The sequence below is a fragment of the Ambystoma mexicanum genome, chromosome 2q (genome assembly GCF_040938575.1).
Source record: "Ambystoma mexicanum isolate Mex_15411 chromosome 2q, UKY_AmexF1_1, whole genome shotgun sequence".
NCBI lineage: Eukaryota > Metazoa > Chordata > Amphibia > Caudata > Ambystomatidae > Ambystoma > Ambystoma mexicanum.
Window position 1 is genome coordinate 1,491,564,004 of NC_090924.1, and position 69,567 is coordinate 1,491,633,570.

Consider the following 69,567-nt stretch of genomic DNA (forward strand, 5'->3'; position numbering starts at 1 on the left):
AGAAGACCTGAACCCGTGATCAAGTTTCCTAGCCGGAGAGTATACTGGGAAGCTTATGTTGGTTCAAGAAAGAAGACCTGAACCCGTGATCAAGTTTCCTAGAGAGAGACCGTACTGGCAAGCTTGTGTTGGTTCAAGAAAGAAGATCTAAAACCGTGATCAAGTTTCCTAGCCGCAGAGAGTACTGGGAAGCTTGTGTTGGTTCAAGAAAGAAGACCTGAAACCGTGATCAAGATTCCTAGCCGGAGAGTGTACTGGGAAGCTTATGTTGGTTCAAGAAAGAAGACCGGAAACCGTGATCAAGTTTCCTAGCTGGAGAGAGTACTGGGAAGCTTGTGTTGGTTCAAGAAAGAAGACCTGAAACCGTGATCAGGTTTCCTAGCAGGAGAGTGTACTGGGAAGCTTATGTTGGTTCAAGAAAGAAGACTTGAAACCGTGATCAAGTTTCCTAGCCGGAGAGTGTACTGGGAAGCTTATGTTGGTTCAAGAAAGAAGACCTGAAACCGTGATCAAGTTTCCTAGCCAGAGGGTGTACTGGGAAGCTTGTGTTGGTTCAAGAAAGACGATCTGAAACCGTGATCAAGTTTCCTAGCCAGAGACCGTACTGGCAAGCTTGTGTTGGTTCAAGAAAGAAGACCTGAAACCGTGATCAAGATTCCTAGCCGGAGAGTGTACTGGGAAGCTTATGTTGGTTCAAGAAAGAAGACCGGAAACCGTGATCAAGTTTCCTAGCTGGAGAGAGTACTGGGAAGCTTGTGTTGGTTCAAGAAAGAAGACCTGAAACCGTGATCAGGTTTCCTAGCAGGAGAGTGTACTGGGAAGCTTATGTTGGTTCAAGAAAGAAGACCTGAAACCGTGATCAAGTTTCCTAGCCGGAGAGTGTACTGGGAAGCTTATGTTGGTTCAAGAAAGAAGACCTGAAACCGTGATCAAGTTTCCTAGCCAGAGGGTGTACTGGGAAGCTTATGTTGGTTCAAGAAAGAAGATCTGAAACCGTGATCAAGTTTCCTAGCGGGCGCGGGTACTGGGAAGCTTATTATTGGTTCAAGAAAGAAGACATAAAACCGATATCAAGTTTCCTAGCCGGAGAGAGTACTGGGAAGCTTGTGTTGGTTCAAGAAAGAAGATCTGAAATCGTGATCAAGTTTCCTAGCTGGAGAGTGTACTGGAAAGCTTGTGTTGGTTTAAGAAAGAAGATCTCAAACCGTGATCAAGTTTCCTAACAGGAGAGTGTACTGGGAAGCTTATGTTGGTTCAAGAAAGAAGACCTGAATCCGTGATCAAGTTTCCTAGCAGGAGAGTGTACTGGGAAGCTTATGTTGGTTCAAGAAAGAAGACCTGAAACCGTGATCAAGTTTCCTAGCAGGAGAGTGTACTGGGAAGCTTTTTTTGGTTCAAGAAAGAAGACCTGAAACTGTGATCAAGTTTCTTAGCCGGAGAGTGTACTGGTAAGCTTGTGTTGGTTCAAGAAAGAAGTCCTGAAACCGTGATCAAGTTTCCTAGCAGGAGAGTGCACTGGGAAGCTTGTGTTGGTTCAAGAAAGACGATCTGAAACCGTGATCAAGTTTCCTAGCCAGAGACCGTACTGGCAAGCTTACTTTGGTTCAAGAAAGAAGATCTAAAACCGTGATCAAGTTTCCTAGCCGGAGAGAGTACTGGGAAGCTTATGTTGGTTCAAGAAAGAAGACCTGAAACCGTGATCAAGTTTCCTAACAGGAGAGTGTACTGGGACACTTTTTTTGGTTAAAGAAAGAAGACCTGAAACCGTGATCAAGTTTCTTAGCCAGAGAGTGTACTGGTAAGCTTGTGTTGATCAAGAAAGAAGACCTGAAACCGTGATCAAGTTTCCTAGCAGGAGAGTGTACTGGGAAGCTTGTGTTGGTTCAAGAAAGACGATCTGAAACCGTGATCAAGTTTCCTAGCCAGAGACCGTACTGGCAAGCTTGTGTTGGTTCAAGAAAGAAGACCTGAAACCGTGATCAAGATTCCTAGCCGGAGAGTGTACTGGGAAGCTTATGTTGGTTCAAGAAAGAAGACCGGAAACCGTGATCAAGTTTCCTAGCTGGAGAGAGTACTGGGAAGCTTGTGTTGGTTCAAGAAAGAAGACCTGAAACCGTGATCAGGTTTCCTAGCAGGAGAGTGTACTGGGAAGCTTATGTTGGTTCAAGAAAGAAGACTTGAAACCGTGATCAAGTTTCCTAGCCGGAGAGTGTACTGGGAAGCTTATGTTGGTTCAAGAAAGAAGACCTGAAACCGTGATCAAGTTTCCTAGCCAGAGGGTGTACTGGGAAGCTTATGTTGGTTCAAGAAAGAAGACCGGAAACCGTGATCAAGTTTCCTAGCTGGAGAGAGTACTGGGAAGCTTGTGTTGGTTCAAGAAAGAAGACCTGAAACCGTGATCAGGTTTCCTAGCAGGAGAGTGTACTGGGAAGCTTATGTTGGTTCAAGAAAGAAGACTTGAAACCGTGATCAAGTTTCCTAGCCGGAGAGTGTACTGGGAAGCTTATGTTGGTTCAAGAAAGAAGACCTGAACCCGTGATCAAGTTTCCTAGAGAGAGACCGTACTGGCAAGCTTGTGTTGGTTCAAGAAAGAAGATCTAAAACCGTGATCAAGTTTCCTAGCCGCAGAGAGTACTGGGAAGCTTGTGTTGGTTCAAGAAAGAAGACCTGAAACTGTGATCAAGTTTCTTAGCCGGAGAGTGTACTGGTAAGCTTGTGTTGGTTCAAGAAAGAAGACCTGAAACCGTGATCAAGATTCCTAGCCGGAGAGTGTACTGGTAAGCTTGTGTTGGTTCAAGAAAGAAGACCTGAAACCGTGATCAAGATTCCTAGCCGGAGAGTGTACTGGGAAGCTTGTGTTGGTTCAAGAAAGAAGACCTGAAACCGTGATCAAGTTTCCTAGCCAGAGAGAGTACTGGGAAGCTTGTGTTGGTTCAAGAAAGAAGACCTGAAACTGTGATCAGGTTTCCTAGCAGGAGAGTGTACTGGGAAGCTTATGTTGGTTCAAGAAAGAAGACCTGAAACCGTGATCAAGTTTCCTAGCCGGAGAGTGTACTGGGAAGCTTATGTTGGTTCAAGAAAGAAGACCTGAAACCGTGATCAAGTTTCCTAGCAGGAGAGTGTACTGGGAAGCTTATGTTGGTTCAAGAAAGAAGACCTGAAACCGTGATCAAGTTTACTAGCAGGAGAGTGTACTGGGAAGCTTATGTTGGTTCAATAAAGAAGACCTGAAAACGCGATCAAGTTTCCTTGCAGGAGAGTGTACTGGGAAGCTTTTTTTGGTTCAAGAAAGAACACCTGAAACCGTGATCAAGTTTCCTAGCCAGAGACCGTACTGGCAAGCTTGTGTTGGTTCAAGAAAGAAGTCCTGAAACCGTGATCAAGTTTCCTAGCCAGAGACCGTACTGGCAAGCTTGTGTTGGTTCAAGAAAGAAGACCTGAACCCGTGATCAAGTTTCCTAGCCGGAGAGTATACTGGGAAGCTTATGTTGGTTCAAGAAAGAAGACCTGAACCCGTGATCAAGTTTCCTAGAGAGAGACCGTACTGGCAAGCTTGTGTTGGTTCAAGAAAGAAGATCTAAAACCGTGATCAAGTTTCCTAGCCGCAGAGAGTACTGGGAAGCTTGTGTTGGTTCAAGAAAGAAGACCTGAAACCGTGATCAAGATTCCTAGCCGGAGAGTGTACTGGGAAGCTTATGTTGGTTCAAGAAAGAAGACCGGAAACCGTGATCAAGTTTCCTAGCTGGAGAGAGTACTGGGAAGCTTGTGTTGGTTCAAGAAAGAAGACCTGAAACCGTGATCAGGTTTCCTAGCAGGAGAGTGTACTGGGAAGCTTATGTTGGTTCAAGAAAGAAGACTTGAAACCGTGATCAAGTTTCCTAGCCGGAGAGTGTACTGGGAAGCTTATGTTGGTTCAAGAAAGAAGACCTGAAACCGTGATCAAGTTTCCTAGCCAGAGGGTGTACTGGGAAGCTTGTGTTGGTTCAAGAAAGACGATCTGAAACCGTGATCAAGTTTCCTAGCCAGAGACCGTACTGGCAAGCTTGTGTTGGTTCAAGAAAGAAGACCTGAAACCGTGATCAAGATTCCTAGCCGGAGAGTGTACTGGGAAGCTTATGTTGGTTCAAGAAAGAAGACCGGAAACCGTGATCAAGTTTCCTAGCTGGAGAGAGTACTGGGAAGCTTGTGTTGGTTCAAGAAAGAAGACCTGAAACCGTGATCAGGTTTCCTAGCAGGAGAGTGTACTGGGAAGCTTATGTTGGTTCAAGAAAGAAGACCTGAAACCGTGATCAAGTTTCCTAGCCGGAGAGTGTACTGGGAAGCTTATGTTGGTTCAAGAAAGAAGACCTGAAACCGTGATCAAGTTTCCTAGCCAGAGGGTGTACTGGGAAGCTTATGTTGGTTCAAGAAAGAAGATCTGAAACCGTGATCAAGTTTCCTAGCGGGCGCGGGTACTGGGAAGCTTATTATTGGTTCAAGAAAGAAGACATAAAACCGATATCAAGTTTCCTAGCCGGAGAGAGTACTGGGAAGCTTGTGTTGGTTCAAGAAAGAAGATCTGAAATCGTGATCAAGTTTCCTAGCTGGAGAGTGTACTGGAAAGCTTGTGTTGGTTTAAGAAAGAAGATCTCAAACCGTGATCAAGTTTCCTAACAGGAGAGTGTACTGGGAAGCTTATGTTGGTTCAAGAAAGAAGACCTGAATCCGTGATCAAGTTTCCTAGCAGGAGAGTGTACTGGGAAGCTTATGTTGGTTCAAGAAAGAAGACCTGAAACCGTGATCAAGTTTCCTAGCAGGAGAGTGTACTGGGAAGCTTTTTTTGGTTCAAGAAAGAAGACCTGAAACTGTGATCAAGTTTCTTAGCCGGAGAGTGTACTGGTAAGCTTGTGTTGGTTCAAGAAAGAAGTCCTGAAACCGTGATCAAGTTTCCTAGCAGGAGAGTGCACTGGGAAGCTTGTGTTGGTTCAAGAAAGACGATCTGAAACCGTGATCAAGTTTCCTAGCCAGAGACCGTACTGGCAAGCTTACTTTGGTTCAAGAAAGAAGATCTAAAACCGTGATCAAGTTTCCTAGCCGGAGAGAGTACTGGGAAGCTTATGTTGGTTCAAGAAAGAAGACCTGAAACCGTGATCAAGTTTCCTAACAGGAGAGTGTACTGGGACACTTTTTTTGGTTAAAGAAAGAAGACCTGAAACCGTGATCAAGTTTCTTAGCCAGAGAGTGTACTGGTAAGCTTGTGTTGATCAAGAAAGAAGACCTGAAACCGTGATCAAGTTTCCTAGCAGGAGAGTGTACTGGGAAGCTTGTGTTGGTTCAAGAAAGACGATCTGAAACCGTGATCAAGTTTCCTAGCCAGAGACCGTACTGGCAAGCTTGTGTTGGTTCAAGAAAGAAGACCTGAAACCGTGATCAAGATTCCTAGCCGGAGAGTGTACTGGGAAGCTTATGTTGGTTCAAGAAAGAAGACCGGAAACCGTGATCAAGTTTCCTAGCTGGAGAGAGTACTGGGAAGCTTGTGTTGGTTCAAGAAAGAAGACCTGAAACCGTGATCAGGTTTCCTAGCAGGAGAGTGTACTGGGAAGCTTATGTTGGTTCAAGAAAGAAGACTTGAAACCGTGATCAAGTTTCCTAGCCGGAGAGTGTACTGGGAAGCTTATGTTGGTTCAAGAAAGAAGACCTGAAACCGTGATCAAGTTTCCTAGCCAGAGGGTGTACTGGGAAGCTTATGTTGGTTCAAGAAAGAAGATCTGAAACCGTGATCAAGTTTCCTAGCGGGCGCGGGTACTGGGAAGCTTATTATTGGTTCAAGAAAGAAGACATAAAACCGATATCAAGTTTCCTAGCCGGAGAGAGTACTGGGAAGCTTGTGTTGGTTCAAGAAAGAAGATCTGAAACCGTGATCAAGTTTCCTAGCTGGAGAGTGTACTGGAAAGCTTGTGTTGGTTTAAGAAAGAAGATCTCAAACCGTGATCAAGTTTCCTAGCAGGAGAGTGTACTGGGAAGCTTATGTTGGTTCAAGAAAGAAGACCTGAACCGTGATCAAGTTTCCTAGCAGGAGAGTGTACTGGTAAGATTGTGTTGGTTCAAGAAAGAAGACCTGAAACCGTGATCAAGTTTCCAAGCTGGAGAGTGTACTGGGAAGCTTGTGTTGGTTCAAGAAAGAAGACCTGAACCGTGATCAAGTTTCCTAGCAGGAGAGTGTACTGGTAAGATTGTGTTGGTTCAAGAAAGAAGACCTGAAACCGTGATCAAGTTTCCTAGCAGGAGAGTGTACTGGGAAGCTTATGTTGGTTCAATAAAGAAGACCTGAAACCGTGATCAAGTTCCCTAGCCGGAGAGTGTACTGGGAAGCTTATGTTGGTTCAAGAAAGAAGACCTGAACCCGTGATCAAGTTTCCTAGAGAGAGACCGTACTGGCAAGCTTGTGTTGGTTCAAGAAAGAAGATCTAAAACCGTGATCAAGTTTCCTAGCCGCAGAGAGTACTGGGAAGCTTGTGTTGGTTCAAGAAAGAAGACCTGAAACTGTGATCAAGTTTCTTAGCCGGAGAGTGTACTGGTAAGCTTGTGTTGGTTCAAGAAAGAAGACCTGAAACCGTGATCAAGATTCCTAGCCGGAGAGTGTACTGGTAAGCTTGTGTTGGTTCAAGAAAGAAGACCTGAAACCGTGATCAAGATTCCTAGCCGGAGAGTGTACTGGGAAGCTTGTGTTGGTTCAAGAAAGAAGACCTGAAACCGTGATCAAGTTTCCTAGCCAGAGAGAGTACTGGGAAGCTTGTGTTGGTTCAAGAAAGAAGACCTGAAACTGTGATCAGGTTTCCTAGCAGGAGAGTGTACTGGGAAGCTTATGTTGGTTCAAGAAAGAAGACCTGAAACCGTGATCAAGTTTCCTAGCCGGAGAGTGTACTGGGAAGCTTATGTTGGTTCAAGAAAGAAGACCTGAAACCGTGATCAAGTTTCCTAGCAGGAGAGTGTACTGGGAAGCTTATGTTGGTTCAAGAAAGAAGACCTGAAACCGTGATCAAGTTTACTAGCAGGAGAGTGTACTGGGAAGCTTATGTTGGTTCAATAAAGAAGACCTGAAAACGCGATCAAGTTTCCTTGCAGGAGAGTGTGCTGGGAAGCTTTTTTTGGTTCAAGAAAGAACACCTGAAACCGTGATCAAGTTTCCTAGCCAGAGACCGTACTGGCAAGCTTGTGTTGGTTCAAGAAAGAAGTCCTGAAACCGTGATCAAGTTTCCTAGCCGGAGAGTGTACTGGGAAGCTTGTGTTGGTTCAAGAAAGAAGACCTGAAACCGTGATCAAGATTCCTAGCCTGAGATTGTACTGGTAAGCTTGTGTTGGTTCAAGAAAGAAGACCTGAAACCGTGATCAAGATTCCTAGCCGGAGAGTGTACTGGGAAGCTTATGTTGGTTCAAGAAAGAAGACCTGAAACCGTGATCAAGTTTCCTAGCCGGAGAGAGTACTGGGAAGCTTGTGTTGGTTCAAGAAAGAAGACCTGAAACCGTGATCAGGTTTCCTAGCAGGAGAGTGTACTGGGAAGCTTTTTTTGGTTCAAGAAAGAAGACCTGAAACTGTGATCAAGTTTCTTAGCCGGAGAGTGTACTGGTAAGCTTGTGTTGGTTCAAGAAAGAAGTCCTGAAACCGTGATCAAGTTTCCTAGCCGGAGAGAGTACTGGGAAGCTTGTGTTGGTTCAAGAAAGAAGACCTGAAACCGTGATCAAGTTTCCTAGCTGGAGAGTGTACTGGAAAGCTTGTGTTGGTTTAAGAAAGAAGATCTCAAACCGTGATCAAGTTTCCTAGCAGGAGAGTGTACTGGGAAGCTTATGTTGGTTCAAGAAAGAAGACCTGAATCCGTGATCAAGTTTCCTAGCAGGAGAGTGTACTGGGAAGCTTATGTTGGTTCAAGAAAGAAGACCTGAAACCGTGATCAAGTTTCCTAGCAGGAGAGTGTACTGGGAAGCTTATGTTGGTTCAAGAAAGAAGACCTGAAACCGTGATCAAGTTTCCTAGCAGGAGAGTGTACTGGGAAGCTTTTTTTGGTTCAAGAAAGAAGACCTGAAACTGTGATCAAGTTTCTTAGCCGGAGAGTGTACTGGTAAGCTTGTGTTGGTTCAAGAAAGAAGTCCTGAAACCGTGATCAAGTTTCCTAGCAGGAGAGTGCACTGGGAAGCTTGTGTTGGTTCAAGAAAGACGATCTGAAACCGTGATCAAGTTTCCTAGCCAGAGACCGTACTGGCAAGCTTACTTTGGTTCAAGAAAGAAGATCTAAAACCGTGATCAAGTTTCCTAGCCGGAGAGAGTACTGGGAAGCTTATGTTGGTTCAAGAAAGAAGACCTGAAACCGTGATCAAGTTTCCTAACAGGAGAGTGTACTGGGACACTTTTTTTGGTTAAAGAAAGAAGACCTGAAACCGTGATCAAGTTTCTTAGCCAGAGAGTGTACTGGTAAGCTTGTGTTGATCAAGAAAGAAGACCTGAAACCGTGATCAAGTTTCCTAGCAGGAGAGTGTACTGGGAAGCTTGTGTTGGTTCAAGAAAGACGATCTGAAACCGTGATCAAGTTTCCTAGCCAGAGACCGTACTGGCAAGCTTGTGTTGGTTCAAGAAAGAAGACCTGAAACCGTGATCAAGATTCCTAGCCGGAGAGTGTACTGGGAAGCTTATGTTGGTTCAAGAAAGAAGACCGGAAACCGTGATCAAGTTTCCTAGCTGGAGAGAGTACTGGGAAGCTTGTGTTGGTTCAAGAAAGAAGACCTGAAACCGTGATCAGGTTTCCTAGCAGGAGAGTGTACTGGGAAGCTTATGTTGGTTCAAGAAAGAAGACTTGAAACCGTGATCAAGTTTCCTAGCCGGAGAGTGTACTGGGAAGCTTATGTTGGTTCAAGAAAGAAGACCTGAAACCGTGATCAAGTTTCCTAGCCAGAGGGTGTACTGGGAAGCTTATGTTGGTTCAAGAAAGAAGATCTGAAACCGTGATCAAGTTTCCTAGCGGGCGCGGGTACTGGGAAGCTTATTATTGGTTCAAGAAAGAAGACATAAAACCGATATCAAGTTTCCTAGCCGGAGAGAGTACTGGGAAGCTTGTGTTGGTTCAAGAAAGAAGATCTGAAACCGTGATCAAGTTTCCTAGCTGGAGAGTGTACTGGAAAGCTTGTGTTGGTTTAAGAAAGAAGATCTCAAACCGTGATCAAGTTTCCTAGCAGGAGAGTGTACTGGGAAGCTTATGTTGGTTCAAGAAAGAAGACCTGAACCGTGATCAAGTTTCCTAGCAGGAGAGTGTACTGGTAAGATTGTGTTGGTTCAAGAAAGAAGACCTGAAACCGTGATCAAGTTTCCTAGCAGGAGAGTGTACTGGGAAGCTTATGTTGGTTCAATAAAGAAGACCTGAAACCGTGATCAAGTTCCCTAGCCGGAGAGTGTACTGGGAAGCTTATGTTGGTTCAAGAAAGAAGACCTGAACCCGTGATCAAGTTTCCTAGAGAGAGACCGTACTGGCAAGCTTGTGTTGGTTCAAGAAAGAAGATCTAAAACCGTGATCAAGTTTCCTAGCCGCAGAGAGTACTGGGAAGCTTGTGTTGGTTCAAGAAAGAAGACCTGAAACTGTGATCAAGTTTCTTAGCCGGAGAGTGTACTGGTAAGCTTGTGTTGGTTCAAGAAAGAAGACCTGAAACCGTGATCAAGATTCCTAGCCGGAGAGTGTACTGGTAAGCTTGTGTTGGTTCAAGAAAGAAGACCTGAAACCGTGATCAAGATTCCTAGCCGGAGAGTGTACTGGGAAGCTTGTGTTGGTTCAAGAAAGAAGACCTGAAACCGTGATCAAGTTTCCTAGCCAGAGAGAGTACTGGGAAGCTTGTGTTGGTTCAAGAAAGAAGACCTGAAACTGTGATCAGGTTTCCTAGCAGGAGAGTGTACTGGGAAGCTTATGTTGGTTCAAGAAAGAAGACCTGAAACCGTGATCAAGTTTCCTAGCCGGAGAGTGTACTGGGAAGCTTATGTTGGTTCAAGAAAGAAGACCTGAAACCGTGATCAAGTTTCCTAGCAGGAGAGTGTACTGGGAAGCTTATGTTGGTTCAAGAAAGAAGACCTGAAACCGTGATCAAGTTTACTAGCAGGAGAGTGTACTGGGAAGCTTATGTTGGTTCAATAAAGAAGACCTGAAAACGCGATCAAGTTTCCTTGCAGGAGAGTGTGCTGGGAAGCTTTTTTTGGTTCAAGAAAGAACACCTGAAACCGTGATCAAGTTTCCTAGCCAGAGACCGTACTGGCAAGCTTGTGTTGGTTCAAGAAAGAAGTCCTGAAACCGTGATCAAGTTTCCTAGCCGGAGAGTGTACTGGGAAGCTTGTGTTGGTTCAAGAAAGAAGACCTGAAACCGTGATCAAGATTCCTAGCCTGAGATTGTACTGGTAAGCTTGTGTTGGTTCAAGAAAGAAGACCTGAAACCGTGATCAAGATTCCTAGCCGGAGAGTGTACTGGGAAGCTTATGTTGGTTCAAGAAAGAAGACCTGAAACCGTGATCAAGTTTCCTAGCCGGAGAGAGTACTGGGAAGCTTGTGTTGGTTCAAGAAAGAAGACCTGAAACCGTGATCAGGTTTCCTAGCAGGAGAGTGTACTGGGAAGCTTTTTTTGGTTCAAGAAAGAAGACCTGAAACTGTGATCAAGTTTCTTAGCCGGAGAGTGTACTGGTAAGCTTGTGTTGGTTCAAGAAAGAAGTCCTGAAACCGTGATCAAGTTTCCTAGCCGGAGAGAGTACTGGGAAGCTTGTGTTGGTTCAAGAAAGAAGACCTGAAACCGTGATCAAGTTTCCTAGCTGGAGAGTGTACTGGAAAGCTTGTGTTGGTTTAAGAAAGAAGATCTCAAACCGTGATCAAGTTTCCTAGCAGGAGAGTGTACTGGGAAGCTTATGTTGGTTCAAGAAAGAAGACCTGAATCCGTGATCAAGTTTCCTAGCAGGAGAGTGTACTGGGAAGCTTATGTTGGTTCAAGAAAGAAGACCTGAAACCGTGATCAAGTTTCCTAGCAGGAGAGTGTACTGGGAAGCTTTTTTTGGTTCAAGAAAGAAGACCTGAAACTGTGATCAAGTTTCTTAGCCGGAGAGTGTACTGGTAAGCTTGTGTTGGTTCAAGAAAGAAGTCCTGAAACCGTGATCAAGTTTCCTAGCAGGAGAGTGCACTGGGAAGCTTGTGTTGGTTCAAGAAAGACGATCTGAAACCGTGATCAAGTTTCCTAGCCAGAGACCGTACTGGCAAGCTTACTTTGGTTCAAGAAAGAAGATCTAAAACCGTGATCAAGTTTCCTAGCCGGAGAGAGTACTGGGAAGCTTATGTTGGTTCAAGAAAGAAGACCTGAAACCGTGATCAAGTTTCCTAACAGGAGAGTGTACTGGGACACTTTTTTTGGTTAAAGAAAGAAGACCTGAAACCGTGATCAAGTTTCTTAGCAGGAGAGTGTACTGGTAAGCTTGTGTTGATCAAGAAAGAAGACCTGAAACCGTGATCAAGTTTCCTAGCAGGAGAGTGTACTGGGAAGCTTGTGTTGGTTCAAGAAAGACGATCTGAAACCGTGATCAAGTTTCCTAGCCAGAGACCGTACTGGCAAGCTTGTGTTGGTTCAAGAAAGAAGACCTGAAACCGTGATCAAGATTCCTAGCCGGAGAGTGTACTGGGAAGCTTATGTTGGTTCAAGAAAGAAGACCGGAAACCGTGATCAAGTTTCCTAGCTGGAGAGAGTACTGGGAAGCTTGTGTTGGTTCAAGAAAGAAGACCTGAAACCGTGATCAGGTTTCCTAGCAGGAGAGTGTACTGGGAAGCTTATGTTGGTTCAAGAAAGAAGACTTGAAACCGTGATCAAGTTTCCTAGCCGGAGAGTGTACTGGGAAGCTTATGTTGGTTCAAGAAAGAAGACCTGAAACCGTGATCAAGTTTCCTAGCCAGAGGGTGTACTGGGAAGCTTGTGTTGGTTCAAGAAAGACGATCTGAAACCGTGATCAAGTTTCCTAGCCAGAGACCGTACTGGCAAGCTTGTGTTGGTTCAAGAAAGAAGACCTGAAACCGTGATCAAGATTCCTAGCCGGAGAGTGTACTGGGAAGCTTATGTTGGTTCAAGAAAGAAGACCGGAAACCGTGATCAAGTTTCCTAGCTGGAGAGAGTACTGGGAAGCTTGTGTTGGTTCAAGAAAGAAGACCTGAAACCGTGATCAGGTTTCCTAGCAGGAGAGTGTACTGGGAAGCTTATGTTGGTTCAAGAAAGAAGACCTGAAACCGTGATCAAGTTTCCTAGCCGGAGAGTGTACTGGGAAGCTTATGTTGGTTCAAGAAAGAAGACCTGAAACCGTGATCAAGTTTCCTAGCCAGAGGGTGTACTGGGAAGCTTATGTTGGTTCAAGAAAGAAGATCTGAAACCGTGATCAAGTTTCCTAGCGGGCGCGGGTACTGGGAAGCTTATTATTGGTTCAAGAAAGAAGACATAAAACCGATATCAAGTTTCCTAGCCGGAGAGAGTACTGGGAAGCTTGTGTTGGTTCAAGAAAGAAGATCTGAAACCGTGATCAAGTTTCCTAGCTGGAGAGTGTACTGGAAAGCTTGTGTTGGTTTAAGAAAGAAGATCTCAAACCGTGATCAAGTTTCCTAACAGGAGAGTGTACTGGGAAGCTTATGTTGGTTCAAGAAAGAAGACCTGAATCCGTGATCAAGTTTCCTAGCAGGAGAGTGTACTGGGAAGCTTATGTTGGTTCAAGAAAGAAGACCTGAAACCGTGATCAAGTTTCCTAGCAGGAGAGTGTACTGGGAAGCTTTTTTTGGTTCAAGAAAGAAGACCTGAAACTGTGATCAAGTTTCTTAGCCGGAGAGTGTACTGGTAAGCTTGTGTTGGTTCAAGAAAGAAGTCCTGAAACCGTGATCAAGTTTCCTAGCAGGAGAGTGCACTGGGAAGCTTGTGTTGGTTCAAGAAAGACGATCTGAAACCGTGATCAAGTTTCCTAGCCAGAGACCGTACTGGCAAGCTTACTTTGGTTCAAGAAAGAAGATCTAAAACCGTGATCAAGTTTCCTAGCCGGAGAGAGTACTGGGAAGCTTATGTTGGTTCAAGAAAGAAGACCTGAAACCGTGATCAAGTTTCCTAACAGGAGAGAGTACTGGGAAGCTTGTGTTGGTTCAAGAAAGAAGACCTGAAACCGTGATCAGGTTTCCTAGCAGGAGAGTGTACTGGGAAGCTTATGTTGGTTCAAGAAAGAAGACCTGAAACCGTGATCAAGTTTCCTAGCAGGAGAGTGTACTGGGAAGCTTATGTTGGTTCAAGAAATAAGACCTGAAACCGTGATCAAGTTTCCTAGCAGGAGAATGTACTGGGAAGCTTATGTTGATCAAGAAAGAAGACCTGATTCCGTGATCAAGTTTCCTAGCAGGAGAGTGTACTGGGAAGCTTATGTTGGTTCAAGAAAGAAGACCTGAAACCGTGATCAAGTTTCCTAGCAGGAGAGTGTACTGGGAAGCTTTTTTTGGTTCAAGAAAGAAGACCTGAAACTGTGATCAAGTTTCTTAGCCGGAGAGTGTACTGGTAAGCTTGTGTTGGTTCAAGAAAGAAGTCCTGAAACCGTGATCAAGTTTCCTAGCAGGAGAGTGCACTGGGAAGCTTGTGTTGGTTCAAGAAAGACGATCTGAAACCGTGATCAAGTTTCCTAGCCAGAGACCGTACTGGCAAGCTTACTTTGGTTCAAGAAAGAAGATCTAAAACCGTGATCAAGTTTCCTAGCCGGAGAGAGTACTGGGAAGCTTATGTTGGTTCAAGAAAGAAGACCTGAAACCGTGATCAAGTGTCCTAACAGGAGAGTGTACTGGGACACTTTTTTTGGTTAAAGAAAGAAGACCTGAAACCGTGATCAAGTTTCTTAGCCAGAGAGTGTACTGGTAAGCTTGTGTTGATCAAGAAAGAAGACCTGAAACCGTGATCAAGTTTCCTAGCAGGAGAGTGTACTGGGAAGCTTGTGTTGGTTCAAGAAAGACGATCTGAAACCGTGATCAAGTTTCCTAGCCAGAGACCGTACTGGCAAGCTTGTGTTGGTTCAAGAAAGAAGACCTGAAACCGTGATCAAGATTCCTAGCCGGAGAGTGTACTGGGAAGCTTATGTTGGTTCAAGAAAGAAGACCGGAAACCGTGATCAAGTTTCCTAGCTGGAGAGAGTACTGGGAAGCTTGTGTTGGTTCAAGAAAGAAGACCTGAAACCGTGATCAGGTTTCCTAGCAGGAGAGTGTACTGCGAAGCTTATGTTGGTTCAAGAAAGAAGACCTGAAACCGTGATCAAGTTTCCTAGCCGGAGAGTGTACTGGGAAGCTTATGTTGGTTCAAGAAAGAAGACCTGAAACCGTGATCAAGTTTCCTAGCCAGAGGGTGTACTGGGAAGCTTATGTTGGTTCAAGAAAGAAGATCTGAAACCGTGATCAAGTTTCCTAGCGGTCGCGGGTACTGGGAAGCTTATTATTGGTTCAAGAAAGAAGACATAAAACCGATATCAAGTTTCCTAGCCGGAGAGAGTACTGGGAAGCTTGTGTTGGTTCAAGAAAGAAGATCTGAAACCGTGATCAAGTTTCCTAGCTGGAGAGTGTACTGGAAAGCTTGTGTTGGTTTAAGAAAGAAGATCTCAAACCGTGATCAAGTTTCCCTGCAGGAGAGTGTACTGGGAAGCTTATGTTGGTTCAAGAAAGAAGACCTGAATCCGTGATCAAGTTTCCTAGCAGGAGAGTGTACTGGGAAGCTTATGTTGGTTCAAGAAAGAAGACCTGAAACCGTGATCAAGTTTCCTAGCAGGAGAGTGTACTGGGAAGCTTTTTTTGGTTCAAGAAAGAAGACCTGAAACTGTGATCAAGTTTCTTAGCCGGAGAGTGTACTGGTAAGCTTGTGTTGGTTCAAGAAAGAAGTCCTGAAACCGTGATCAAGTTTCCTAGCAGGAGAGTGCACTGGGAAGCTTGTGTTGGTTCAAGAAAGACGATCTGAAACCGTGATCAAGTTTCCTAGCTGGAGAGTGTACTGGAAAGCTTGTGTTGGTTTAAGAAAGAAGATCTCAAACCGTGATCAAGTTTCCTAGCAGGAGAGTGTACTGGGAAGCTTATGTTGGTTCAAGAAAGAAGACCTGAACCGTGATCAAGTTTCCTAGCAGGAGAGTGTACTGGGAAGCTTATGTTGGTTCAATAAAGAAGACCTAAAACCGTGATCAAGTTCCCTAGCCGGAGAGTGTACTGGGAAGCTTATGTTGGTTCAAGAAAGAAGACCTGAACCCGTGATCAAGTTTCCTAGCCGGAGAGTATACTGGGAAGCTTATGTTGGTTCAAGAAAGAAGACCTGAACCCGTGATCAAGTTTCCTAGAGAGAGACCGTACTGGCAAGCTTGTGTTGGTTCAAGAAAGAAGATCTAAAACCGTGATCAAGTTTCCTAGCCGCAGAGAGTACTGGGAAGCTTGTGTTGGTTCAAGAAAGAAGACCTGAAACCGTGATCAAGATTCCTAGCCGGAGAGTGTACTGGGAAGCTTATGTTGGTTCAAGAAAGAAGACCGGAAACCGTGATCAAGTTTCCTAGCTGGAGAGAGTACTGGGAAGCTTGTGTTGGTTCAAGAAAGAAGACCTGAAACCGTGATCAGGTTTCCTAGCAGGAGAGTGTACTGGGAAGCTTATGTTGGTTCAAGAAAGAAGACTTGAAACCGTGATCAAGTTTCCTAGCCGGAGAGTGTACTGGGAAGCTTATGTTGGTTCAAGAAAGAAGACCTGAAACCGTGATCAAGTTTCCTAGCCAGAGGGTGTACTGGGAAGCTTGTGTTGGTTCAAGAAAGACGATCTGAAACCGTGATCAAGTTTCCTAGCCAGAGACCGTACTGGCAAGCTTGTGTTGGTTCAAGAAAGAAGACCTGAAACCGTGATCAAGATTCCTAGCCGGAGAGTGTACTGGGAAGCTTATGTTGGTTCAAGAAAGAAGACCGGAAACCGTGATCAAGTTTCCTAGCTGGAGAGAGTACTGGGAAGCTTGTGTTGGTTCAAGAAAGAAGACCTGAAACCGTGATCAGGTTTCCTAGCAGGAGAGTGTACTGGGAAGCTTATGTTGGTTCAAGAAAGAAGACCTGAAACCGTGATCAAGTTTCCTAGCCGGAGAGTGTACTGGGAAGCTTATGTTGGTTCAAGAAAGAAGACCTGAAACCGTGATCAAGTTTCCTAGCCAGAGGGTGTACTGGGAAGCTTATGTTGGTTCAAGAAAGAAGATCTGAAACCGTGATCAAGTTTCCTAGCGGGCGCGGGTACTGGGAAGCTTATTATTGGTTCAAGAAAGAAGACATAAAACCGATATCAAGTTTCCTAGCCGGAGAGAGTACTGGGAAGCTTGTGTTGGTTCAAGAAAGAAGATCTGAAATCGTGATCAAGTTTCCTAGCTGGAGAGTGTACTGGAAAGCTTGTGTTGGTTTAAGAAAGAAGATCTCAAACCGTGATCAAGTTTCCTAACAGGAGAGTGTACTGGGAAGCTTATGTTGGTTCAAGAAAGAAGACCTGAATCCGTGATCAAGTTTCCTAGCAGGAGAGTGTACTGGGAAGCTTATGTTGGTTCAAGAAAGAAGACCTGAAACCGTGATCAAGTTTCCTAGCAGGAGAGTGTACTGGGAAGCTTTTTTTGGTTCAAGAAAGAAGACCTGAAACTGTGATCAAGTTTCTTAGCCGGAGAGTGTACTGGTAAGCTTGTGTTGGTTCAAGAAAGAAGTCCTGAAACCGTGATCAAGTTTCCTAGCAGGAGAGTGCACTGGGAAGCTTGTGTTGGTTCAAGAAAGACGATCTGAAACCGTGATCAAGTTTCCTAGCCAGAGACCGTACTGGCAAGCTTACTTTGGTTCAAGAAAGAAGATCTAAAACCGTGATCAAGTTTCCTAGCCGGAGAGAGTACTGGGAAGCTTATGTTGGTTCAAGAAAGAAGACCTGAAACCGTGATCAAGTTTCCTAACAGGAGAGTGTACTGGGACACTTTTTTTGGTTAAAGAAAGAAGACCTGAAACCGTGATCAAGTTTCTTAGCCAGAGAGTGTACTGGTAAGCTTGTGTTGATCAAGAAAGAAGACCTGAAACCGTGATCAAGTTTCCTAGCAGGAGAGTGTACTGGGAAGCTTGTGTTGGTTCAAGAAAGACGATCTGAAACCGTGATCAAGTTTCCTAGCCAGAGACCGTACTGGCAAGCTTGTGTTGGTTCAAGAAAGAAGACCTGAAACCGTGATCAAGATTCCTAGCCGGAGAGTGTACTGGGAAGCTTATGTTGGTTCAAGAAAGAAGACCGGAAACCGTGATCAAGTTTCCTAGCTGGAGAGAGTACTGGGAAGCTTGTGTTGGTTCAAGAAAGAAGACCTGAAACCGTGATCAGGTTTCCTAGCAGGAGAGTGTACTGGGAAGCTTATGTTGGTTCAAGAAAGAAGACTTGAAACCGTGATCAAGTTTCCTAGCCGGAGAGTGTACTGGGAAGCTTATGTTGGTTCAAGAAAGAAGACCTGAAACCGTGATCAAGTTTCCTAGCCAGAGGGTGTACTGGGAAGCTTATGTTGGTTCAAGAAAGAAGATCTGAAACCGTGATCAAGTTTCCTAGCGGGCGCGGGTACTGGGAAGCTTATTATTGGTTCAAGAAAGAAGACATAAAACCGATATCAAGTTTCCTAGCCGGAGAGAGTACTGGGAAGCTTGTGTTGGTTCAAGAAAGAAGATCTGAAACCGTGATCAAGTTTCCTAGCTGGAGAGTGTACTGGAAAGCTTGTGTTGGTTTAAGAAAGAAGATCTCAAACCGTGATCAAGTTTCCTAGCAGGAGAGTGTACTGGGAAGCTTATGTTGGTTCAAGAAAGAAGACCTGAACCGTGATCAAGTTTCCTAGCAGGAGAGTGTACTGGTAAGATTGTGTTGGTTCAAGAAAGAAGACCTGAAACCGTGATCAAGTTTCCAAGCTGGAGAGTGTACTGGGAAACTTGTGTTGGTTCAAGAAAGAAGACCTGAACCGTGATCAAGTTTCCTAGCAGGAGAGTGTACTGGTAAGATTGTGTTGGTTCAAGAAAGAAGACCTGAAACCGTGATCAAGTTTCCTAGCAGGAGAGTGTACTGGGAAGCTTATGTTGGTTCAATAAAGAAGACCTGAAACCGTGATCAAGTTCCCTAGCCGGAGAGTGTACTGGGAAGCTTATGTTGGTTCAAGAAAGAAGACCTGAACCCGTGATCAAGTTTCCTAGAGAGAGACCGTACTGGCAAGCTTGTGTTGGTTCAAGAAAGAAGATCTAAAACCGTGATCAAGTTTCCTAGCCGCAGAGAGTACTGGGAAGCTTGTGTTGGTTCAAGAAAGAAGACCTGAAACTGTGATCAAGTTTCTTAGCCGGAGAGTGTACTGGTAAGCTTGTGTTGGTTCAAGAAAGAAGACCTGAAACCGTGATCAAGATTCCTAGCCGGAGAGTGTACTGGTAAGCTTGTGTTGGTTCAAGAAAGAAGACCTGAAACCGTGATCAAGATTCCTAGCCGGAGAGTGTACTGGGAAGCTTGTGTTGGTTCAAGAAAGAAGACCTGAAACCGTGATCAAGTTTCCTAGCCAGAGAGAGTACTGGGAAGCTTGTGTTGGTTCAAGAAAGAAGACCTGAAACTGTGATCAGGTTTCCTAGCAGGAGAGTGTACTGGGAAGCTTATGTTGGTTCAAGAAAGAAGACCTGAAACCGTGATCAAGTTTCCTAGCCGGAGAGTGTACTGGGAAGCTTATGTTGGTTCAAGAAAGAAGACCTGAAACCGTGATCAAGTTTCCTAGCAGGAGAGTGTACTGGGAAGCTTATGTTGGTTCAAGAAAGAAGACCTGAAACCGTGATCAAGTTTACTAGCAGGAGAGTGTACTGGGAAGCTTATGTTGGTTCAATAAAGAAGACCTGAAAACGCGATCAAGTTTCCTTGCAGGAGAGTGTACTGGGAAGCTTTTTTTGGTTCAAGAAAGAACACCTGAAACCGTGATCAAGTTTCCTAGCCAGAGACCGTACTGGCAAGCTTGTGTTGGTTCAAGAAAGAAGTCCTGAAACCGTGATCAAGTTTCCTAGCCGGAGAGTGTACTGGGAAGCTTGTGTTGGTTCAAGAAAGAAGACCTGAAACCGTGATCAAGATTCCTAGCCTGAGATTGTACTGGTAAGCTTGTGTTGGTTCAAGAAAGAAGACCTGAAACCGTGATCAAGATTCCTAGCCGGAGAGTGTACTGGGAAGCTTATGTTGGTTCAAGAAAGAAGACCTGAAACCGTGATCAAGTTTCCTAGCCGGAGAGAGTACTGGGAAGCTTGTGTTGGTTCAAGAAAGAAGACCTGAAACCGTGATCAGGTTTCCTAGCAGGAGAGTGTACTGGGAAGCTTATGTTGGTTCAAGAAAGAAGACCTGAAAACGTGATCAAGTTTCCTTGCAGGAGAGTGTACTGGGAAGCTTATGTTGGTTCAATAAAGAAGACCTGAAAACGTGATCAAGTTTACTAGCAGGAGAGTGTACTGGGAAGCTTATGTTGGTTCAATAAAGAAGACCTGAAAACGTGATCAAGTTTCCTTGCAGGAGAGTGTACTGGGAAGCTTTTTTTGGTTCAAGAAAGAAGACCTGAAACCGTGATCAAGTTTCCTAGCCGGAGAGTGTACTGGGAAGCTTGTGTTGGTTCAAGAAAGAAGACCTGAAACCGTGATCAAGATTCCTAGCCGGAGATTGTACTGGTAAGCTTGTGTTGGTTCAAGAAAGAAGACCTGAAACTGTGATCAAGTTTCCTAGCCGGAGAGAGTACTGGGAAGCTTGTGTTGGTTCAAGAAAGAAGACCTGAAACCGTGATCAGGTTTCCTAGCAGGAGAGTGTACTGGGAAGCTTATGTTGGTTCAAGAAAGAAGACCTGAAACCGTGATCAAGTTTCCTAGCAGGAGAGTGTACTGGGAAGCTTATGTTGGTTCAAGAAAGAAGACCTGAAACCGTGATCAAGTTTCCTAGCAGGAGAGTGTACTGGGAAGCTTATGTTGATCAAGAAAGAAGACCTGAAACCGTGATCAAGTTTCCTAGCAGGAGAGTGTACTGGGAAGCTTTTTTTGGTTCAAGAAAGAAGACCTGAAACCGTGATCAAGTTTCTTAGCCGGAGAGTGTACTGGTAAGCTTGTGTTGGTTCAAGAAAGAAGTCCTCAAACCGTGATAAAGTTTCCTAGCAGGAGAGTGCACTGGGAAGCTTGTGTTGGTTCAAGAAAGACGATCTGAAACCGTGATCAAGTTTCCTAGCCAGAGACCGTACTGGCAAGCTTGATTTGGTTCAAGAAAGAAGATCTAAAACCGTGATCAAGTTTCCTAGCCGGAGAGAGTACTGGGAAGCTTATGTTGGTTCAAGAAAGAAGACCTGAAACCGTGATCAAGTTTCCTAGCAGGAGAGTGTACTGGGACACTTTTTTTGGTTAAAGAAAGAAGACCTGAAACCGTGATCAAGTTTCTTAGCCAGAGAGTGTACTGGTAAGCTTGTGTTGATCAAGAAAGAAGACCTGAAACCGTGATCAAGTTTCCTAGCAGGAGAGTGTACTGGGAAGCTTGTGTTGGTTCAAGAAAGACGATCTGAAACCGTGATCAAGTTTCCTAGCCAGAGACCGTACTGGCAAGCTTGTGTTGGTTCAAGAAAGAAGACCTGAAACCGTGATCAAGATTCCTAGCCGGAGAGTGTACTGGGAGGCTTATGTTGGTTCAAGAAAGAAGACCTGAAACCGTGATCAAGTTTCCTAGCTGGAGAGAGTACTCGGAAGCTTGTGTTGGTTCAAGAAAGAAGACCTGAAACCGTGATCAGGTTTCCTAGCAGGAGAGTGTACTGGGAAGCTTATGTTGGTTCAAGAAAGAAGACCTGAAACCGTGATCAAGTTTCCTAGCCGGAGAGTGTACTGGGAAGCTTATGTTGGTTCAAGAAAGAAGACCTGAAACCGTGATCAAGTTTCCTAGCAGGAGAGTGTACTGAGAAGCTTGTGTTGGTTCAAGAAAGACGATCTGAAACCGTGATCAAGTTTCCTAGCCAGAGACCGTACTGGCAAGCTTGTGTTGGTTCAAGAAAGAAGACCTGAAACCGTGATCAAGATTCCTAGCCGGAGAGTGTACTGGGAAGCTTATGTTGGTTCAAGAAAGAAGACTGGAAACCGTGATCAAGTTTCCTAGCTGGAGAGAGTACTGGGAAGCTTGTGTTGGTTCAAGAAAGAAGACCTGAAACCGTGATCAGGTTTCCTAGCAGGAGAGTGTACTGCGAAGCTTATGTTGGTTCAAGAAAGAAGACCTGAAACCGTGATCAAGTTTCCTAGCAGGAGAGTGTACTGGGAAGCTTATGTTGATCAAGAAAGAAGACCTGAAACCGTGATCAAGTTTCCTAGCAGGAGAGTGTACTGGGAAGCTTATGTTGGTTCAAGAAAGAAGACTTGAAACCGTGATCAAGTTTCCTAGCCGGAGAGTGTACTGGGAAGCTTATGTAGGTTCAAGAAAGAAGACCTGAAACCGTGATCAAGTTTCCTAGCCAGAGGGTGTACTGGGAAGCTTATGTTGGTTCAAGAAAGAAGATCTGAAACCGTGATCAAGTTTCCTAGCGGGCGCGGGTACTGGGAAGCTTATTATTGGTTCAAGAAAGAAGACATAAAACCGATATCAAGTTTCCTAGCCGGAGAGAGTACTGGGAAGCTTGTGTTGGTTCAAGAAAGATCTGAAACCGTGATCAAGTTTCCTAGCTGGAGAGTGTACTGGAAAGCTTGTGTTGGTTTAAGAAAGAAGATCTCAAACCGTGATCAAGTTTCCTAGCAGGAGAGTGTACTGGGAAGCTTATGTTGGTTCAAGAAAGAAGACCTGAACCGTGATCAAGTTTCCTAGCAGGAGAGTGTACTGGTAAGATTGTGTTGGTTCAAGAAAGAAGACCTGAAACCGTGATCAAGTTTCCAAGCTGGAGAGTGTACTGGGAAGCTTGTGTTGGTTCAAGAAAGAAGACCTGAACCGTGATCAAGTTTCCTAGCAGGAGAGTGTACTGGTAAGATTGTGTTGGTTCAAGAAAGAAGACCTGAAACCGTGATCAAGTTTCCTAGCAGGAGAGTGTACTGGGAAGCTTATGTTGGTTCAATAAAGAAGACCTGAAACCGTGATCAAGTTCCCTAGCCGGAGAGTGTACTGGGAAGCTTATGTTGGTTCAAGAAAGAAGACCTGAACCCGTGATCAAGTTTCCTAGAGAGAGACCGTACTGGCAAGCTTGTGTTGGTTCAAGAAAGAAGATCTAAAACCGTGATCAAGTTTCCTAGCCGCAGAGAGTACTGGGAAGCTTGTGTTGGTTCAAGAAAGAAGACCTGAAACTGTGATCAAGTTTCTTAGCCGGAGAGTGTACTGGTAAGCTTGTGTTGGTTCAAGAAAGAAGACCTGAAACCGTGATCAAGATTCCTAGCCGGAGAGTGTACTGGTAAGCTTGTGTTGGTTCAAGAAAGAAGACCTGAAACCGTGATCAAGATTCCTAGCCGGAGAGTGTACTGGGAAGCTTGTGTTGGTTCAAGAAAGAAGACCTGAAACCGTGATCAAGTTTCCTAGCCGGAGAGAGTACTGGGAAGCTTGTGTTGGTTCAAGAAAGAAGACCTGAAACTGTGATCAGGTTTCCTAGCAGGAGAGTGTACTGGGAAGCTTATGTTGGTTCAAGAAAGAAGACCTGAAACCGTGATCAAGTTTCCTAGCCGGAGAGTGTACTGGGAAGCTTATGTTGGTTCAAGAAAGAAGACCTGAAACCGTGATCAAGTTTCCTAGCAGGAGAGTGTACTGGGAAGCTTATGTTGGTTCAAGAAAGAAGACCTGAAACCGTGATCAAGTTTACTAGCAGGAGAGTGTACTGGGAAGCTTATGTTGGTTCAATAAAGAAGACCTGAAAACGCGATCAAGTTTCCTTGCAGGAGAGTGTACTGGGAAGCTTTTTTTGGTTCAAGAAAGAACACCTGAAACCGTGATCAAGTTTCCTAGCCAGAGACCGTACTGGCAAGCTTGTGTTGGTTCAAGAAAGAAGTCCTGAAACCGTGATCAAGTTTCCTAGCCGGAGAGTGTACTGGGAAGCTTGTGTTGGTTCAAGAAAGAAGACCTGAAACCGTGATCAAGATTCCTAGCCTGAGATTGTACTGGTAAGCTTGTGTTGGTTCAAGAAAGAAGACCTGAAACCGTGATCAAGATTCCTAGCCGGAGAGTGTACTGGGAAGCTTATGTTGGTTCAAGAAAGAAGACCTGAAACCGTGATCAAGTTTCCTAGCCGGAGAGAGTACTGGGAAGCTTGTGTTGGTTCAAGAAAGAAGACCTGAAACCGTGATCAGGTTTCCTAGCAGGAGAGTGTACTGGGAAGCTTATGTTGGTTCAAGAAAGAAGACCTGAAAACGTGATCAAGTTTCCTTGCAGGAGAGTGTACTGGGAAGCTTATGTTGGTTCAATAAAGAAGACCTGAAAACGTGATCAAGTTTACTAGCAGGAGAGTGTACTGGGAAGCTTATGTTGGTTCAATAAAGAAGACCTGAAAACGTGATCAAGTTTCCTTGCAGGAGAGTGTACTGGGAAGCTTTTTTTGGTTCAAGAAAGAAGACCTGAAACCGTGATCAAGTTTCCTAGCCGGAGAGTGTACTGGGAAGCTTGTGTTGGTTCAAGAAAGAAGACCTGAAACCGTGATCAAGATTCCTAGCCGGAGATTGTACTGGTAAGCTTGTGTTGGTTCAAGAAAGAAGACCTGAAACTGTGATCAAGTTTCCTAGCCGGAGAGAGTACTGGGAAGCTTGTGTTGGTTCAAGAAAGAAGACCTGAAACCGTGATCAGGTTTCCTAGCAGGAGAGTGTACTGGGAAGCTTATGTTGGTTCAAGAAAGAAGACCTGAAACCGTGATCAAGTTTCCTAGCAGGAGAGTGTACTGGGAAGCTTATGTTGGTTCAAGAAAGAATACCTGAAACCGTGATCAAGTTTCCTAGCAGGAGAGTGTACTGGGAAGCTTATGTTGATCAAGAAAGAAGACCTGAAACCGTGATCAAGTTTCCTAGCAGGAGAGTGTACTGGGAAGCTTTTTTTGGTTCAAGAAAGAAGACCTGAAACCGTGATCAAGTTTCTTAGCCGGAGAGTGTACTGGTAAGCTTGTGTTGGTTCAAGAAAGAAGTCCTCAAACCGTGATCAAGTTTCCTAGCAGGAGAGTGCACTGGGAAGCTTGTGTTGGTTCAAGAAAGACGATCTGAAACCGTGATCAAGTTTCCTAGCCAGAGACCGTACTGGCAAGCTTGATTTGGTTCAAGAAAGAAGATCTAAAACCGTGATCAAGTTTCCTAGCCGGAGAGAGTACTGGGAAGCTTATGTTGGTTCAAGAAAGAAGACCTGAAACCGTGATCAAGTTTCCTAGCAGGAGAGTGTACTGGGACACTTTTTTTGGTTAAAGAAAGAAGACCTGAAACCGTGATCAAGTTTCTTAGCCAGAGAGTGTACTGGTAAGCTTGTGTTGATCAAGAAAGAAGACCTGAAACCGTGATCAAGTTTCCTAGCAGGAGAGTGTACTGGGAAGCTTGTGTTGGTTCAAGAAAGACGATCTGAAACCGTGATCAAGTTTTCTAGCCAGAGACCGTACTGGCAAGCTTGTGTTGGTTCAAGAAAGAAGACCTGAAACCGTGATCAAGATTCCTAGCCGGAGAGTGTACTGGGAAGCTTATGTTGGTTCAAGAAAGAAGACCTGAAACCGTGATCAAGTTTCCTAGCTGGAGAGAGTACTCGGAAGCTTGTGTTGGTTCAAGAAAGAAGACCTGAAACCGTGATCAGGTTTCCTAGCAGGAGAGTGTACTGGGAAGCTTATGTTGGTTCAAGAAAGAAGACCTGAAACCGTGATCAAGTTTCCTAGCCGGAGAGTGTACTGGGAAGCTTATGTTGGTTCAAGAAAGAAGACCTGAAACCGTGATCAGGTTTCCTAGCAGGAGAGTGTACTGAGAAGCTTGTGTTGGTTCAAGAAAGACGATCTGAAACCGTGATCAAGTTTCCTAGCCAGAGACCGTACTGGCAAGCTTGTGTTGGTTCAAGAAAGAAGACCTGAAACCGTGATCAAGATTCCTAGCCGGAGAGTGTACTGGGAAGCTTATGTTGGTTCAAGAAAGAAGACCGGGAACCGTGATCAAGTTTCCTAGCTGGAGAGAGTACTGGGAAGCTTGTGTTGGTTCAAGAAAGAAGACCTGAAACCGTGATCAGGTTTCCTAGCAGGAGAGTGTACTGGGAAGCTTATGTTGGTTCAAGAAAGAAGACCTGAAACCGTGATCAAGTTTCCTAGCCGGAGAGTGTACTGGGAAGCTTATGTTGGTTCAAGAAAGAAGATCTGAAACCGTGATCAAGTTTCCTAGCCGGCGCGGGTACTGGGAAGCTTATGTTGGTTCAAGAAAGAAGACCTGAAACCGTGATCAAGTTTCCTAGCCGGAGAGGGTACTGGGAAGCTTATTATTGGTTCAAGAAAGAAGACATAAAACCGATGTCAAGTTTCCTAGCCGGAGAGAGTACTGGGAAGCTTGTGTTGGTTCAAGAAAGAAGATCTGAAACCGTGATCAAGTTTCCTAGCTGGAGAGTGTACTGGAAAGCTTGTGTTGGTTTAAGAAAGAAGATCTCAAACCGTGATCAAGTTTCCTAGCAGGAGAGTGTACTGGGAATCTTATGTTGGTTCAAGAAAGAAGACCTGAACCGTGATCAAGTTTCCTAGCAGGAGAGTGTACTGGTAAGATTGTGTTGGTTCAAGAAAGAAGACCTGAAACCGTGATCAAGTTTCCAAGCTGGAGAGTGTACTGGGAAGCTTGTGTTGGTTCAAGAAAGAAGATCTGAAACCGTGATCAAGTTTCCTAGCTGGAGAGTGTACTGGAAAGCTTGTGTTGGTTTAAGAAAGAAGATCTCAAACCGTGATCAAGTTTCCTAGCAGGAGAGTGTACTGGGAAGCTTATGTTGGTTCAAGAAAGAAGACCTGAACCGTGATCAAGTTTCCTAGCAGGAGAGTGTACTGGGAAGCTTATGTTGGTTCAATAAAGAAGACCTGAAACCGTGATCAAGTTCCCTAGCCGGAGAGTGTACTGGGAAGCTTATGTTGGTTCAAGAAAGAAGACCTGAACCCGTGATCAAGTTTCCTAGCCGGAGAGTATACTGGGAAGCTTATGTTGGTTCAAGAAAGAAGACCTGAACCCGTGATCAAGTTTCCTAGAGAGAGACCGTACTGGCAAGCTTGTGTTGGTTCAAGAAAGAAGATCTAAAACCGTGATCAAGTTTCCTAGCCGCAGAGAGTACTGGGAAGCTTGTGTTGGTTCAAGAAAGAAGACCTGAAACTGTGATCAAGTTTCTTAGCCGGAGAGTGTACTGGTAAGCTTGTGTTGGTTCAAGAAAGAAGACCTGAAACCGTGATCAAGATTCCTAGCCGGAGAGTGTACTGGTAAGCTTGTGTTGGTTCAAGAAAGAAGACCTGAAACCGTGATCAAGATTCCTAGCCGGAGAGTGTACTGGGAAGCTTGTGTTGGTTCAAGAAAGAAGACCTGAAACCGTGATCAGGTTTCCTAGCCGGAGAGACTACTGGGAAGCTTGTGTTGGTTCAAGAAAGAAGACCTGAAACCGTGATCAGGTTTCCTAGCAGGAGAGTGTACTGGGAAGCTTATGTTGGTTCAAGAAAGAAGACCTGAAACCGTGATCAAGTTTCCTAGCCGGAGAGTGTACTGGGAAGCTTATGTTGGTTCAAGAAAGAAGACCTGAAACCGTGATCAAGTTTCCTAGCAGGAGAGTGTACTGGGAAGCTTATGTTGGTTCAAGAAAGAAGACCTGAAACCGTGATCAAGTTTACTAGCAGGAGAGTGTACTGGGAAGCTTATGTTGGTTCAATAAAGAAGACCTGAAAACGTGATCAAGTTTCCTTGCAGGAGAGTGTACTGGGAAGCTTTTTTTGGTTCAAGAAAGAAGACCTGAAACCGTGATCAAGTTTCCTAGCCAGAGACCGTACTGGCAAGCTTGTGTTGGTTCAAGAAAGAAGTCCTGAAACCGTGATCAAGTTTCCTAGCCGGAAAGTGTACTAGGAAGCTTGTGTTGGTTCAAGAAAGAAGACCTGAAACCGTGATTAAGATTCCTAGCCTGAGATTGTACTGGTAAGCTTGTGTTGGTTCAAGAAAGAAGACCTGAAACCGTGATCAAGATTCCTAGCCGGAGAGTGTACTGGGAAGCTTATGTTGGTTCAAGAAAGAAGACCTGAAACTGTGATCAAGTTTCCTAGCCGGAGAGAGTACTGGGAAGCTTGTGTTGGTTCAAGAAAGAAGACCTGAAACTGTGATCAGGTTTCCTAGCAGGAGAGTGTACTGGGAAGCTTATGTTGGTTCAAGAAAGAAGACCTGAAACTGTGATCAAGTTTACTAGCAGGAGAGTGTACTGGGAAGCTTATGTTGGTTCAATAAAGAAGACCTGAAAACGTGATCAAGTTTCCTTGCAGGAGAGTGTACTGGGAAGCTTTTTTTGGTTCAAGAAAGAAGACCTGAAACCGTGATCAAGTTTCCTAGCCGGAGAGTGTACTGGGAAGCTTGTGTTGGTTCAAGAAAGAAGACCTGAAACCGTGATCAAGATTCCTAGCCTGAGATTGTACTGGTAAGCTTGTGTTGGTTCACGAAAGAAGACCTGAAACCGTGATCAAGATTCCTAGCCGGAGAGTGTACTGGGAAGCTTATGTTGGTTCAAGAAAGAAGACCTGAAACCGTGATCAAGTTTCCTAGCCGGAGAGTGTACTGGGAAGCTTATGTTGGTTCAAGAAAGAAGACCTGAAACCGTGATCAAGTTTCCTAGCAGGAGAGTGTACTGGGAAGCTTATGTGGATCAAGAAAGAAGACCTGAAACCGTGATCAAGTTTCCTAGCAGGAGAGTGTACTGGGAAGCTTATGTTGGTTCAAGAAAGAAGACCTGAAACCGTGATCAAGTTTCCTAGCAGGAGAGTGTACTGGGAAGCTTTTTCTGGTTCAAGAAAGAAGACCTGAAACCGTGATCAAGTTTCTTAGCCGGAGAGTGTACTGGTAAGCTTGTGTTGGTTCAAGAAAGAAGTCCTGAAACCGTGATCAAGTTTCCTAGCAGGAGAGTGCACTGGGAAGCTTGTGTTGGTTCAAGAAAGAAGATCTAAAACCGTGATCAAGTTTCCTAGCCGGAGAGAGTACTGGGAAGCTTGTGTTGGTTCAAGAAAGAAGACCTGAAACTGTGATCAAGTTTCTTAGCCGGAGAGTGTACTGGTAAGCTTGTGTTGGTTCAAGAAAGAAGACCTGAAACCGTGATCAAGATTCCTAGCCGGAGAGTGTACTGGTAAGCTTGTGTTGGTTCAAGAAAGAAGACCTGAAACCGTGATCAAGATTCCTAGCCGGAGAGTGTACTGGGAAGCTTGTGTTGGTTCAAGAAAGAAGACCTAAAACCGTGATCAAGTTTCCTAGCCGGAGAGAGTACTGGGAAGCTTGTGTTGGTTCAAGAAAGAAGACCTGAAACTGTGATCAGCTTTCCTAGTAGGAGAGTGTACTGGGAAGCTTATGTTGGTTCAAGAAAGAAGACCTGAAACCGTGATCAAGTTTCCTAGCCGGAGAGTGTACTGGGAAGCTTATGTTGGTTCAAGAAAGAAGACCTGAAACCGTGATCAAGTTTCCTAGCAGGAGAGTGTACTGGGAAGCTTATGTTGGTTCAAGAAAGAAGACCTAAAACCGTGATCAAGTTTACTAGCCGGAGAGTGTACTGGGAAGCTTATGTTGGTTCAAGAAAGAAGACCTGAAACCGTGATCAAGTTTCCTAGCTGGAGAGAGTACTCGGAAGCTTGTGTTGGTTCAAGAAAGAAGACCTGAAACCGTGATCAGGTTTCCTAGCAGGAGAGTGTACTGGGAAGCTTATGTTGGTTCAATAAAGAAGACCTGAAAACGTGATCAAGTTTCCTTGCAGGAGAGTGTACTGGGAAGCTTTCTTTGGTTCAAGAAATAAGACCTGAAACCGTGATCAAGTTTCCTAGTCAGAGACCGTACTGGCAAGCTTGTGTTGGTTCAAGAAAGAAGTCCTGAAACCGTGATCAAGTTTCCTAGCCGGAGAGTGTACTGGGAAGCTTGTGTTGGTTCAAGAAAGAAGACCTGAAACCGTGATCAAGATTCCTAGCCTGAGATTGTACTGGTAAGCTTGTGTTGGTTCAAGAAAGAAGACCTGAAACCGTGATCAAGATTCCTAGCCGGAGAGTGTACTGGGAAGCTTATGTTGGTTCAAGAAAGAAGACCTGAAACTGTGATCAAGTTTCCTAGCTGGAGAGAGTACTGGGAAGCTTGTGTTGGTTCAAGAAAGAAGACCTGAAACCGTGATCAGATTTCCTAGCAGGAGAGTGTACTGGGAAGCTTATGTTGGTTCAAGAAAGAAGACCTGAAACCGTGATCAAGTTTCCTAGCAGGAGAGTGTACTGGGAAGCTTATGTTGGTTCAAGAAATAAGACCTGAAACCATGATCAAGTTTCCTAGCAGGAGAATGTACTGGGAAGCTTATGTTGATCAAGAAAGAAGACCTGAATCCGTGATCAAGTTTCCTAGCAGGAGAGTGTACTGGGAAGCTTATGTTGGTTCAAGAAAGAAGACCTGAAACCGTGATCAAGTTTCCTAGCAGGAGAGTGTACTGGGAAGCTTTTTTTGGTTCAAGAAAGAAGACCTGAAACTGTGATCAAGTTTCTTAGCCGGAGAGTGTACTGGTAAGCTTGTGTTGGTTCAAGAAAGAAGTCCTGAAACCGTGATCAAGTTTCCTAGCAGGAGAGTGCACTGGGAAGCTTGTGTTGGTTCAAGAAAGACGATCTGAAACCGTGATCAAGTTTCCTAGCCAGAGACCGTACTGGCAAGCTTACTTTGGTTCAAGAAAGAAGATCTAAAACCGTGATCAAGTTTCCTAGCCGGAGAGAGTACTGGGAAGCTTATGTTGGTTCAAGAAAGAAGACCTGAAACCGTGATCAAGTTTCCTAACAGGAGAGTGTACTGGGACACTTTTTTTGGTTAAAGAAAGAAGACCTGAAACCGTGATCAAGTTTCTTAGCCAGAGAGTGTACTGGTAAGCTTGTGTTGATCAAGAAAGAAGACCTGAAACCGTGATCAAGTTTCCTAGCAGGAGAGTGTACTGGGAAGCTTGTGTTGGTTCAAGAAAGACGATCTGAAACCGTGATCAAGTTTCCTAGCCAGAGACCGTACTGGCAAGCTTGTGTTGGTTCAAGAAAGAAGACCTGAAACCGTGATCAAGATTCCTAGCCGGAGAGTGTACTGGGAAGCTTATGTTGGTTCAAGAAAGAAGACCGGAAACCGTGATCAAGTTTCCTAGCTGGAGAGAGTACTGGGAAGCTTGTGTTGGTTCAAGAAAGAAGACCTGAAACCGTGATCAGGTTTCCTAGCAGGAGAGTGTACTGGGAAGCTTATGTTGGTTCAAGAAAGAAGACCTGAAACCGTGATCAAGTTTCCTAGCCGGAGAGTGTACTGGGAAGCTTATGTTGGTTCAAGAAAGAAGACCTGAAACCGTGATCAAGTTTCCTAGCCAGAGGGTGTACTGGGAAGCTTATGTTGGTTCAAGAAAGAAGATCTGAAACCGTGATCAAGTTTCCTAGCGGGCGCGGGTACTGGGAAGCTTATTATTGGTTCAAGAAAGAAGACATAAAACCGATATCAAGTTTCCTAGCCAGAGAGAGTACTGGGAAGCTTGTGTTGGTTCAAGAAAGAAGATCTGAAACCGTGATCAAGTTTCCTAGCTGGAGAGTGTACTGGAAAGCTTGTGTTGGTTTAAGAAAGAAGATCTCAAACCGTGATCAAGTTTCCTAGCAGGAGAGTGTACTGGGAAGCTTATGTTGGTTCAAGAAAGAAGACCTGAACCGTGATCAAGTTTCCTAGCAGGAGAGTGTACTGGTAAAATTGTGTTGGTTCAAGAAAGAAGACCTGAAACCGTGATCAAGTTTCCAAGCTGGAGAGTGTACTGGGAAGCTTGTGTTGGTTCAAGAAAGAAGACCTGAACCGTGATCAAGTTTCCTAGCAGGAGAGTGTACTGGTAAGATTGTGTTAGTTCAAGAAAGAAGACCTGAAACCGTGATCAAGTTTCCTAGCAGGAGAGTGTACTGGGAAGCTTATGTTGGTTCAATAAAGAAGACCTGAAACCGTGATCAAGTTCCCTAGCCGGAGAGTGTACTGGGAAGCTTATGTTGGTTCAAGAAAGAAGACCTGAACCCGTGATCAAGTTTCCTAGCCGGAGAGTATACTGGGAAGCTTATGTTGGTTCAAGAAAGAAGACCTGAACCCGTGATCAAGTTTCCTAGAGAGAGACCGTACTGGCAAGCTTGTGTTGGTTCAAGAAAGAAGATCTAAAACCGTGATCAAGTTTCCTAGCCGCAGAGAGTACTGGGAAGCTTGTGTTGGTTCAAGAAAGAAGACCTGAAACTGTGATCAAGTTTCTTAGCCGGAGAGTGTACTGGTAAGCTTGTGTTGGTTCAAGAAAGAAGACCTGAAACCGTGATCAAGATTCCTAGCCGGAGAGTGTACTGGTAAGCTTGTGTTGGTTCAAGAAAGAAGACCTGAAACTGTGATCAGGTTTCCTAGCAGGAGAGTGTACTGGGAAGCTTGTGTTGGTTCAAGAAAGAAGACCTGAAACCGTGATCAAGTTTCCTAGCCGGAGAGAGTACTGGGAAGCTTGTGTTGGTTCAAGAAAGAAGACCTGAAACTGTGATCAGGTTTCCTAGCAGGAGAGTGTACTGGGAAGCTTATATTGGTTCAAGAAAGAAGACCTGAAACCGTGATCAAGTTTCCTAGCCGGAGAGTGTACTGGGAAGCTTATGTTGGTTCAAGAAAGAAGACCTGAAACCGTGATCAAGTTTCCTAGCAGGAGAGTGTACTGGGAAGCTTATGTTGGTTCAAGAAAGAAGACCTGAAACCGTGATCAAGTTTACTAGCAGGAGAGTGTACTGGGAAGCTTATGTTGGTTCAATAAAGAAGACCTGAAAACGTGATCAAGTTTCCTTGCAGGAGAGTGTACTGGGAAGCTTTTTTTGGTTCAAGAAAGAACACCTGAAACCGTGATCAAGTTTCCTAGCCAGAGACCGTACTGGCAAGCTTGTGTTGGTTCAAGAAAGAAGTCCTGAAACCGTGATCAAGTTTCCTAGCCGGAGAGTGTACTGGGAAGCTTGTGTTGGTTCAAGAAAGAAGACCTGAAACCGTGATCAAGATTCCTAGCCTGAGATTGTACTGGTAAGCTTGTGTTGGTTCAAGAAAGAAGACCTGAAACCGTGATCAAGATTCCTAGCCGGAGAGTGTACTGGGAAGCTTATGTTGGTTCAAGAAAGAAGACCTGAAACTGTGATCAAGTTTCCTAGCCGGAGAGAGTACTGGGAAGCTTGTGTTGGTTCAAGAAAGAAGACCTGAAACCGTGATCAGGTTTCCTAGCAGGAGAGTGTACTGGGAAGCTTATGTTGGTTCAAGAAAGAAGACCTGAAACCGTGATCAAGTTTACTAGCAGGAGAGTGTACTGGGAAGCTTATGTTGGTTCAATAAAGAAGATCTGAAAACGTGATCAAGTTTCCTTGCAGGAGAGTGTACTGGGAAGCTTTTTTTGGTTCAAGAAAGAAGACCTGAAACCGTGATCAAGTTTCCTAGCCGGAGAGTGTACTGGGAAGCTTGTGTTGGTTCAAGAAAGAAGACCTGAAACCGTGATCAAGATTCCTAGCCGGAGATTGTACTGGTAAGCTTGTGTTGGTTCAAGAAAGAAGACCTGAAACCGTGATCAAGATTCCTAGCCGGAGAGTGTACTGGGAAGCTTATGTTGGTTCAAGAAAGAAGACCTGAAACTGTGATCAAGTTTCCTAGCCGGAGAGAGTACTGGGAAGCTTGTGTTGGTTCAAGAAAGAAGACCTGAAACCGTGATCAGGTTTCCTAGCAGGAGAGTGTACTGGGAAGCTTATGTTGGTTCAAGAAAGAAGACCTGAAACCGTGATCAAGTTTCCTAGCAGGAGAGTGTACTGGGAAGCTTATGTTGGTTCAAGAAAGAAGACCTGAAACCGTGATCAAGTTTCCTAGCAGGAGAGTGTACTGGGAAGCTTATGTTGATCAAGAAAGAAGACCTGAAACCGTGATCAAGTTTCCTAGCAGGAGAGTGTACTGGGAAGCTTTTTTTGGTTCAAGAAAGAAGACCTGAAACCGTGATCAAGTTTCTTAGCCGGAGAGTGTACTGGTAAACTTGTGTTGGTTCAAGAAAGAAGTCCTGAAACCGTGATCAAGTTTCCTAGCAGGAGAGTGCACTGGGAAGCTTGTGTTGGTTCAAGAAAGACCATCTGAAACCGTGATCAAGTTTCCTAGCCAGAGACCGTACTGGCAAGCTTGATTTGGTTCAAGAAAGAAGATCTAAAACCGTGATCAAGTTTCCTAGCCGGAGAGAGTACTGGGAAGCTTATGTTGGTTCAAGAAAGAAGACCTGAAACCGTGATCAAGTTTCCTAGCAGGAGAGTGTACTGGGACACTTTTTTTGGTTAAAGAAAGAAGACCTGAAACCGTGATCAAGTTTCTTAGCCAGAGAGTGTACTGGTAAGCTTGTGTTGATCAAGAAAGAAGACCTGAAACCGTGATCAAGTTTCCTAGCAGGAGAGTGTACTGGGAAGTTTGTGTTGGTTCAAGAAAGACGATCTGAAACCGTGATCAAGTTTCCTAGCCAGAGACCGTACTGGCAAGCTTGTGTTGGTTCAAGAAAGAAGACCTGAAACCGTGATCAAGATTCCTGGCCGGAGAGTGTACTGGGAAGCTTATGTTGGTTCAAGAAAGAAGACCTGAAACCGTGATCAAGTTTCCCAGCTGGAGAGAGTACTCGGAAGCTTGTGTTGGTTCAAGAAAGAAGACCTGAAACCGTGATCAGGTTTCCTAGCAGGAGAGTGTACTGGGAAGCTTATGTTGGTTCAAGAAAGAAGACCTGAAACCGTGATCAAGTTTCCTAGCCGGAGAGTGTACTGGGAAGCTTATGTTGGTTCAAGAAAGAAGACCTGAAACCGTGATCAAGTTTCCTAGCAGGAGAGTGTACTGAGAAGCTTGTGTTGGTTCAAGAAAGACGATCTGAAACCGTGATCAAGTTTCCTAGCCAGAGACCGTTCTGGCAAGCTTGTGTTGGTTCAAGAAAGAAGACCTGAAACCGTGATCAAGATTCCTAGCCGGAGAGTGTACTGGGAAGCTTATGTTGGTTCAAGAAAGAAGACCTGAAACCGTGATCAGGTTTCCTAGCAGGAGAGTGTACTGGGAAGCTTATGTTGGTTCAAGAAAGAAGACCTGAACCGTGATCAAGTTTCCTAGCAGGAGAGTGTACTGGTAAGATTGTGTTGGTTCAAGAAAGAAGACCTGAAACCGTGATCAGGTTTCCTAGCAGGAGAGTGTACTGGGAAGCTTATGTTGGTTCAAGAAAGAAGACCTGAAACCGTGATCAAGTTTCCTAGCCGGAGAGTGTACTGGGAAGCTTATGTTGGTTCAAGAAAGAAGATCTGAAACCGTGATCAAGTTTCCTAGCCGGCGCGGGTACTGGGAAGCTTATGTTGGTTCAAGAAAGAAGACCTGAAACCGTGATCAAGTTTCCTAGCCGGAGAGGGTACTGGGAAGCTTATTATTGGTTCAAGAAAGAAGACATAAAACCGATATCAAGTTTCCTAGCCGGAGAGAGTACTGGGAAGCTTGTGTTGGTTCAAGAAAGAAGATCTGAAACCATGATCAAGTTTCCTAGCTGGAGAGTGTACTGGAAAGCTTGTGTTGGTTTAAGAAAGAAGATCTCAAACCGTGATCAAGTTTCCTAGCAGGAGAGTGTACTGGGAAGCTTATGTTGGTTCAAGAAAGAAGACCTGAACCGTGATCAAGTTTCCTAGCAGGAGAGTGTACTGGTAAGATTGTGTTGGTTCAAGAAAGAAGACCTGAAACCGTGATCAAGTTTCCAAGCTGGAGAGTGTACTGGGAAGCTTGTGTTGGTTCAAGAAAGAAGACCTGAACCGTGATCAAGTTTCCTAGCAGGAGAGTGTACTGGTAAGATTGTGTTGGTTCAAGAAAGAAGACCTGAAACCGTGATCAAGTTTCCTAGCAGGAGAGTGTACTGGGAAGCTTATGTTGGTTCAATAAAGAAGACCTGAAACCGTGATCAAGTTCCCTAGCCGGAGAGTGTACTGGGAAGCTTATGTTGGTTCAAGAAAGAAGACCTGAACCCGTGATCAAGTTTCCTAGCCGGAGAGTATACTGGGAAGCTTATGTTGGTTCAAAAAAGAAGACCTGAACCCGTGATCAAGTTTCCTAGAGAGAGACCGTACTGGCAAGCTTGTGTTGGTTCAAGAAAGAAGATCTAAAACCGTGATCAAGTTTCCTAGCCGCAGAGAGTACTGGGAAGCTTGTGTTGGTTCAAGAAAGAAGACCTGAAAATGTGATCAAGTTTCTTAGCCGGTGAGTGTACTGGTAAGCTTGTGTTGGTTCAAGAAAGAAGACCTGAAACCGTGATCAAGATTCCTAGCCGGAGAGTGTACTGGTAAGCTTGTGTTGGTTCAAGAAAGAAGACCTGAAACCGTGATCAAGATTCCTAGCCGGAGAGTGTACTGGGAAGCTTGTGTTGGTTCAAGAAAGAAGACCTGAAACCGTGATCAAGTTTCCTAGCCGGAGAGAGTACTGGGAAGCTTGTGTTGGTTCAAGAAAGAAGACCTGAAACCGTGATCAGGTTTCCTAGCAGGAGAGTGTACTGGGAAGCTTATGTTGGTTAAAGAAAGAAGACCTGAAACCGTGATCAAGTTTCCTAGCCGGAGAGTGTACTGGGAAGCTTATGTTGGTTCAAGAAAGAAGACCTGAAACCGTGATCAAGTTTCCTAGCAGGAGAGTGTACTGGGAAGCTTATGTTGGTTCAAGAAAGAAGACCTGAAACCGTGATCAAGTTTACTAGCAGGAGAGTGTACTGGGAAGCTTATGTTGGTTCAATAAAGAAGACCTGAAAACGTGATCAAGTTTCCTTGCAGGAGAGTGTACTGGGAAGCTTTTTTTGGTTCAAGAAAGAAGACCTGAAACCGTGATCAAGTTTCCTAGCCAGAGACCGTACTGGCAAGCTTGTGTTGGTTCAAGAAAGAAGTCCTGAAACCGTGATCAAGTTTCCTAGCCGGAGAGTGTACTGGGAAGCTTGTGTTGGTTCAAGAAAGAAGACCTGAAACCGTGATCAAGATTCCTAGCCTGAGATTGTACTGGTAAGCTTGTGTTGGTTCAAGAAAGAAGACCTGAAACCGTGATCAAGATTCCTAGCCGGAGAGTGTACTGGGAAGCTTATGTTGGTTCAAGAAAGAAGACCTGAAACTGTGATCAAGTTTCCTAGCCGGAGAGAGTACTGGGAAGCTTGTGTTGGTTCAAGAAAGAAGACCTGAAACCGTGATCAGGTTTCCTAGCAGGAGAGTGTACTGGGAAGCTTATGTTGGTTCAAGAAAGAAGATCTGAAACCGTGATCAAGTTTACTAGCAGGAGAGTGTACTGGGAAGCTTATGTTGGTTCAATAAAGAAGACCTGAAAACGTGATCAAGTTTCCTTGCAGGAGAGTGTACTGGGAAGCTTTTTTTGGTTCAAGAAAGAAGACCTGAAACCGTGATCAAGTTTCCTAGCCGGAGAGTGTACTGGGAAGCTTGTGTTGGTTCAAGAAAGAAGACCTGAAACCGTGATCAAGTTTCTTAGCCGGAGAGTGTACTGGTAAGCTTGTGTTGGTTCAAGAAAGAAGTCCTGAAACCGTGATCAAGTTTCCTAGCAGGAGAGTGCACTGGGAAGCTTGTGTTGGTTCAAGAAAGACGATCTGAAACCGTGATCAAGTTTCCTAGCCAGAGACCGTACTGGCAAGCTTGATTTGGTTCAAGAAAGAAGATCTAAAACCGTGATCAAGTTTCCTAGCCGGAGAGAGTACTGGGAAGCTTATGTTGGTTCAAGAAAGAAGACCTGAAACCGTGATCAAGTTTCCTAGCAGGAGAGTGTACTGGGACACTTTTTTTGGTTATAGAAAGAAGACCTGAAACCGTGATCAAGTTTCCTAGCCAGAGACCGTACTGGCAAGCTTGTGTTGGTTCAAGAAAGAAGACCTGAAACCGTGATCAAGATTCCTAGCCGGAGAGTGTACTGGGAAGCTTATGTTGGTTCAAGAAAGAAGACCTGAAACCGTGATCAAGTTTCCTAGCTGGAGAGAGTACTCGGAAGCTTGTGTTGGTTCAAGAAAGAAGACCTGAAACCGTGATCAGGTTTCCTAGCAGGAGAGTGTACTGGGAAGCTTATGTTGGTTCAAGAAAGAAGACCTGAAACCGTGATCAAGTTTCCTAGCCGGAGAGTGTACTGGGAAGCTTATGTTGGTTCAAGAAAGAAGACCTGAAACCGTGATCAAGTTTCCTAGCAGGAGAGTGTACTGGGAAGCTTATGTTGATCAAGAAAGAAGACCTGAAACCGTGATCAAGTTTCCTAGCAGGAGAGTGTACTGGGAAGCTTTTTTTGGTTCAAGAAAGAAGACCTGAAACCGTGATCAAGTTTCTTAGCCGGAGAGTGTACTGGTAAGCTTGTGTTGGTTCAAGAAAGAAGTCCTGAAACCGTGATCAAGTTTCCTAGCAGGAGAGTGCACTGGGAAGCTTGTGTTGGTTCAAGAAAGACCATCTGAAACCGTGATCAAGTTTCCTAGCCAGAGACCGTACTGGCAAGCTTGATTTGGTTCAAGAAAGAAGATCTAAAACCGTGATCAAGTTTCCTAGCCGGAGAGAGTACTGGGAAGCTTATGTTGGTTCAAGAAAGAAGACCTGAAACCGTGATCAAGTTTCCTAGCAGGAGAGTGTACTGGGACACTTTTTTTGGTTAAAGAAAGAAGACCTGAAACCGTGATCAAGTTTCTTAGCCAGAGAGTGTACTGGTAAGCTTGTGTTGATCAAGAAAGAAGACCTGAAACCGTGATCAAGTTTCCTAGCAGGAGAGTGTACTGGGAAGTTTGTGTTGGTTCAAGAAAGACGATCTGAAACCGTGATCAAGTTTCCTAGCCAGAGACCGTACTGGCAAGCTTGTGTTGGTTCAAGAAAGAAGACCTGAAACCGTGATCAAGATTCCTAGCCGGAGAGTGTACTGGGAAGCTTATGTTGGTTCAAGAAAGAAGACCTGAAACCGTGATCAAGTTTCCTAGCTGGAGAGAGTACTCGGAAGCTTGTGTTGGTTCAAGAAAGAAGACCTGAAACCGTGATCAGGTTTCCTAGCAGGAGAGTGTACTGGGAAGCTTATGTTGGTTCAAGAAAGAAGACCTGAAACCGTGATCAAGTTTCCTAGCCGGAGAGTGTACTGGGAAGCTTATGTTGGTTCAAGAAAGAAGACCTGAAACCGTGATCAAGTTTCCTAGCAGGAGAGTGTACTGAGAAGCTTGTGTTGGTTCAAGAAAGACGATCTGAAACCGTGATCAAGTTTCCTAGCCAGAGACCGTACTGGCAAGCTTGTGTTGGTTCAAGAAAGAAGACCTGAAACCGTGATCAAGATTCCTAGCCGGAGAGTGTACTGGGAAGCTTATGTTGGTTCAAGAAAGAAGACCTGAAACCGTGATCAGGTTTCCTAGCAGGAGAGTGTACTGGGAAGCTTATGTTGGTTCAAGAAAGAAGACCTGAACCGTGATCAAGTTTCCTAGCAGGAGAGTGTACTGGTAAGATTGTGTTGGTTCAAGAAAGAAGACCTGAAACCGTGATCAGGTTTCCTAGCAGGAGAGTGTACTGGGAAGCTTATGTTGGTTCAAGAAAGAAGACCTGAAACCGTGATCAAGTTTCCTAGCCGGAGAGTGTACTGGGAAGCTTATGTTGGTTCAAGAAAGAAGATCTGAAACCGTGATCAAGTTTCCTAGCCGGCGCGGGTACTGTGAAGCTTATGTTGGTTCAAGAAAGAAGACCTGAAACCGTGATCAAGTTTCCTAGCCGGAGAGGGTACTGGGAAGCTTATTATTGGTTCAAGAAAGAAGACATAAAACCGATATCAAGTTTCCTAGCCGGAGAGAGTACTGGGAAGCTTGTGTTGGTTCAAGAAAGAAGATCTGAAACCATGATCAAGTTTCCTAGCTGGAGAGTGTACTGGAAAGCTTGTGTTGGTTTAAGAAAGAAGATCTCAAACCGTGATCAAGTTTCCTAGCAGGAGAGTGTACTGGGAAGCTTATGTTGGTTCAAGAAAGAAGACCTGAACCGTGATCAAGTTTCCTAGCAGGAGAGTGTACTGGTAAGATTGTGTTGGTTCAAGAAAGAAGACCTGAAACCGTGATCAAGTTTCCAAGCTGGAGAGTGTACTGGGAAGCTTGTGTTGGTTCAAGAAAGAAGACCTGAACCGTGATCAAGTTTCCTAGCAGGAGAGTGTACTGGTAAGATTGTGTTGGTTCAAGAAAGAAGACCTGAAACCGTGATCAAGTTTCCTAGCAGGAGAGTGTACTGGGAAGCTTATGTTGGTTCAATAAAGAAGACCTGAAACCGTGATCAAGTTCCCTAGCCGGAGAGTGTACTGGGAAGCTTATGTTGGTTCAAGAAAGAAGACCTGAACCCGTGATCAAGTTTCCTAGCCGGAGAGTATACTGGGAAGCTTATGTTGGTTCAAGAAAGAAGACCTGAACCCGTGATCAAGTTTCCTAGAGAGAGACCGTACTGGCAAGCTTGTGTTGGTTCAAGAAAGAAGATCTAAAACCGTGATCAAGTTTCCTAGCCGCAGAGAGTACTGGGAAGCTTGTGTTGGTTCAAGAAAGAAGACCTGAAAATGTGATCAAGTTTCTTAGCCGGTGAGTGTACTGGTAAGCTTGTGTTGGTTCAAGAAAGAAGACCTGAAACCGTGATCAAGATTCCTAGCCGGAGAGTGTACTGGTAAGCTTGTGTTGGTTCAAGAAAGAAGACCTGAAACCGTGATCAAGATTCCTAGCCGGAGAGTGTACTGGGAAGCTTGTGTTGGTTCAAGAAAGAAGACCTGAAACCGTGATCAAGTTTCCTAGCCGGAGAGAGTACTGGGAAGCTTGTGTTGGTTCAAGAAAGAAGACCTGAAACCGTGATCAGGTTTCCTAGCAGGAGAGTGTACTGGGAAGCTTATGTTGGTTAAAGAAAGAAGACCTGAAACCGTGATCAAGTTTCCTAGCCGGAGAGTGTACTGGGAAGCTTATGTTGGTTCAAGAAAGAAGACCTGAAACCGTGATCAAGTTTCCTAGCCGGAGAGTGTACTGGGAAGCTTATGTTGGTTCAAGAAAGAAGACCTGAAACCGTGATCAAGTTTACTAGCAGGAGAGTGTACTGGGAAGCTTATGTTGGTTCAATAAAGAAGACCTGAAAACGTGATCAAGTTTCCTTGCAGGAGAGTGTACTGGGAAGCTTTTTTTGGTTCAAGAAAGAAGACCTGAAACCGTGATCAAGTTTCCTAGCCAGAGACCGTACTGGCAAGATTGTGTTGGTTCAAGAAAGAAGTCCTGAAACCGTGATCAAGTTTCCTAGCCGGAGAGTGTACTGGGAAGCTTGTGTTGGTTCAAGAAAGAAGACCTGAAACCGTGATCAAGATTCCTAGCCTGAGATTGTACTGGTAAGCTTGTGTTGGTTCAAGAAAGAAGACCTGAAACCGTGATCAAGATTCCTAGCCGGAGAGTGTACTGGGAAGCTTATGTTGGTTCAAGAAAGAAGACCTGAAACTGTGATCAAGTTTCCTAGCCGGAGAGAGTACTGGGAAGCTTGTGTTGGTTCAAGAAAGAAGACCTGAAACCGTGATCAGGTTTCCTAGCAGGAGAGTGTATTGGGAAGCTTATGTTGGTTCAAGAAAGAAGACCTGAAACCGTGATCAAGTTTACTAGCAGGAGAGTGTACTGGGAAGCTTATGTTGGTTCAATAAAGAAGACCTGAAAACGTGATCAAGTTTCCTTGCAGGAGAGTGTACTGGGAAGCTTTTTTTGGTTCAAGAAAGAAGACCTGAAACCGTGATCAAGTTTCCTAGCCGGAGAGTGTACTGGGAAGCTTGTGTTGGTTCAAGAAAGAAGACCTGAAACCGTGATCAAGTTTCTTAGCCGGAGAGTGTACTGGTAAGCTTGTGTTGGTTCAAGAAAGAAGTCCTGAAACCGTGATCAAGTTTCCTAGCAGGAGAGTGCACTGGGAAGCTTGTGTTGGTTCAAGAAAGACGATCTGAAACCGTGATCAAGTTTCCTAGCCAGAGACCGTACTGGCAAGCTTGATTTGGTTCAAGAAAGAAGATCTAAAACCGTGATCAAGTTTCCTAGCCGGAGAGAGTACTGGGAAGCTTATGTTGGTTCAAGAAAGAAGACCTGAAACCGTGATCAAGTTTCCTAGCAGGAGAGTGTACTGGGACACTTTTTTTGGTTAAAGAAAGAAGACCTGAAACCGTGATCAAGTTTCTTAGCCAGAGAGTGTACTGGTAAGCTTGTGTTGATCAAGAAAGAAGACCTGAAACCGTGATCAAGTTTCCTAGCAGGAGAGTGTACTGGGAAGCTTGTGTTGGTTCAAGAAAGACGATCTGAAACCGTGATCAAGTTTCCTAGCCAGAGACCGTACTGGCAAGCTTGTGTTGGTTCAAGAAAGAAGACCAGAAACCGTGATCAAGATTCCTAGCCGGAGAGTGTACTGGGAAGCTTATGTTGGTTCAAGAAAGAAGACCTGAAACCGTGATCAAGTTTCCTAGCTGGAGAGAGTACTCGGAAGCTTGTGTTGGTTCAAGAAAGAAGACCTGAAACCGTGATCAAGTTTCCTAGCAGGAGAGTGTACTGGGACACTTTTTTTGGTTAAAGAAAGAAGACCTGAAACCGTGATCAAGTTTCTTAGCCAGAGAGTGTACTGGGAAGCTTATGTTGGTTCAATAAAGAAGACCTGAAAACGTGATCAAGTTTCCTTGCAGGAGAGTGTACTGGGAAGCTTTTTTTGGTTCAAGAAAGAAGACCTGAAACCATGATCAAGTTTCCTAGCCAGAGACCGTACTGGCAAGCTTGTGTTGGTTCAAGAAAGAAGTCCTGAAACCGTGATCAAGTTTCCTAGCCGGAGAGTGTACTGGGAAGCTTGTGTTGGTTCAAGAAAGAAGACCTGAAACCGTGATCAAGATTCCTAGCCTGAGATTGTACTGGTAAGCTTGTGTTGGTTCAAGAAAGAAGACCTGAAACCGTGATCAAGATTCCTAGCCGGAGAGTGTACTGGGAAGCTTATGTTGGTTCAAGAAAGAAGACCTGAAACTGTGATCAAGTTTCCTAGCCGGAGAGAGTACTGGGAAGCTTGTGTTGGTTCAAGAAAGAAGACCTGAAACCGTGATCAGGTTTCCTAGCAGGAGAGTGTATTGGGAAGCTTATGTTGGTTCAAGAAAGAAGACCTGAAACCGTGATCAAGTTTACTAGCAGGAGAGTGTACTGGGAAGCTTATGTTGGTTCAATAAAGAAGACCTGAAAACGTGATCAAGTTTCCTTGCAGGAGAGTGTACTGGGAAGCTTTTTTTGGTTCAAGAAAGAAGACCTGAAACCGTGATCAAGTTTCCTAGCCGGAGAGTGTACTGGGAAGCTTGTGTTGGTTCAAGAAAGAAGACCTGAAACCGTGATCAAGTTTCTTAGCCGGAGAGTGTACTGGTAAGCTTGTGTTGGTTCAAGAAAGAAGTCCTGAAACCGTGATCAAGTTTCCTAGCAGGAGAGTGCACTGGGAAGCTTGTGTTGGTTCAAGAAAGACGATCTGAAACCGTGATCAAGTTTCCTAGCCAGAGACCGTACTGGCAAGCTTGATTTGGTTCAAGAAAGAAGATCTAAAACCGTGATCAAGTTTCCTAGCCGGAGAGAGTACTGGGAAGCTTATGTTGGTTCAAGAAAGAAGACCTGAAACCGTGATCAAGTTTCCTAGCAGGAGAGTGTACTGGGACACTTTTTTTGGTTAAAGAAAGAAGACCTGAAACCGTGATCAAGTTTCTTAGCCAGAGAGTGTACTGGTAAGCTTGTGTTGATCAAGAAAGAAGACCTGAAACCGTGATCAAGTTTCCTAGCAGGAGAGTGTACTGGGAAGCTTGTGTTGGTTCAAGAAAGACGATCTGAAACCGTGATCAAGTTTCCTAGCCAGAGACCGTACTGGCAAGCTTGTGTTGGTTCAAGAAAGAAGACCAGAAACCGTGATCAAGATTCCTAGCCGGAGAGTGTACTGGGAAGCTTATGTTGGTTCAAGAAAGAAGACCTGAAACCGTGATCAAGTTTCCTAGCTGGAGAGAGTACTCGGAAGCTTGTGTTGGTTCAAGAAAGAAGACCTGAAACCGTGATCAGGTTTCCTAGCAGGAGAGTGTACTGGGAAGCTTATGTTGGTTCAAGAAAGAAGACCTGAAACCGTGATCAAGTTTCCTAGCCGGAGAGTGTACTGGGAAGCTTATGTTGGTTCAAGAAAGAAGACCTGAAACCGTGATCAAGTTTCCTAGCCAGAGGGTGTTCTGGGAAGCTTATGTTGGTTCAAGAAAGAAGATCTGAAACCGTGATCAAGTTTCCTAGCCGGCGAGGATACTGGGAAGCTTATGTTGGTTCAAGAAAGAAGACCTGAAACCGTGATCAAGTTTCCTAGCCGGAGAGGGTACTGGGAAGCTTCTTATTGGTTCAAGAAAGAAGACATAAAACCATGATCAAGTTTCCTAGCCGGAGAGAGGACTGGGAAGCTTATGTTGGTTCAAGAAAGAAGACCTGAAACCGTGATCAAGTTTCCTAGCCGGAGAGTGTACTGGGAAGCTTATGTTGGTTCAAGAAAGAAGACCTGAAACCGTGATCAAGTTCCATAGCCGACGAGTGTACTGGGAATCTTATGTTGGTTCAATAAAGAAGACCTGAAACCGTGATCAAGTTTCCTAGCCGGCGAGTGTACTGGGAAGCTTATGTTGGTTCAAGAAAGAAGACCTGAAACCGTGATCAGGTTTCCTAGCCGGAGAGGGTACTGGGAAGCTTATTATTGGTTCAAGAAAGAAGACATAAAACCAATATCAAGTTTCCTAGCCGGAGAGAGTACTGGGAAGCTTGTGTTGGTTCAAGAAAGACGATCTGAAACCGTGATCAAGTTTCCTAGCCAGAGACCGTACTGGCAAGCTTGTGTTGGTTCAAGAAAGAAGACCTGAAACCGTGATCAAGATTCCTAGCCGGAGAGTGTACTGGGAAGCTTATGTTGGTTCAAGAAAGAAGACCTGAAACCGTGATCAAGTTTCCTAGCTGGAGAGAGTACTCGGAAGCTTGTGTTGGTTCAAGAAAGAAGACCTGAAACCGTGATCAGGTTTCCTAGCAGGAGAGTGTACTGGGAAGCTTATGTTGGTTCAAGAAAGAAGACCTGAAACCGTGATCAAGTTTCCTAGCCGGAGAGTGTACTGGGAAGCTTATGTTGGTTCAAGAAAGAAGACCTGAAACCGTGATCAAGTTTCCTAGCCAGAGGGTGTACTGGGAAGCTTATGTTGGTTCAAGAAAGAAGATCTGAAACCGTGATCAAGTTTCCTAGCCGGCGAGGATACTGGGAAGCTTATGTTGGTTCAAGAAAGAAGACCTGAAACCGTGATCAAGTTTCCTAGCTGGAGAGGGTACTGGGAAGCTTCTTATTGGTTCAAGAAAGAAGACATAAAACCATGATCAAGTTTCCTAGCCGGAGAGAGGACTGGGAAGCTTATGTTGGTTCAAGAAAGAAGACCTGAAACCGTGATCAAGTTTCCTAGCCGGAGAGTGTACTGGGAAGCTTATGTTGGTTCAAGAAAGAAGACCTGAAACCGTGATCAAGTTCCATAGCCGACGAGTGTACTGGGAATCTTATGTTGGTTCAATAAAGAAGACCTGAAACCGTGATCAAGTTTCCTAGCCGGCGAGTGTACTGGGAAGCTTATGTTGGTTCAAGAAAGAAGACCTGAAACCGTGATCAGGTTTCCTAGCCGGAGAGGGTACTGGGAAGCTTATTATTGGTTCAAGAAAGAAGACATAAAACCAATATCAAGTTTCCTAGCCGGAGAGAGTACTGGGAAGCTTGTGTTGGTTCAAGAAAGAAGACCTGAAACCGTGATCAAGTTTCCTAGCTGGAGAGAGTACTCGGAAACTTGTGTTGGTTCAAGAAAGAAGACCTGAAACCGTGATCAGGTTTCCTAGCAGGAGAGTGTACTGGGAAGCTTATGTTGGTTCAATAAAGAAGACCTGAAAACGTGATCAAGTTTCCTTGCAGGAGAGTGTACTGGGAAGCTTTCTTTGGTTCAAGAAATAAGACCTGAAACCGTGATCAAGTTTCCTAGTCAGAGACCGTACTGGCAAGCTTGTGTTGGTTCAAGAAAGAAGTCCTGAAACCGTGATCAAGTTTCCTAGCCGGAGAGTGTACTGGGAAGCTTGTGTTGGTTCAAGAAAGAAGACCTGAAACCGTGATCAAGATTCCTAGCCTGAGATTGTACTGGTAAGCTTGTGTTGGTTCAAGAAAGAAGACCTGAAACCGTGATCAAGATTCCTAGCCGGAGAGTGTACTGGGAAGCTTATGTTGGTTCAAGAAAGAAGACCTGAAACTGTGATCAAGTTTCCTAGCTGGAGAGAGTACTGGGAAGCTTGTGTTGGTTCAAGAAAGAAGACCTGAAACCGTGATCAGATTTCCTAGCAGGAGAGTGTACTGGGAAGCTTATGTTGGTTCAAGAAAGAAGACCTGAAACCGTGATCAAGTTTCCTAGCAGGAGAGTGTACTGGGAAGCTTATGTTGGTTCAAGAAATAAGACCTGAAACCATGATCAAGTTTCCTAGCAGGAGAATGTACTGGGAAGCTTATGTTGATCAAGAAAGAAGACCTGAATCCGTGATCAAGTTTCCTAGCAGGAGAGTGTACTGGGAAGCTTATGTTGGTTCAAGAAAGAAGACCTGAAACCGTGATCAAGTTTCCTAGCAGGAGAGTGTACTGGGAAGCTTTTTTTGGTTCAAGAAAGAAGACCTGAAACTGTGATCAAGTTTCTTAGCCGGAGAGTGTACTGGTAAGCTTGTGTTGGTTCAAGAAAGAAGTCCTGAAACCGTGATCAAGTTTCCTAGCAGGAGAGTGCACTGGGAAGCTTGTGTTGGTTCAAGAAAGACGATCTGAAACCGTGATCAAGTTTCCTAGCCAGAGACCGTACTGGCAAGCTTACTTTGGTTCAAGAAAGAAGATCTAAAACCGTGATCAAGTTTCCTAGCCGGAGAGAGTACTGGGAAGCTTATGTTGGTTCAAGAAAGAAGACCTGAAACCGTGATCAAGTTTCCTAACAGGAGAGTGTACTGGGACACTTTTTTTGGTTAAAGAAAGAAGACCTGAAACCGTGATCAAGTTTCTTAGCCAGAGAGTGTACTGGTAAGCTTGTGTTGATCAAGAAAGAAGACCTGAAACCGTGATCAAGTTTCCTAGCAGGAGAGTGTACTGGGAAGCTTGTGTTGGTTCAAGAAAGACGATCTGAAACCGTGATCAAGTTTCCTAGCCAGAGACCGTACTGGCAAGCTTGTGTTGGTTCAAGAAAGAAGACCTGAAACCGTGATCAAGATTCCTAGCCGGAGAGTGTACTGGGAAGCTTATGTTGGTTCAAGAAAGAAGACCGGAAACCGTGATCAAGTTTCCTAGCTGGAGAGAGTACTGGGAAGCTTGTGTTGGTTCAAGAAAGAAGACCTGAAACCGTGATCAGGTTTCCTAGCAGGAGAGTGTACTGGGAAGCTTATGTTGGTTCAAGAAAGAAGACCTGAAACCGTGATCAAGTTTCCTAGCCGGAGAGTGTACTGGGAAGCTTATGTTGGTTCAAGAAAGAAGACCTGAAACCGTGATCAAGTTTCCTAGCCAGAGGGTGTACTGGGAAGCTTATGTTGGTTCAAGAAAGAAGATCTGAAACCGTGATCAAGTTTCCTAGCGGGCGCGGGTACTGGGAAGCTTATTATTGGTTCAAGAAAGAAGACATAAAACCGATATCAAGTTTCCTAGCCAGAGAGAGTACTGGGAAGCTTGTGTTGGTTCAAGAAAGAAGATCTGAAACCGTGATCAAGTTTCCTAGCTGGAGAGTGTACTGGAAAGCTTGTGTTGGTTTAAGAAAGAAGATCTCAAACCGTGATCAAGTTTCCTAGCAGGAGAGTGTACTGGGAAGCTTATGTTGGTTCAAGAAAGAAGACCTGAACCGTGATCAAGTTTCCTAGCAGGAGAGTGTACTGGTAAAATTGTGTTGGTTCAAGAAAGAAGACCTGAAACCGTGATCAAGTTTCCAAGCTGGAGAGTGTACTGGGAAGCTTGTGTTGGTTCAAGAAAGAAGACCTGAACCGTGATCAAGTTTCCTAGCAGGAGAGTGTACTGGTAAGATTGTGTTAGTTCAAGAAAGAAGACCTGAAACCGTGATCAAGTTTCCTAGCAGGAGAGTGTACTGGGAAGCTTATGTTGGTTCAATAAAGAAGACCTGAAACCGTGATCAAGTTCCCTAGCCGGAGAGTGTACTGGGAAGCTTATGTTGGTTCAAGAAAGAAGACCTGAACCCGTGATCAAGTTTCCTAGCCGGAGAGTATACTGGGAAGCTTATGTTGGTTCAAGAAAGAAGACCTGAACCCGTGATCAAGTTTCCTAGAGAGAGACCGTACTGGCAAGCTTGTGTTGGTTCAAGAAAGAAGATCTAAAACCGTGATCAAGTTTCCTAGCCGCAGAGAGTACTGGGAAGCTTGTGTTGGTTCAAGAAAGAAGACCTGAAACTGTGATCAAGTTTCTTAGCCGGAGAGTGTACTGGTAAGCTTGTGTTGGTTCAAGAAAGAAGACCTGAAACCGTGATCAAGATTCCTAGCCGGAGAGTGTACTGGTAAGCTTGTGTTGGTTCAAGAAAGAAGACCTGAAACTGTGATCAGGTTTCCTAGCAGGAGAGTGTACTGGGAAGCTTGTGTTGGTTCAAGAAAGAAGACCTGAAACCGTGATCAAGTTTCCTAGCCGGAGAGAGTACTGGGAAGCTTGTGTTGGTTCAAGAAAGAAGACCTGAAACTGTGATCAGGTTTCCTAGCAGGAGAGTGTACTGGGAAGCTTATATTGGTTCAAGAAAGAAGACCTGAAACCGTGATCAAGTTTCCTAGCCGGAGAGTGTACTGGGAAGCTTATGTTGGTTCAAGAAAGAAGACCTGAAACCGTGATCAAGTTTCCTAGCAGGAGAGTGTACTGGGAAGCTTATGTTGGTTCAAGAAAGAAGACCTGAAACCGTGATCAAGTTTACTAGCAGGAGAGTGTACTGGGAAGCTTATGTTGGTTCAATAAAGAAGACCTGAAAACGTGATCAAGTTTCCTTGCAGGAGAGTGTACTGGGAAGCTTTTTTTGGTTCAAGAAAGAACACCTGAAACCGTGATCAAGTTTCCTAGCCAGAGACCGTACTGGCAAGCTTGTGTTGGTTCAAGAAAGAAGTCCTGAAACCGTGATCAAGTTTCCTAGCCGGAGAGTGTACTGGGAAGCTTGTGTTGGTTCAAGAAAGAAGACCTGAAACCGTGATCAAGATTCCTAGCCTGAGATTGTACTGGTAAGCTTGTGTTGGTTCAAGAAAGAAGACCTGAAACCGTGATCAAGATTCCTAGCCGGAGAGTGTACTGGGAAGCTTATGTTGGTTCAAGAAAGAAGACCTGAAACTGTGATCAAGTTTCCTAGCCGGAGAGAGTACTGGGAAGCTTGTGTTGGTTCAAGAAAGAAGACCTGAAACCGTGATCAGGTTTCCTAGCAGGAGAGTGTACTGGGAAGCTTATGTTGGTTCAAGAAAGAAGACCTGAAACCGTGATCAAGTTTACTAGCAGGAGAGTGTACTGGGAAGCTTATGTTGGTTCAATAAAGAAGATCTGAAAACGTGATCAAGTTTCCTTGCAGGAGAGTGTACTGGGAAGCTTTTTTTGGTTCAAGAAAGAAGACCTGAAACCGTGATCAAGTTTCCTAGCCGGAGAGTGTACTGGGAAGCTTGTGTTGGTTCAAGAAAGAAGACCTGAAACCGTGATCAAGATTCCTAGCCGGAGATTGTACTGGTAAGCTTGTGTTGGTTCAAGAAAGAAGACCTGAAACCGTGATCAAGATTCCTAGCCGGAGAGTGTACTGGGAAGCTTATGTTGGTTCAAGAAAGAAGACCTGAAACTGTGATCAAGTTTCCTAGCCGGAGAGAGTACTGGGAAGCTTGTGTTGGTTCAAGAAAGAAGACCTGAAACCGTGATCAGGTTTCCTAGCAGGAGAGTGTACTGGGAAGCTTATGTTGGTTCAAGAAAGAAGACCTGAAACCGTGATCAAGTTTCCTAGCAGGAGAGTGTACTGGGAAGCTTATGTTGGTTCAAGAAAGAAGACCTGAAACCGTGATCAAGTTTCCTAGCAGGAGAGTGTACTGGGAAGCTTATGTTGATCAAGAAAGAAGACCTGAAACCGTGATCAAGTTTCCTAGCAGGAGAGTGTACTGGGAAGCTTTTTTTGGTTCAAGAAAGAAGACCTGAAACCGTGATCAAGTTTCTTAGCCGGAGAGTGTACTGGTAAACTTGTGTTGGTTCAAGAAAGAAGTCCTGAAACCGTGATCAAGTTTCCTAGCAGGAGAGTGCACTGGGAAGCTTGTGTTGGTTCAAGAAAGACCATCTGAAACCGTGATCAAGTTTCCTAGCCAGAGACCGTACTGGCAAGCTTGATTTGGTTCAAGAAAGAAGATCTAAAACCGTGATCAAGTTTCCTAGCCGGAGAGAGTACTGGGAAGCTTATGTTGGTTCAAGAAAGAAGACCTGAAACCGTGATCAAGTTTCCTAGCAGGAGAGTGTACTGGGACACTTTTTTTGGTTAAAGAAAGAAGACCTGAAACCGTGATCAAGTTTCTTAGCCAGAGAGTGTACTGGTAAGCTTGTGTTGATCAAGAAAGAAGACCTGAAACCGTGATCAAGTTTCCTAGCAGGAGAGTGTACTGGGAAGTTTGTGTTGGTTCAAGAAAGACGATCTGAAACCGTGATCAAGTTTCCTAGCCAGAGACCGTACTGGCAAGCTTGTGTTGGTTCAAGAAAGAAGACCTGAAACCGTGATCAAGATTCCTAGCCGGAGAGTGTACTGGGAAGCTTATGTTGGTTCAAGAAAGAAGACCTGAAACCGTGATCAAGTTTCCCAGCTGGAGAGAGTACTCGGAAGCTTGTGTTGGTTCAAGAAAGAAGACCTGAAACCGTGATCAGGTTTCCTAGCAGGAGAGTGTACTGGGAAGCTTATGTTGGTTCAAGAAAGAAGACCTGAAACCGTGATCAAGTTTCCTAGCCGGAGAGTGTACTGGGAAGCTTATGTTGGTTCAAGAAAGAAGACCTGAAACCGTGATCAAGTTTCCTAGCAGGAGAGTGTACTGAGAAGCTTGTGTTGGTTCAAGAAAGATGATCTGAAACCGTGATCAAGTTTCCTAGCCAGAGACCGTTCTGGCAAGCTTGTGTTGGTTCAAGAAAGAAGACCTGAAACCGTGATCAAGATTCCTAGCCGGAGAGTGTACTGGGAAGCTTATGTTGGTTCAAGAAAGAAGACCTGAAACCGTGATCAGGTTTCCTAGCAGGAGAGTGTACTGGGAAGCTTATGTTGGTTCAAGAAAGAAGACCTGAACCGTGATCAAGTTTCCTAGCAGGAGAGTGTACTGGTAAGATTGTGTTGGTTCAAGAAAGAAGACCTGAAACCGTGATCAGGTTTCCTAGCAGGAGAGTGTACTGGGAAGCTTATGTTGGTTCAAGAAAGAAGACCTGAAACCGTGATCAAGTTTCCTAGCCGGAGAGTGTACTGGGAAGCTTATGTTGGTTCAAGAAAGAAGATCTGAAACCGTGATCAAGTTTCCTAGCCGGCGCGGGTACTGGGAAGCTTATGTTGGTTCAAGAAAGAAGACCTGAAACCGTGATCAAGTTTCCTAGCCGGAGAGGGTACTGGGAAGCTTATTATTGGTTCAAGAAAGAAGACATAAAACCGATATCAAGTTTCCTAGCCGGAGAGAGTACTGGGAAGCTTGTGTTGGTTCAAGAAAGAAGATCTGAAACCATGATCAAGTTTCCTAGCTGGAGAGTGTACTGGAAAGCTTGTGTTGGTTTAAGAAAGAAGATCTCAAACCGTGATCAAGTTTCCTAGCAGGAGAGTATACTGGGAAGCTTATGTTGGTTCAAGAAAGAAGACCTGAACCGTGATCAAGTTTCCTAGCAGGAGAGTGTACTGGTAAGATTGTGTTGGTTCAAGAAAGAAGACCTGAAACCGTGATCAAGTTTCCAAGCTGGAGAGTGTACTGGGAAGCTTGTGTTGGTTCAAGAAAGAAGACCTGAACCGTGATCAAGTTTCCTAGCAGGAGAGTGTACTGGTAAGATTGTGTTGGTTCAAGAAAGAAGACCTGAAACCGTGATCAAGTTTCCTAGCAGGAGAGTGTACTGGGAAGCTTATGTTGGTTCAATAAAGAAGACCTGAAACCGTGATCAAGTTCCCTAGCCGGAGAGTGTACTGGGAAGCTTATGTTGGTTCAAGAAAGAAGACCTGAACCCGTGATCAAGTTTCCTAGCCGGAGAGTATACTGGGAAGCTTATGTTGGTTCAAAAAAGAAGACCTGAACCCGTGATCAAGTTTCCTAGAGAGAGACCGTACTGGCAAGCTTGTGTTGGTTCAAGAAAGAAGATCTAAAACCGTGATCAAGTTTCCTAGCCGCAGAGAGTACTGGGAAGCTTGTGTTGGTTCAAGAAAGAAGACCTGAAAATGTGATCAAGTTTCTTAGCCGGTGAGTGTACTGGTAAGCTTGTGTTGGTTCAAGAAAGAAGACCTGAAACCGTGATCAAGATTCCTAGCCGGAGAGTGTACTGGTAAGCTTGTGTTGGTTCAAGAAAGAAGACCTGAAACCGTGATCAAGATTCCTAGCCGGAGAGTGTACTGGGAAGCTTGTGTTGGTTCAAGAAAGAAGACCTGAAACCGTGATCAAGTTTCCTAGCCGGAGAGAGTACTGGGAAGCTTGTGTTGGTTCAAGAAAGAAGACCTGAAACCGTGATCAGGTTTCCTAGCAGGAGAGTGTACTGGGAACCTTATGTTGGTTAAAGAAAGAAGACCTGAAACCGTGATCAAGTTTCCTAGCCGGAGAGTGTACTGGGAAGCTTATGTTGGTTCAAGAAAGAAGACCTGAAACCGTGATCAAGTTTCCTAGCAGGAGAGTGTACTGGGAAGCTTATGTTGGTTCAAGAAAGAAGACCTGAAACCGTGATCAAGTTTACTAGCAGGAGAGTGTACTGGGAAGCTTATGTTGGTTCAATAAAGAAGACCTGAAAACGTGATCAAGTTTCCTTGCAGGAGAGTGTACTGGGAAGCTTTTTTTGGTTCAAGAAAGAAGACCTGAAACCGTGATCAAGTTTCCTAGCCAGAGACCGTACTGGCAAGCTTGTGTTGGTTCAAGAAAGAAGTCCTGAAACCGTGATCAAGTTTCCTAGCCGGAGAGTGTACTGGGAAGCTTGTGTTGGTTCAAGAAAGAAGACCTGAAACCGTGATCAAGATTCCTAGCCTGAGATTGTACTGGTAAGCTTGTGTTGGTTCAAGAAAGAAGACCTGAAACCGTGATCAAGATTCCTAGCCGGAGAGTGTACTGGGAAGCTTATGTTGGTTCAAGAAAGAAGACCTGAAACTGTGATCAAGTTTCCTAGCCGGAGAGAGTACTGGGAAGCTTGTGTTGGTTCAAGAAAGAAGACCTGAAACCGTGATCAGGTTTCCTAGCAGGAGAGTGTACTGGGAAGCTTATGTTGGTTCAAGAAAGAAGACCTGAAACCGTGATCAAGTTTACTAGCAGGAGAGTGTACTGGGAAGCTTATGTTGGTTCAATAAAGAAGACCTGAAAACGTGATCAAGTTTCCTTGCAGGAGAGTGTACTGGGAAGCTTTTTTTGGTTCAAGAAAGAAGACCTGAAACCGTGATCAAGTTTCCTAGCCGGAGAGTGTACTGGGAAGCTTGTGTTGGTTCAAGAAAGAAGACCTGAAACCGTGATCAAGTTTCTTAGCCGGAGAGTGTACTGGTAAGCTTGTGTTGGTTCAAGAAAGAAGTCCTGAAACCGTGATCAAGTTTCCTAGCAGGAGAGTGCACTGGGAAGCTTGTGTTGGTTCAAGAAAGACGATCTGAAACCGTGATCAAGTTTCCTAGCCAGAGACCGTACTGGCAAGCTTGATTTGGTTCAAGAAAGAAGATCTAAAACCGTGATCAAGTTTCCTAGCCGGAGAGAGTACTGGGAAGCTTATGTTGGTTCAAGAAAGAAGACCTGAAACCGTGATCAAGTTTCCTAGCAGGAGAGTGTACTGGGACACTTTTTTTGGTTATAGAAAGAAGACCTGAAACCGTGATCAAGTTTCTTAGCCAGAGAGTGTACTGGTAAGCTTGTGTTGATCAAGAAAGAAGACCTGAAACCGTGATCAAGTTTCCTAGCAGGAGAGTGTACTGGGAAGCTTGTGTTGGTTCAAGAAAGACGATCTGAAACCGTGATCAAGTTTCCTAGCCAGAGACCGTACTGGCAAGCTTGTGTTGGTTCAAGAAAGAAGACCTGAAACCGTGATCAAGATTCCTAGCCGGAGAGTGTACTGGGAAGCTTATGTTGGTTCAAGAAAGAAGACCTGAAACCGTGATCAAGTTTCCTAGCTGGAGAGAGTACTCGGAAGCTTGTGTTGGTTCAAGAAAGAAGACCTGAAACCGTGATCAGGTTTCCTAGCAGGAGAGTGTACTGGGAAGCTTATGTTGGTTCAAGAAAGAAGACCTGAAACCGTGATCAAGTTTCCTAGCCGGAGAGTGTACTGGGAAGCTTATGTTGGTTCAAGAAAGAAGACCTGAAACCGTGATCAAGTTTCCTAGCAGGAGAGTGTACTGGGAAGCTTATGTTGATCAAGAAAGAAGACCTGAAACCGTGATCAAGTTTCCTAGCAGGAGAGTGTACTGGGAAGCTTTTTTTGGTTCAAGAAAGAAGACCTGAAACCGTGATCAAGTTTCTTAGCCGGAGAGTGTACTGGTAAGCTTGTGTTGGTTCAAGAAAGAAGTCCTGAAACCGTGATCAAGTTTCCTAGCAGGAGAGTGCACTGGGAAGCTTGTGTTGGTTCAAGAAAGACCATCTGAAACCGTGATCAAGTTTCCTAGCCAGAGACCGTACTGGCAAGCTTGATTTGGTTCAAGAAAGAAGATCTAAAACCGTGATCAAGTTTCCTAGCCGGAGAGAGTACTGGGAAGCTTATGTTGGTTCAAGAAAGAAGACCTGAAACCGTGATCAAGTTTCCTAGCAGGAGAGTGTACTGGGACACTTTTTTTGGTTAAAGAAAGAAGACCTGAAACCGTGATCAAGTTTCTTAGCCAGAGAGTGTACTGGTAAGCTTGTGTTGATCAAGAAAGAAGACCTGAAACCGTGATCAAGTTTCCTAGCAGGAGAGTGTACTGGGAAGTTTGTGTTGGTTCAAGAAAGACGATCTGAAACCGTGATCAAGTTTCCTAGCCAGAGACCGTACTGGCAAGCTTGTGTTGGTTCAAGAAAGAAGACCTGAAACCGTGATCAAGATTCCTAGCCGGAGAGTGTACTGGGAAGCTTATGTTGGTTCAAGAAAGAAGACCTGAAACCGTGATCAAGTTTCCTAGCTGGAGAGAGTACTCGGAAGCTTGTGTTGGTTCAAGAAAGAAGACCTGAAACCGTGATCAGGTTTCCTAGCAGGAGAGTGTACTGGGAAGCTTATGTTGGTTCAAGAAAGAAGACCTGAAACCGTGATCAAGTTTCCTAGCCGGAGAGTGTACTGGGAAGCTTATGTTGGTTCAAGAAAGAAGACCTGAAACCGTGATCAAGTTTCCTAGCAGGAGAGTGTACTGAGAAGCTTGTGTTGGTTCAAGAAAGACGATCTGAAACCGTGATCAAGTTTCCTAGCCAGAGACCGTACTGGCAAGCTTGTGTTGGTTCAAGAAAGAAGACCTGAAACCGTGATCAAGATTCCTAGCCGGAGAGTGTACTGGGAAGCTTATGTTGGTTCAAGAAAGAAGACCTGAAACCGTGATCAGGTTTCCTAGCAGGAGAGTGTACTGGGAAGCTTATGTTGGTTCAAGAAAGAAGACCTGAACCGTGATCAAGTTTCCTAGCAGGAGAGTGTACTGGTAAGATTGTGTTGGTTCAAGAAAGAAGACCTGAAACCGTGATCAGGTTTCCTAGCAGGAGAGTGTACTGGGAAGCTTATGTTGGTTCAAGAAAGAAGACCTGAAACCGTGATCAAGTTTCCTAGCCGGAGAGTGTACTGGGAAGCTTATGTTGGTTCAAGAAAGAAGATCTGAAACCGTGATCAAGTTTCCTAGCCGGCGCGGGTACTGTGAAGCTTATGTTGGTTCAAGAAAGAAGACCTGAAACCGTGATCAAGTTTCCTAGCCGGAGAGGGTACTGGGAAGCTTATTATTGGTTCAAGAAAGAAGACATAAAACCGATATCAAGTTTCCTAGCCGGAGAGAGTACTGGGAAGCTTGTGTTGGTTCAAGAAAGAAGATCTGAAACCATGATCAAGTTTCCTAGCTGGAGAGTGTACTGGAAAGCTTGTGTTGGTTTAAGAAAGAAGATCTCAAACCGTGATCAAGTTTCCTAGCAGGAGAGTGTACTGGGAAGCTTATGTTGGTTCAAGAAAGAAGACCTGAACCGTGATCAAGTTTCCTAGCAGGAGAGTGTACTGGTAAGATTGTGTTGGTTCAAGAAAGAAGACCTGAAACCGTGATCAAGTTTCCAAGCTGGAGAGTGTACTGGGAAGCTTGTGTTGGTTCAAGAAAGAAGACCTGAACCGTGATCAAGTTTCCTAGCAGGAGAGTGTACTGGTAAGATTGTTTTGGTTCAAGAAAGAAGACCTGAAACCGTGATCAAGTTTCCTAGCAGGAGAGTGTACTGGGAAGCTTATGTTGGTTCAATAAAGAAGACCTGAAACCGTGATCAAGTTCCCTAGCCGGAGAGTGTACTGGGAAGCTTATGTTGGTTCAAGAAAGAAGACCTGAACCCGTGATCAAGTTTCCTAGCCGGAGAGTATACTGGGAAGCTTATGTTGGTTCAAGAAAGAAGACCTGAACCCGTGATCAAGTTTCCTAGAGAGAGACCGTACTGGCAAGCTTGTGTTGGTTCAAGAAAGAAGATCTAAAACCGTGATCAAGTTTCCTAGCCGCAGAGAGTACTGGGAAGCTTGTGTTGGTTCAAGAAAGAAGACCTGAAAATGTGATCAAGTTTCTTAGCCGGTGAGTGTACTGGTAAGCTTGTGTTGGTTCAAGAAAGAAGACCTGAAACCGTGATCAAGATTCCTAGCCGGAGAGTGTACTGGTAAGCTTGTGTTGGTTCAAGAAAGAAGACCTGAAACCGTGATCAAGATTCCTAGCCGGAGAGTGTACTGGGAAGCTTGTGTTGGTTCAAGAAAGAAGACCTGAAACCGTGATCAAGTTTCCTAGCCGGAGAGAGTACTGGGAAGCTTGTGTTGGTTCAAGAAAGAAGACCTGAAACCGTGATCAGGTTTCCTAGCAGGAGAGTGTACTGGGAAGCTTATGTTGGTTAAAGAAAGAAGACCTGAAACCGTGATCAAGTTTCCTAGCCGGAGAGTGTACTGGGAAGCTTATGTTGGTTCAAGAAAGAAGACCTGAAACCGTAATCAAGTTTCCTAGCCGGAGAGTGTACTGGGAAGCTTATGTTGGTTCAAGAAAGAAGACCTGAAACCGTGATCAAGTTTACTAGCAGGAGAGTGTACTGGGAAGCTTATGTTGGTTCAATAAAGAAGACCTGAAAACGTGATCAAGTTTCCTTGCAGGAGAGTGTACTGGGAAGCTTTTTTTGGTTCAAGAAAGAAGACCTGAAACCGTGATCAAGTTTCCTAGCCAGAGACCGTACTGGCAAGCTTGTGTTGGTTCAAGAAAGAAGTCCTGAAACCGTGATCAAGTTTCCTAGCCGGAGAGTGTACTGGGAAGCTTGTGTTGGTTCAAGAAAGAAGACCTGAAACCGTGATCAAGATTCCTAGCCTGAGATTGTACTGGTAAGCTTGTGTTGGTTCAAGAAAGAAGACCTGAAACCGTGATCAAGATTCCTAGCCGGAGAGTGTACTGGGAAGCTTATGTTGGTTCAAGAAAGAAGACCTGAAACTGTGATCAAGTTTCCTAGCCGGAGAGAGTACTGGGAAGCTTGTGTTGGTTCAAGAAAGAAGACCTGAAACCGTGATCAGGTTTCCTAGCAGGAGAGTGTATTGGGAAGCTTATGTTGGTTCAAGAAAGAAGACCTGAAACCGTGATCAAGTTTACTAGCAGGAGAGTGTACTGGGAAGCTTATGTTGGTTCAATAAAGAAGACCTGAAAACGTGATCAAGTTTCCTTGCAGGAGAGTGTACTGGGAAGCTTTTTTTGGTTCAAGAAAGAAGACCTGAAACCGTGATCAAGTTTCCTAGCCGGAGAGTGTACTGGGAAGCTTGTGTTGGTTCAAGAAAGAAGACCTGAAACCGTGATCAAGTTTCTTAGCCGGAGAGTGTACTGGTAAGCTTGTGTTGGTTCAAGAAAGAAGTCCTGAAACCGTGATCAAGTTTCCTAGCAGGAGAGTGCACTGGGAAGCTTGTGTTGGTTCAAGAAAGACGATCTGAAACCGTGATCAAGTTTCCTAGCCAGAGACCGTACTGGCAAGCTTGATTTGGTTCAAGAAAGAAGATCTAAAACCGTGATCAAGTTTCCTAGCCGGAGAGAGTACTGGGAAGCTTATGTTGGTTCAAGAAAGAAGACCTGAAACCGTGATCAAGTTTCCTAGCAGGAGAGTGTACTGGGACACTTTTTTTGGTTAAAGAAAGAAGACCTGAAACCGTGATCAAGTTTCTTAGCCAGAGAGTGTACTGGTAAGCTTGTGTTGATCAAGAAAGAAGACCTGAAACCGTGATCAAGTTTCCTAGCAGGAGAGTGTACTGGGAAGCTTGTGTTGGTTCAAGAAAGACGATCTGAAACCGTGATCAAGTTTCCTAGCCAGAGACCGTACTGGCAAGCTTGTGTTGGTTCAAGAAAGAAGACCAGAAACCGTGATCAAGATTCCTAGCCGGAGAGTGTACTGGGAAGCTTATGTTGGTTCAAGAAAGAAGACCTGAAACCGTGATCAAGTTTCCTAGCTGGAGAGAGTACTCGGAAGCTTGTGTTGGTTCAAGAAAGAAGACCTGAAACCGTGATCAAGTTTCCTAGCAGGAGAGTGTACTGGGACACTTTTTTTGGTTAAAGAAAGAAGACCTGAAACCGTGATCAAGTTTCTTAGCCAGAGAGTGTACTGGGAAGCTTATGTTGGTTCAATAAAGAAGACCTGAAAACGTGATCAAGTTTCCTTGCAGGAGAGTGTACTGGGAAGCTTTTTTTGGTTCAAGAAAGAAGACCTGAAACCGTGATCAAGTTTCCTAGCCAGAGACCGTACTGGCAAGCTTGTGTTGGTTCAAGAAAGAAGTCCTGAAACCGTGATCAAGTTTCCTAGCCGGAGAGTGTACTGGGAAGCTTGTGTTGGTTCAAGAAAGAAGACCTGAAACCGTGATCAAGATTCCTAGCCTGAGATTGTACTGGTAAGCTTGTGTTGGTTCAAGAAAGAAGACCTGAAACCGTGATCAAGATTCCTAGCCGGAGAGTGTACTGGGAAGCTTATGTTGGTTCAAGAAAGAAGACCTGAAACTGTGATCAAGTTTCCTAGCCGGAGAGAGTACTGGGAAGCTTGTGTTGGTTCAAGAAAGAAGACCTGAAACCGTGATCAGGTTTCCTAGCAGGAGAGTGTATTGGGAAGCTTATGTTGGTTCAAGAAAGAAGACCTGAAACCGTGATCAAGTTTACTAGCAGGAGAGTGTACTGGGAAGCTTATGTTGGTTCAATAAAGAAGACCTGAAAACGTGATCAAGTTTCCTTGCAGGAGAGTGTACTGGGAAGCTTTTTTTGGTTCAAGAAAGAAGACCTGAAACCGTGATCAAGTTTCCTAGCCGGAGAGTGTACTGGGAAGCTTGTGTTGGTTCAAGAAAGAAGACCTGAAACCGTGATCAAGTTTCTTAGCCGGAGAGTGTACTGTTAAGCTTGTGTTGGTTCAAGAAAGAAGTCCTGAAACCGTGATCAAGTTTCCTAGCAGGAGAGTGCACTGGGAAGCTTGTGTTGGTTCAAGAAAGACGATCTGAAACCGTGATCAAGTTTCCTAGCCAGAGACCGTACTGGCAAGCTTGATTTGGTTCAAGAAAGAAGATCTAAAACCGTGATCAAGTTTCCTAGCCGGAGAGAGTACTGGGAAGCTTATGTTGGTTCAAGAAAGAAGACCTGAAACCGTGATCAAGTTTCCTAGCAGGAGAGTGTACTGGGACACTTTTTTTGGTTAAAGAAAGAAGACCTGAAACCGTGATCAAGTTTCTTAGCCAGAGAGTGTACTGGTAAGCTTGTGTTGATCAAGAAAGAAGACCTGAAACCGTGATCAAGTTTCCTAGCAGGAGAGTGTACTGGGAAGCTTGTGTTGGTTCAAGAAAGACGATCTGAAACCGTGATCAAGTTTCCTAGCCAGAGACCGTACTGGCAAGCTTGTGTTGGTTCAAGAAAGAAGACCAGAAACCGTGATCAAGATTCCTAGCCGGAGAGTGTACTGGGAAGCTTATGTTGGTTCAAGAAAGAAGACCTGAAACCGTGATCAAGTTTCCTAGCTGGAGAGAGTACTCGGAAGCTTGTGTTGGTTCAAGAAAGAAGACCTGAAACCGTGATCAGGTTTCCTAGCAGGAGAGTGTACTGGGAAGCTTATGTTGGTTCAAGAAAGAAGACCTGAAACCGTGATCAAGTTTCCTAGCCGGAGAGTGTACTGGGAAGCTTATGTTGGTTCAAGAAAGAAGACCTGAAACCGTGATCAAGTTTCCTAGCCAGAGGGTGTTCTGGGAAGCTTATGTTGGTTCAAGAAAGAAGATCTGAAACCGTGATCAAGTTTCCTAGCCGGCGAGGATACTGGGAAGCTTATGTTGGTTCAAGAAAGAAGACCTGAAACCGTGATCAAGTTTCCTAGCCGGAGAGGGTACTGGGAAGCTTCTTATTGGTTCAAGAAAGAAGACATAAAACCATGATCAAGTTTCCTAGCCGGAGAGAGGACTGGGAAGCTTATGTTGGTTCAAGAAAGAAGACCTGAAACCGTGATCAAGTTTCCTAGCCGGAGAGTGTACTGGGAAGCTTATGTTGGTTCAAGAAAGAAGACCTGAAACCGTGATCAAGTTCCATAGCCGACGAGTGTACTGGGAATCTTATGTTGGTTCAATAAAGAAGACCTGAAACCGTGATCAAGTTTCCTAGCCGGCGAGTGTACTGGGAAGCTTATGTTGGTTCAAGAAAGAAGACCTGAAACCGTGATCAGGTTTCCTAGCCGGAGAGGGTACTGGGAAGCTTATTATTGGTTCAAGAAAGAAGACATAAAACCAATATCAAGTTTCCTAGCCGGAGAGAGTACTGGGAAGCTTGTGTTGGTTCAAGAAAGACGATCTGAAACCGTGATCAAGTTTCCTAGCCAGAGACCGTACTGGCAAGCTTGTGTTGGTTCAAGAAAGAAGACCTGAAACCGTGATCAAGATTCCTAGCCGGAGAGTGTACTGGGAAGCTTATGTTGGTTCAAGAAAGAAGACCTGAAACCGTGATCAAGTTTCCTAGCTGGAGAGAGTACTCGGAAGCTTGTGTTGGTTCAAGAAAGAAGACCTGAAACCGTGATCAGGTTTCCTAGCAGGAGAGTGTACTGGGAAGCTTATGTTGGTTCAAGAAAGAAGACCTGAAACCGTGATCAAGTTTCCTAGCCGGAGAGTGTACTGGGAAGCTTATGTTGGTTCAAGAAAGAAGACCTGAAACCGTGATCAAGTTTCCTAGCCAGAGGGTGTACTGGGAAGCTTATGTTGGTTCAAGAAAGAAGATCTGAAACCGTGATCAAGTTTCCTAGCCGGCGAGGATACTGGGAAGCTTATGTTAGTTCAAGAAAGAAGACCTGAAACCGTGATCAAGTTTCCTAGCTGGAGAGGGTACTGGGAAGCTTCTTATTGGTTCAAGAAAGAAGACATAAAACCATGATCAAGTTTCCTAGCCGGAGAGAGGACTGGGAAGCTTATGTTGGTTCAAGAAAGAAGACCTGAAACCGTGATCAAGTTTCCTAGCCGGAGAGTGTACTGGGAAGCTTATGTTGGTTCAAGAAAGAAGACCTGAAACCGTGATCAAGTTCCATAGCCGACGAGTGTACTGGGAATCTTATGTTGGTTCAATAAAGAAGACCTGAAACCGTGATCAAGTTTCCTAGCCGGCGAGTGTACTGGGAAGCTTATGTTGGTTCAAGAAAGAAGACCTGAAACCGTGATCAGGTTTCCTAGCCGGAGAGGGTACTGGGAAGCTTATTATTGGTTCAAGAAAGAAGACATAAAACCAATATCAAGTTTCCTAGCCGGAGAGAGTACTGGGAAGCTTGTGTTGGTTCAAGAAAGAAGATCTGAAACCGTGATCAAGTTTCCTAGCTGGAGAGTATACTGGAAAGCTTGTGTTGGTTTAAGAAAGAAGATCTCAAACCGTGATCAAGTTTCCTAGCAGGAGAGTGTACTGGGAAGCTTATGTTGGTTCAAGAAAGAAGACCTGAACCGTGATCAAGTTTCCTAGCAGGAGAGTGTACTGGTAAGATTGTGTTGGTTCAAGAAAGAAGACCTGAAACCGTGTTCAAGTTTCCAAGCTGGAGAGTGTACTGGGAAGCTTGTGTTGGTGCAAGAAAGAAGACTGAAACCGTGATCAAGTTTCCTAGCAGGAGAGTGTACTGGTAAGCTTGTGTTGGTTCAAGAAAGAAGACCTGAAACCATGATCAAGTTTCCTAGCTAGAGAGTGTACTGTGGAGCTTATGTTGGTTCAAGAAAGAAGACCTGAAACCGTGATCAAGTTTCCTAGCAGGAGAGTGTACTGGGAACCTTGTGTTGTATCAGGAAAGAAGACCTGAAACCGTGATCAAGTTCCCTAGCCGGAGAGTGTACTGGGAAGCTTATGTTGGTTCAAGAAAGAAGATCTGAAACTGTGATCAAGGTTCCTAGCCGGAGAGTGTACTGGGAAGCTTATGTTGGTTCAATAAAGAAGACCTGAAACCGTGATCAAGTTTCCTAGCCGGAGAGTATACTGGGAAGCTTATGTTGGTTCAAGAAAGAAGACCTGAACCCGTGATCAAGTTTCCTAGCCGGAGAGTATACTGGGAAGCTTATGTTGGTTCAAGAAAGAAGACCTGAAACCGTGATCAAGTTTCCTAGCAGGAGAGTGTACTGAGAAGCTTGTGTTGGTTCAAGAAAGAAGACCTGAAACCGTGATCAAGTTTCCTAGCAGGAGAGTGTACTGGGAAGCTTGTGTTGGTTCAAGAAAGAAGACCTGAACCCGTGATCAGGTTTCCTAGCCGGAGAGTGTACTGGGAAGCTTATGTTGGTTCAAGAAAGAAGACCTGAAACCGTGATCAAGTTTCCTAGCCGGAGAGTGTACTGGTAAGCTTGTGTTGGTTCAAGAAAGAAGACCTGAAACCGTGATCAAGTTTCCTAGCTGGAGAGTGTACTGGGAAGCTTATGTTCGTTCAAGAAAGAAGACCTGAAACGTGATCAAGTTTCCTAGCCGGAGAGTGTACTGGGAAGCTTATTATTGGTTCAAGAAAGAAGACATAAAACCGTGATCATGTTTCCTAGCCGGAGAGAGTACTGGGAAGCTTATGTTGGTTCAAGAAAGAAGACCTGAAACCGTGATCAAGTTTATTAGCCGGAGAGTGTTCTGGGAAGCTTATGGTGGTTCAATAAAGAAGACCTGAAACCGTGATCAAGTTTCCTAGCCGGAGAGTGTACTGGGAAGCTTATGTTGGTTCAAGAAAGAAGACCTGAAACCGTGATCAAGTTTATTAGCCGGAGAGTGTTCTGGGAAGCTTATGTTGGTTCAATAAAGAAGACCTGAAACCGTGATCAAGTTTCCTAGCCGGAGAGTGTACTGGGAAGCTTATGTTGGTTCAAGTAAGATGACATGAAACCGTGATCAGGTTTCCTAGCAGGAGAGTTTACTGGGAAGCTTATGTTGGTTCAAGAAAGAAGACCTGAAACCGTGATCAAGTTTCCTAGCCGGAGAGTGTACTGGGAAGCTTATGTTGGTTCAAGAAAGAAGACCTGAAACCGTGATCAAGTTTATTAACCGGAGAGTGTTCTGGGAAGCTTATGTTGGTTCAATAAAGAAGACCTGAAACCGTGATCAAGTTTCCTAGCCGGAGAGTGTACTGGGAAGCTTATGTTGGTTCAAGAAAGAAGACCTGAAACCGTGATCAAGATTCCTAGCCGGAGAGTGTACTGGGAAGCTTATGTTGGTTCAAGAAAGAAGACCTGAAACCGTGATCAAGTTTCCTAGCCGGCGAGGGGACTCGGATGCTTGTGTTGGTTCAAGAAAGAAGACCTGAAACCGTGATCAGGTTTCCTAGCAGGAGAGTGTACTGGGAAGCTTATGTTGGTTCAAAAAAGAAGACCTGAAACCGTGATCAAGTTTCCTAGCCGTAGAGTGTACTGGGAAGCTTATGTTGGTTCAAGAAAGAAGACCTGAAACCGTGATCAAGTTTCCTAGCCAGAGGGTGTACTGGGAAGCTTATGTTGGTTCAAGAAAGAAGATCTGAAACCGTGATCAAGTTTCCTAGCCGGCGAGGGTACTGGGAAGCTTATGTTGGTTCAAGAAAGAAGACCTGAAACCGTGATCAAGTTTCCTAGCCGGAGAGGGTACTGGGAAGCTTATTATTGGTTCAAGAAAGAAGACATAAAACCATGATCAAGTTTCCTAGCCGGAGAGAGGACTGGGAAGCTTATGTTGGTTCAAGAAAGAAGACCTGAAACCGTGATCAAGTTTCCTAGCCGGAGAGTGTACTGGGAAGCTTATGTTGGTTCAAGGAAGAAGACCTGAAACCGTGATCAAGTTCCATAGCCGACGAGTGTACTGGGAATCTTATGTTGGTTCAATAAAGAAGACCTGAAACCGTGATCAAGTTTCCTAGCCGGCGAGTGTACTGGGAAGCTTATGTTGGTTCAAGAAAGAAGACCTGAAACCGTGATCAGGTTTCCTAGCCGGAGAGGGTACTGGGAAGCTTATTATTGGTTCAAGAAAGAAGACATAAAACCAATATCAAGTTTCCTAGCCGGAGAGAGTACTGGGAAGCTTGTGTTGGTTCAAGAAAGAAGATCTGAAACCGTGATCAAGTTTCCTAGCTGGAGAGTATACTGGAAAGCTTGTGTTGGTTTAAGAAAGAAGATCTCAAACCGTGATCAAGTTTCCTAGCAGGAGAGTGTACTGGGAAGCTTATGTTGGTTCAAGAAAGAAGACCTGAACCGTGATCAAGTTTCCTAGCAGGAGAGTGTACTGGTAAGATTGTGTTGGTTCAAGAAAGAAGACCTGAAACCGTGTTCAAGTTTCCAAGCTGGAGAGTGTACTGGGAAGCTTGTGTTGGTGCAAGAAAGAAGACTGAAACCGTGATCAAGTTTCCTAGCAGGAGAGTGTACTGGTAAGCTTGTGTTGGTTCAAGAAAGAAGACCTGAAACCATGATCAAGTTTCCTAGCTGGAGAGTGTACTGTGGAGCTTATGTTGGTTCAAGAAAGAAGACCTGAAACCGTGATCAAGTTTCCTAGCAGGAGAGTATACTGGGAACCTTGTGTTGGATCAGGAAAGAAGACCTGAAACCGTGATCAAGTTCCCTAGCCGGAGAGTGTACTGGGAAGCTTATTTTGGTTCAAGAAAGAAGACCTGAAACCGTGATCAAGTTTCCTAGCCGGAGAGTGTACTGGGAAGCTTATGTTGGTTCAAGAAAGAAGACCTGAAACCGTGATCAAGTTCCATAGCCGACGAGTGTACTGGGAATCTTATGTTGGTTCAATAAAGAAGACCTGAAACCGTGATCAAGTTTCCTAGCCGGCGAGTGTACTGGGAAGCTTATGTTGGTTCAAGAAAGAAGACCTGAAACCGTGATCAGGTTTCCTAGCCGGAGAGGGTACTGGGAAGCTTATTATTGGTTCAAGAAAGAAGACATAAAACCAATATCAAGTTTCCTAGCCGGAGAGAGTACTGGGAAGCTTGTGTTGGTTCAAGAAAGAAGATCTGAAACCGTGATCAAGTTTCCTAGCTGGAGAGTATACTGGAAAGCTTGTGTTGGTTTAAGAAAGAAGATCTCAAACCGTGATCAAGTTTCCTAGCAGGAGAGTGTACTGGGAAGCTTATGTTGGTTCAAGAAAGAAGACCTGAACCGTGATCAAGTTTCCTAGCAGGAGAGTGTACTGGTAAGATTGTGTTGGTTCAAGAAAGAAGACCTGAAACCGTGTTCAAGTTTCCAAGCTGGAGAGTGTACTGGGAAGCTTGTGTTGGTGCAAGAAAGAAGACTGAAACCGTGATCAAGTTTCCTAGCAGGAGAGTGTACTGGTAAGCTTGTGTTGGTTCAAGAAAGAAGACCTGAAACCATGATCAAGTTTCCTAGCTGGAGAGTGTACTGTGGAGCTTATGTTGGTTCAAGAAAGAAGACCTGAAACCGTGATCAAGTTTCCTAGCAGGAGAGTGTACTGGGAACCTTGTGTTGGATCAGGAAAGAAGACCTGAAACCGTGATCAAGTTCCCTAGCCGGAGAGTTTACTGGGAAGCTTATGTTGGTTCAAGAAAGAAGATCTGAAACTGTGATCAAGGTTCCTAGCCGGAGAGTGTACTGGGAAGCTTATGTTGGTTCAATAAAGAAGACCTGAAACCGTGATCAAGTTTCCTAGCCGGAGAGTATACTGGGAAGCTTATGTTGGTTCAAGAAAGAAGACCTGAACCCGTGATCAAGTTTCCTAGCCGGAGAGTATACTGGGAAGCTTATGTTCGTTCAAGAAAGAAGACCTGAAACCGTGATCAAGTTTCCTAGCAGGAGAGTGTACTGAGAAGCTTGTGTTGGTTCAAGAAAGAAGACCTGAAACCGTGATCAAGTTTCCTAGCAGGAGAGTGTACTGGGAAGCTTGTGTAGGTTCAAGAAAGAAGACCTGAACCCGTGATCAGGTTTCCTAGCCGGAGAGTGTACTGGGAAGCTTATGTTGGTTCAAGAAAGAAGACCTGAAACCGTGATCAAGTTTCCTAGCCGGAGAGTGTACTGGTAAGCTTGTGTTGGTTCAAGAAAGAAGACCTGAAACCGTGATCAAGTTTCCTAGCTGGAGAGTGTACTGGGAAGCTTATGTTCGTTCAAGAAAGAAGACCTGAAACGTGATCAAGTTTCCTAGCCGGAGAGTGTACTGGGAAGCTTATTATTGGTTCAAGAAAGAAGACATAAAACCGTGATCATGTTTCCTAGCCGGAGAGAGTACTGGGAAGCTTATGTTGGTTCAAGAAAGAAGACCTGAAACCGTGATCAAGTTTATTAGCCGGAGAGTGTTCTGGGAAGCTTATGGTGGTTCAATAAAGAAGACCTGAAACCGTGATCAAATTTCCTAGCCGGAGAGTGTACTGGGAAGCTTATATGTTGGTTCAAGAAAGAAGACCTGAAACCGTGATCAAGTTTATTAGCCGGAGAGTGTTCTGGGAAGCTTATGTTGGTTCAATAAAGAAGACCTGAAACCGTGATCAAGTTTCCTAGCAGGAGAGTGTACTGGGAACCTTGTGTTGGATCAGGAAAGAAGACCTGAAACCGTGATCAAGTTCCCTAGCCGGAGAGTGTACTGGGAAGCTTATTATTGGTTCAAGAAAGAAGACATAAAACCGTGATCATGTTTCCTAGCCGGAGAGAGTACTGGGAAGCTTATGTTGGTTCAAGAAAGAAGACCTGAAACCGTGATCAAGTTTATTAGCCGGAGAGTGTTCTGGGAAGCTTATGGTGGTTCAATAAAGAAGACCTGAAACCGTGATCAAGTTTCCTAGCCGGAGAGTGTACTGGGAAGCTTATGTTGGTTCAAGAAAGAAGACCTGAAACCGTGATCAAGTTTATTAGCCGGAGAGTGTTCTGGGAAGCTTATGTTGGTTCAAGAAAGAAGACCTGAAACCGTGATCAAGTTTCCTAGCAGGAGAGTGTACTGGGAACCTTGTGTTGGATCAGGAAAGAAGACCTGAAACCGTGATCAAGTTCCCTAGCCGGAGAGTGTACTGGGAAGCTTATGTTGGTTCAAGAAAGAAGATCTGAAACTGTGATCAAGGTTCCTAGCCGGAGAGTGTACTGGGAAGCTTATGTTGGTTCAATAAAGAAGACCTGAAACCGTGATCAAGTTTCCTAGCCGGAGAGTATACTGGGAAGCTTATGTTGGTTCAAGAAAGAAGACCTGAACCCGTGATCAAGTTTCCTAGCCGGAGAGTATACTGGGAAGCTTATGTTGGTTCAAGAAAGAAGACCTGAAACCGTGATCAAGTTTCCTAGCAGGAGAGTGTACTGAGAAGCTTGTGTTGGTTCAAGAAAGAAGACCTGAAACCGTGATCAAGTTTCCTAGCAGGAGAGTGTACTGGGAAGCTTGTGTTGGTTCAAGAAAGAAGACCTGAACCCGTGATCAGGTTTCCTAGCCGGAGAGTGTACTGGGAAGCTTATGTTGGTTCAAGAAAGAAGACCTGAAACCGTGATCAAGTTTCCTAGCCGGAGAGTGTACTGGTAAGCTTGTGTTGGTTCAAGAAAGAAGACCTGAAACCGTGATCAAGTTTCCTAGCTGGAGAGTGTACTGGGAAGCTTATGTTCGTTCAAGAAAGAAGACCTGAAACGTGATCAAGTTTCCTAGCCGGAGAGTGTACTGGGAAGCTTATTATTGGTTCAAGAAAGAAGACATAAAACCGTGATCATGTTTCCTAGCCGGAGAGAGTACTGGGAAGCTTATGTTGGTTCAAGAAAGAAGACCTGAAACCGTGATCAAGTTTATTAGCCGGAGAGTGTTCTGGGAAGCTTATGGTGGTTCAATAAAGAAGACCTGAAACCGTGATCAAGTTTCCTAGCCGGAGAGTGTACTGGGAAGCTTATGTTGGTTCAAGAAAGAAGACCTGAAACCGTGATCAAGTTTATTAGCCGGAGAGTGTTCTGGGAAGCTTATGTTGGTTCAATAAAGAAGACCTGAAACCGTGATCAAGTTTCCTAGCCGGAGAGTGTACTGGGAAGCTTATGTTGGTTCAAGTAAGATGACATGAAACTGTGATCAGGTTTCCTAGCAGGAGAGGTTACTGGGAAGCTTATGTTGGTTCAAGAAAGAAGACCTGAAACCGTGATCAAGTTTCCTAGCCGGAGAGTGTACTGGGAAGCTTATGTTGGTTCAAGAAAGAAGACCTGAAACCGTGATCAAGTTTATTAGCTGGAGAGTGTTCTGGGAAGCTTATGTTGGTTCAATAAAGAAGACCTGAAACCGTGATCAAGTTTCCTAGCCGGAGAGTGTACTGGGAAGCTTATGTTGGTTCAAGAAAGAAGACCTGAAACCGTGATCAAGATTCCTAGCCGGAGAGTGTACTGGGAAGCTTATGTTGGTTCAAGAAAGAAGACCTGAAACCGTGATCAAGTTTCCTAGCCGGCGAGGGTACTCGGAAGCTTGTGTTGGTTCAAGAAAGAAGACCTGAAACCGTGATCAGGTTTCCTAGCAGGAGAGTGTACTGGGAAGCTTATGTTGGTTCAAGAAAGAAGACCTGAAACCGTGATCAAGTTTCCTAGCCGGAGAGTGTACTGGGAAGCTTATGTTGGTTCAAGAAAGAAGACCTGAAACCATGATCAAGTTTCCTAGCCAGAGGGTGTACTGGGAAGCTTATGTTGGTTCAAGAAAGAAGATCTGAAACCGTGATCAAGTTTCCTAGCTGGCGAGGGTACTGGGAAGCTTATGTTGGTTCAAGAAAGAAGACCTGAAACCGTGATCAAGTTTCCTAGCCGGAGAGGGTACTGGGAAGCTTATTATTGGTTCAAGAAAGAAGACATAAAACCATGATCAAGTTTCCTAGCCGGAGAGAGGACTGGGAAGCTTATGTTGGTTCAAGAAAGAAGACCTGAAACCGTGATCAAGTTTCCTAGCCGGAGAGTGTACTGGGAAGCTTATGTTGGTTCAAGAAAGAAGACCTGAAACCGTGATCAAGTTCCATAGCCGACGAGTGTACTGGGAATCTTATGTTGGTTCAATAAAGAAGACCTGAAACCGTGATCAAGTTTCCTAGCCGGCGAGTGTACTGGGAAGCTTATGTTGGTTCAAGAAAGAAGACCTGAAACCGTGATCAGGTTTCCTAGCCGGAGAGGGTACTGGGAAGCTTATTATTGGTTCAAGAAAGAAGACATAAAACCAATATCAAGTTTCCTAGCCGGAGAGAGTACTGGGAAGATTGTGTTGGTTCAAGAAAGAAGATCTGAAACCGTGATCAAGTTTCCTAGCTGGAGAGTATACTGGAAAGCTTGTGTTGGTTTAAGAAAGAAGATCTCAAACCGTGATCAAGTTTCCTAGCAGGAGAGTGTACTGGGAAGCTTATGTTGGTTCAAGAAAGAAGACCTGAACCGTGATCAAGTTTCCTAGCAGGAGAGTGTACTGGTAAGATTGTGTTGGTTCAAGAAAGAAGACCTGAAACCGTGTTCAAGTTTCCAAGCTGGAGAGTGTACTGGGAAGCTTGTGTTGGTGCAAGAAAGAAGACTGAAACCGTGATAAAGTTTCCTAGCAGGAGAGTGTACTGGTAAGCTTGTGTTGGTTCAAGAAAGAAGACCTGAAACCATGATCA